At 47.1% G+C, this 72,089-nt stretch overlaps 2 protein-coding genes across 2 annotated transcripts; one reads left to right on the forward strand and one right to left on the reverse strand.

Moving 5' to 3' along the window:
• Nucleotides 1-24,275: 24,275 nt before the first annotated feature.
• On the forward strand, nt 24,276-28,504 carry CLPP5 (nuclear encoded CLP protease 5). Its single transcript, XM_048715206.2, has 9 exons — nt 24,276-24,479; nt 24,556-24,651; nt 24,897-25,017; nt 25,106-25,198; nt 26,877-26,922; nt 26,997-27,069; nt 27,699-27,733; nt 27,825-27,913; nt 28,108-28,504. Exons 1-9 carry the CDS (start codon nt 24,382-24,384, stop codon nt 28,303-28,305), a joined length of 849 nt encoding a protein of 282 aa, XP_048571163.1. The 5' UTR covers nt 24,276-24,381; the 3' UTR covers nt 28,306-28,504.
• A 550-nt stretch (nt 28,505-29,054) lies between these two features.
• UBC32 (ubiquitin-conjugating enzyme 32) lies at nt 29,055-32,275 on the reverse strand. Its single transcript, XM_048715205.2, has 5 exons — nt 32,057-32,275; nt 31,569-31,700; nt 31,377-31,461; nt 29,789-29,952; nt 29,055-29,705 (listed from the first exon to the last, which is right to left on the reverse strand). Exons 1-5 carry the CDS (start codon nt 32,168-32,170, stop codon nt 29,289-29,291), a joined length of 912 nt encoding a protein of 303 aa, XP_048571162.1. The 5' UTR covers nt 32,171-32,275; the 3' UTR covers nt 29,055-29,288.
• Between the last annotated feature and the right edge of the window lie 39,814 nt (nt 32,276-72,089).

A 72,089-nucleotide genomic window follows, 5' to 3' on the forward strand; every position in this document is an offset into this window, starting at 1 on the left:
ACATAAAATAATCCATACATCATCCAAGGTACAAGCAAAGGTCTGACTACAGAACCAAAATAAAAGGAAGACAACCCCTAATGCTAGATCCCCGATCATCCCAACTGGGCTCCACTACTGATCATCCGGAAAGGAAGCAAAACAACGATCAGGATCTTCATCGAGCTCCCACTTGAGCTGGGTGCGCCATCTGCACTGGTATCATCGGCACCTGCAACTGTTTGGAAGTATCTGTGAGTCACGAGGACTCAGCAATCTCACACCCGCGAGATCAAGACTATTTAAGCTTATGGGTAGGAATGGGGTAATGAGGTGGAGCTGCAGCAAGCACTAAGCATATATGGTGGCTAACATACGCAAAGAAGAGTGAGAAGAGAAGCAACGCAACGGTCATGAACTAGAAGTGATCAAGAAGTGATCCTGAAACTACTTACGTTCAAGCATAACACAAGACCGTGTTCACTTCTCGGACTCCGCCGAAAATAGACCATCATGGCTACACACGCAGTTGATTCATTTTTATTAAGTTAAGTGTCAAGTTCTCTACAACCGGATATTAACAAATTCCCATCTGCCACATAACCGCGGGCACGGCTCTCGAAAGTTTATACCATGCAGGGGTGTCCCAACTTAGCCCATCACAAGCTCTCACGGTCAACGAAGGATATTCCTTCTCCCATGAAGACCCGATCAGACTCGGAATCCCGGTTACAAGACATTTCGACAATGGTAAAACAAGACCAGCAAAGCCGCCCAAATGTGCCGATAAATCCCGATAGGAGCTGCACATGTCTCGTTCTCAGGGCACACCGGATGAGCAGTCCGTACAACTAAAACCAACCCTCAAGTTTCCCCGAGGTGGCACTGCAAGGGGCTCTAGTTTGGACCAACACTCAGAGGAGCACTGGCCCCGGGGGGTTAAAATAAAGATGACCCTCGGGCTCCGGAAACCCAAGGGAAAAAAGGCTTAGGTGAGGCAAATGTAAAAACCAAGGTTGGGCCTTGCTGGAGGAGTTTTATTCAAAGCGAATTGTCAAGGGGTTCCCATAACACCCAACCGCGTAAGGAATACAAAATCAAGGAACATAACACCGGTATGACGGAAACTAGGGCGGCAAGAGTGGAACAAAACACCAGGCATAAGGCCGAGCCTTCCACCCTTTACCAAGTATATAGATGCATTAATTAAATAAGATATATTATGATACCCCAACATATCCATGTTCCAACATGGAACAAACTTCAACTTCACCTACAACTAACAACGCTATAAGTGAAGGAGATATGCCCTAGAGGCAATAATAAAGTTATTATTTATTTCCTTATATCATGATAAATGTTTATTATTCATGCTAGAATTGTATTAACCGGAAACATAATACATGTGTGAATACATAGACAAACAGAGTGTCACTAGTATGCCTCTACTTGACTAGCTCGTTGATCAAAGATGGTTAAGTTTCCTAACCATAGACATGAGTTGTCATTTGATTAACGGGATCACATCATTAGGAGAATGATGTGATTGACTTGACCCATTTCGTTAGCTTAGCACTTGATCGTTTAGTTTGTTGCTATTGCTTTCTTCATGACTTATACATGTTCCTATGACTATGACATTATGCAACTCCCATCTACCGGAGGAACACTTTGTGTGCCACCAAACATCACAGCGTAATTGGGTGATTATAAAGGTGCTCTACAGGTGTCTCCGAAGGTACTTGTTGGGTTGGCGTATTTTGAGATTAGGATTTGTCACTCTGATTGTCGGAGAGGTATCTCTGGGCCCACTCGGTAATGCACATCACTATAAGCCTTGCAAGCATTGCAACTAATGAGTTAGTTGTGGGATGATCTATTATGGAACGAGTAAAGAGACTTGCCGGTAACGAGATTGAACTAGGTATTGAGATACCGACGATCGAATCTCGGGCAAGTAACATACCGATGACAAAGGGAACAACGTATGTTGTTATGCGGTCTGACCGATAAAGATCTTTGTAGAATATGTAGGAGCCAATATGGGCATCCAGGTCCCGCTATTGGTTATTGACCAGATAGGTGTCTCGGTCATGTCTACATAGTTCTCGAACCCGTAGGGTCCGCACGCTTAACGTTCGTTGACGATATAGTACTATGAGTTATGTATGTTGGTGACCGAATGTTGTTCGGAGTTTCGGATATGATCATGGATATGACGAGGAACTCTGGAATGGTCCGGAAGTAAAGATTGATATGTGGATAGTAGTGTTTGATCTCCAGAAGGGTTCTGGAATTCATTGGAAGGGGTTCCGGATGTTTCCCGAAATGTTTGGGCACGAGAACACTTTATCTGGGCCAAAGGGGAAAGCCCACGAGGTTTTTGGAAAGCGCAAAAGGAAGATTTGCGGAGTCCAGGGGCCAGACGCCAGGGTCCCTAGCGTCTGGGTCCAGACGCCGGGAACCCTGGCGTCTGGCCCTGGAGTCCGAGAAGGACTCTTGCCTTTCGGGTGAAACCGACTTTGTGGAAGCTTTTACTCCAAGTTTCGACCCCAAGGCTCAACATATAAATAGTGGGGCAGGGCTAGCACCGAAGACACATCAAGAAACACCAAGCCGTGTGCCGGCAACCCCGTCCCCTCTAGTTTATCCTCCGCCATAGTTTTCATAGTGCTTAGGCGAAGCCCTGCGGAAATTGTTCTTCACCAACACCGTCACCACGCCGTCGTGCTACCGGAACTCATCTACTACTTCGCCCCTCTTGCTGGATCGAGAAGGCGAGGACGTCACTGAGCCGAACGTGTGCAGAACTCGGAGGTGCCGTGCTTTCGGTACTTGGATCGGTCGGATCGTGAAGATGTACGACTACATTAACCGCGTTGATATAACGCTTCCATGAACGGTCTAAGAGGGTACGTAGACGACACTCTCCCCTCTTGTTGCTATGCATCGCCATGATCTTGCGTGTGCGTAGGAATTTTTTTGAAATTACTACGTTCCCCAACAGTGGCATCCGAGCCAAGTTTTATGCGTAGATGTCATATGCACGAGTAGAACACAAGTGAGTTGTGGGCGATATAAGTCATACTGCTTACCAGCATGTCATACTTTGGTTCGGCGGTATTGTTGGATGAAGCGGCCCGGACCGACATTACGCGTACGCTTACGCGAGACTGGTTCTACTGACATGCTTTGCACACAGGTGGCTGGCGAGTGTCAGTTTCTCCAACTTTAGTTGAACCGAGTGTGGCTACGCCCGGTCCTTGCGAAGATTAAAACAACACCAACTTGACAAACTATCGTTGTGGTTTTGATGCGTAGGTAAGAACGGTTCTTGCTAAGCCTAGTAGCAGCCACGTAAAACTTGCAACAACAAAGTAGAGGACGTCTAACTTGTTTTTGCAGGGCATGTTGTGATGTGATATGGTCAAGACATGATGCTAAATTTTATTGTATGAGATGATCATGTTTTGTAACCGAGTTATAGGCAACTGGCAGGAGCCATATGGTTGTCGCTTTATTGTATGCAATGCAATCGCCCTGTAATGCTTTACTTTGTCACAAAGCGGTAGCGATAGTCGTAGAAGCATAAGATTGGCGAGACGACAACGATGCTATGATGGAGATCAAGGTGTCGCGCTGGTGACGATGGTGATCATGACAGTGCTTCGGAGATGGAGATCACAAGCACAAGATGGTGATGGCCATATCATATCACTTATATTGATTGCATGTGATGTTTATCTTTTATGCATCTTATCTTGCTTTGATTGACGGTAGCATTATAAGATGATCTCTCACTAAATTTCAAGATAGAAGTGTTCTCCCTAAGTATGCACCGTTTCCAAAGTTCGGCGTGCCCAGACAACAAGTGATGATCGGGTGTGATAAGCTCTACGTCCATCTACAACGGGTGCAAGCCAGTTTTGCACACGCAGAATACTCAGGTTAAACTTGATGAGCCTAGCATATGCAGATATGGCCTCGGAACACTGAGACCGAAAGGTCGAGCGTGAATCATATAGTAGATATGATCAACATAGTGATGTTCACCATTGAAAGCTACTCCATTTCACGTGATGATCGGTTATGGTTTAGTTGATATGGATCACGTGATCACTTAGATGATTAGAGGGATGTCTATCTAAGTGGGAGTTCTTAAGTAATATGATTAATTGAACTTTAATTTATCATGAACTTAGTCCTGGTAGTATTAGCATATCTATGTTGTAGATCAATAGCTCGCGTTTAGCTCCTCTGTTTTATTTTTGTTCCTAGAGAAAACTAAGTTGAAAGATGTTAGTAGCAATGATGCGGATTGGGTCCGTGATCTGAGGTTTATCCTCATTGTCGCACAGAAGAATTATGTCCTTGATGCACCGCTAGGTAACAAACCTATTGCAGGAGCAGATGCAGATGTTATGAACGTTTGTCTAGCTCAATATGATGACTACTTGATAGTTTAGTGCACCATGCTTAAACGGCTTAGAATCGGGACTTCAAAGACGTTTTGAACGTCATGGACCATATGAGATGTTCCAGGAGTTGAAGTTAATATTTCAAGCAAATACCCGAGTTGAGAGATATGAAGTCTCCAACAAGTTCTATAGCTAAAAGATGGAGGAGAATAGCTCAAGCAGTGAGCATGTGCTCAGATTGTCTGGGTACTACAATCGCTTGAATCAAGTGGGAGTTAATCTTCCAGATAAAATAGTGATTGACAGAATTCTCTAGTCACCATCACCAAGTTAGTAGAACTTCGTGATGAACTATAATATGCAAGGGATAACGGAAACGATTCCCAAGCTCTTCGTGATGCTGAAATCGATGAAGGTAGAAATCAAGAAAAACATCAAGTGTTGATGGTAAACAAAACCACTAGTTTCAAGTAAAGGGACAAATGGAAGAAAGGGGAACTTCAAGAAGAATGGCAAGCAAGTTGTTGCTCAAGTGAAAAAAAACCAAGTCTAGACCTAAGCCTGAAACTGAGTGCTTCTATTGCAAAGGAACTGGTCACTGGAAGCGGAACTACCCAAGTAATTGGCGGATAAGAAGGATGGCAAAGTGAACATAGGTATATTTGATATGCATGTTATTGATGTGTACTTTACTAGTGTTTATAGCAACCCCTCAGTATTTGATACTAGTTCAGTTGTTAATAGTAGTAACTCGAAACGGAGTCGCAGATTGAACAGAGACTAGTTAAGGGTGAAGTGACGATGTGTGTTGGAAGTGGTTCCAAGATTGATATGATCACCATCGCACACTCCCTGTACTTTCGGGATTAGTGTTAAACCAAAATAAATGTTATTTGGTGTTTGCGTTGAGCATGAATATGATTTGATCATGTTTATTGCAAAACGGTTATTCATTTAAGTTAGAGAATAATTGTTGTTCTATTTACATGAATAAAACCTTCTATGGTCATACACCCAATGAAAATGGTTCATTGGATCTCGATCGTAGTGATACACATATTCATAATATTGAAGCCAAAAGATGCAAAGTTAATAATGATAGTGCAACTTATTTGTGGCACTGTCGTTTAGGTCATATTGGTGTAAAGCGCATGAAGAAACTCCATGCTGATGGGCTTTTGGAATCACTTGATTATGAATCAATTGATGCTTGCGAACCATGCCTCATGGGCAAGATGACTAAGACTCCATTCTTCGGAACAATGGAGCGAGCAACTGACTTATTGAAAATAATACATACTGATGTATGCAGTCCGATGAGTGTTGAGGCTCGCGGCGGGTATCGTTATTTTCTGACCTTCACAGATGATTTGAGCAGATATGGGTATATCTACTTGATGAAACACAAGTCTGAAACATTTGAAAAGTTCAAAGAATTTTAGAGTGAAGTGGAGAATCATCGTAACAAAAATAAAAGTTTCTACGATATGATCGCAGAAGTAAAACATTTGAGTTATGAGTTTGGCCTTTAGTTAAAACAATGTGAAATAGTTTCACTACTCACGCCACCTGGAACACCACAGCATAATGGTGTGTCTGAACGTCATAACCGTACTATTATTGAATATAGTGCAATCTATGATGTTTCTTACCGATTAACCACTATATTTTTGGGGTTATGCATTAGAGATAGCTGCATTCACGTTAAAAAGGACACCACCTAAATCTGTTGAGATGACACCGTATGAACTTGTTGGGGAACGTAACAATAATTCAAAATTTTCCTGCGTGTCACCAAGATCAATATAGGAGATGCTAGCAACGAGAGAGAGGGAGTGCATCTTCATACCCTTGAAGATCGCTAAGCGGAAGCGTTCAAGAGACCGGGGTTGATGGAGTCATACACGTCGTGATCCAAATCACCGATGATCCTAGCGCCGAACGGACGACACCTCCGCGTTCAACACACGTACGGAACGGAGACGTCTCCCGTGCCTTGATCCAGCAAGGAGGAGGGAGAGGTGGACCCCCGGAACCCCTCTGGTGGCCCCGGTACAATACCGACATGCCCCTGAACCTTTCTGGTGATCGTATGACAGCTTCCCACATATAAATCTTCACCTCCGGACCATTCCGGAACTCCTCATGACGTCCAGGATCTCATCCGGGACTCCGAACAACATTCGGTAATCACATACAAGTGTTCCTAATGACCCTAGCGTCATCGAACCTTAAGTGTGTAGACCCTACGGGTTCGGGAACCATGCAGACATGACCGAGACAACTCTCCGGCCAATAACCAACATCGGGATCTGGATACCCATGTTGGCTCCCACATGTTCCACGATGATCTCATCGGATGAACCACGATGTCGAGGATTCAAGCAATCCCGTATACAATTCCCTTTGTCAATCGGTACGTTACTTGCCCGAGATTCGATCGTCGGTATCCCAATACCTCGTTCAATCTCGTTACCGGCAAGTCACTTTACTCGTTCCGTAACACATCATCCCATGACTAACCCTTAGTCACATTGAGCTCATTACGATGATGTCTTACCGAGTGGGCCCAGAGATACCTCTCCGTCATACGGAGTGACAAATCCCAGTCTCGATTCGTGCCAACCCAACAGACACTTTCGGAGATATCCGTAGTGCACCTTTATAGTCACCCAGTTATGTTGTGACGTTTGGCACACCCAAAGTATTCCTACAGTATCCGGGAGTTGCACAATCTCATGGTCTAAGGAAAAGATACTTGACATTAGAAAAGCTTTAGCAGACGAACTACACGATCTTGCGATATGCTTAGGATTGGGTCTTGGCCATCACATCATTCTCCTAATGATGTGATCCCGTTATCAATGACATCCAATGTCCATGGTCAGGAAACCATGACCATCTATTGATCAACGAGCTAGTCAACTAGAGGCTTACTAGGGACATGTTGTGGTCTATGTATTCACACATGTATTATGGTTTCCGGTTAATACAATTATAGCATGAACAATAGACAATTATCATGAACAAGGAAATACAATAATAACCATTTTATTATTGCCTCTAGGGCATATTTCCAACAGTCTCCTACTTGCACTAGAGTCAATAATCTAGTTCACATCACTATGTGATTATAATGAATCCAACACCCATAGGGTTTGTTCATATCTTGCTTGTGAGAGAAGTTTATTAGTCAATGGGTTTGAACCTTTCAGATCCATGTGTGCTTTGCAAATCTCTGTCATCTTGTAGATGCAGCTACCACGCGCTACTTTGAGCTATTCCAAATAACTGCTCTACTATTTACTACTCAGAGTCATCCGGATTAGTGTCAAAGTTTGTATCAACGTAACCCTTTACGACGAACTCTTTTACCACCTCCATAATCGAGAAAATTCCTTAGTCCACTAGTTACTAAGGATAAGTTCGACCGCTGTCATGTGATCCATTCCTGGATCACTCTTGTACCCCTTGACTGATTCATGGCAAGGCACACTTCAGGTGCGGTATACAGCATAGCATACTGTAGAGCCTACGTCTAAAGCATAGGCGACGACCTTCGTCCTTTCTCTCTCTTCTGTCGTGGTCAGGTCTTGAGTCTTGCTCAATACTCACACCTTGTAACACAGCCAAGAACTCCTTTGCTGATCTATTTTGAACTCCTTCAAAATCTTGTCACGATATGTATTCATTTGAAAGTAATATTAAGCGTTTTTGATCTATCCTTATAGATCTTGATGCTCAATGTTCAAGTAGCTTAATCGAGGTTTTCCATTGAAAAACACTTTTCAAATAACCTTGCATGCTTTCCAAAAATTCTACATCATTTCTGATCAACAATATGTTAACAACATATACTCATCAAAAATTCTATAGTGCTCCCACTCACTTCTTTGGAAATACAAGTTTCTCATAAACTTTGTATAAACCCAAAATCTTTGATCATCTCATCAAAGCGTACATTCCAATTCCGAGATGCTTACTCCAGTCCTTAGAAGGATTGCTGGAGCTTTGCATACTTGTTAGCATCTTTCAGGATTGACAAAACCTTCTGGTTGTATCACATACAACCTTTCCTCAAGAAAAACGTCGAGGAAACAATGTTTTGACATCCTATCTGCAAGATTTCATAAATAATGCAGTAACTGCTAACATAATTCCAACAGACTCTTAGCATCGCTACGAGTGAGAAAGTCTCATCGCAGTCAACTCCTTGAACTTGTCGGGAAACATCTTAACGACAAGTCGAGCTTTCTTAATGGTGACACTTACCATCATTGTCCGTCTTCCTTTTAAAATCCATCTGCACCCAACAGCCTTACAACCATCAAGTAGTTCTTTCAAAGTCTATACTTTGTTTTATACATGGATCCTCTCTCGAATTTTATGGCCTCAAGCCATTCGTCAAAATCCAGGCCCACCATCACTTCTCCATAGCTCGTAGGTTCATTGTTGTCTAGCAACATGACTTCCAAGACAGGATTAAGTACCACTCTGAAGTAGTACACATCCTTGTCGACCTATGAGATTTGGTAGTGACTTGATCTGAAGTTTCATGATCACTATCATAAGCTTCCACTTCAATTGGTGTAGGTGCCACAGGAACAACTTCATGTGCCCTGCTACATACTAGTTGAAGTGATGGTTCAACAACCTCATCAAGTCTCCACCATCCTCCCACTCAATTCTTTCGAGAGAAACTTTTCCTCGAGAAAGGACCCATTTCTAGAAACAATCACTTTTGCTTCCGGATCTGAAATAGGAGGTATACCCAACTATTTTTGGGTATTCTATGAAGATGCATTTATCTGCTTTGGGTTTGAGCTTATCAGCCTGAAACTTTTTCACATAAGCATCGCACCCAAACTTTTAAGAAACGATAGCTTAGGTTTCTCTAAATCATAGTTCATATGGTGTCGCCTCAACGGAATTGTGTGGTGCCCTATTTAAAGTGAATGCGGTTGTCTCTAATGCATAACCCATAAAGGATAGTGGTAATTCGATAAGAGACATCATGGTATGCACCATATCCAATAGGGTGCAGTTATGATGTTCGGACACACCATCACACTATGGTGTTCCAGGCGGTATTAGTTGTGAAACAATTTCCACAATGTCTTAATTGTGTGCCAAACTCGTAACTCAGATATTCATCTCTATGATCATATCATAGACATTTTATCATCTTGTCACGACGATCTTCAACTTCACTCTGAAATTACTTGAACCTTCCAATAATTCAGACTTGTGTTTCATCAAGTAAATATACTCAACATCTACTCAAATCATTTGTGAAGTAAGAATATAACGATATCCACTGCGTGCCTCAGCACTCATTGGACTGCACACATTAAAATGTATTACTTCCAACAAGTTGCTTTCTTGTTCCATCTTACTGAAAACGAGGCCTTTCAGTCATCTTGCCCATGTGGTATGATTTGCATGTCCCAAGTGATTCAAAATCAAGTGAGTCCAAACGATCCATCTGTATGGAGTTTCTTCATGCATATCTACCAATAGACATGGTTTCCCATGTCTCAATCTTTTCAAAAACGAGTGAGTCCAAAGATCCATCAACGTGGAGCTTCTTCAAGCGTGTTATACCAACATGACTCAAATGGCAGTGCCACAAGTATGTGGTACTATCATTACTATCTTATATCTTTTGGCATGAAAATGTGTATCACTACGATCAAGATTCAATAAACCATTCATTTTAGGTGCAATACCATTGATGGTATTATTCAAATAAACAGAGTAACCATGATTCTCCTTAAATGAATAACTGTATTGCGATAAACATAATCCAATCATGTCTATGCAAACACCAAATAACAATTATTTAGGTTTAACACCAATATCGATGGTAGAGGGAGCATGCGATGCTTGATCACATCAACCTTGGAAACACTTCCAACACATATCGTCATCTCACCTTCAGCTAGTCTCCGTTTATTCTGTAGCCCTTTATTTCGAGTTACTAACACTTAGCAACTGAACCGGTATTTTAATACCCTGGTGCTACTAGGAGTACTAGTAAAGTACACATTATAATGTATATCCAATATACTTCTGTCGACCTTGCTAGCCTTCTCATCTACCGAGTATCTAGGGTAGTTCTGATTCAGTGACCGTTCCCCTCATTATAGAAGCACTTAGTCTCCGGTTTGGGTTCAACCTTGGGTTTCTTCACTAGAGCAGCAGCTGATTTGCCGTTTCATGAAGTATCCCTTCTTTCCCTTGCCCTTCTTGAAACTAGTGGTTCAACCATCAACAATTGATGCTCCTACTTGATTTCTACTTTCGCAGTGTCAAACATCACGAGTTGCTCAAGGATCATCATGTCTATCCATGATATGTTATAGTTCATCAAGAAGCTACAATAGCTTGGTGGCAGTGACTATGGAGAACCATCACTATCTCATCTGGAAGATTAACTCCCACTCGATTCAAGCGATTGTATTACTCAGACAATCTGAGCACATGCTCAACGATTGAGCTTTTCCCTTAGTTTGCAGGCTTAAGAAACTTGTCAGAGGTCTCATACCTCTTGACGTGGGCACTAGTCTGAAATTCCAATTTCAGTCTTTGGAACATCTCATATGTTCTGCGACGTTTCAAAACCGTCTTTGGTGCCACAATTCTAAACCGTTAGTATTACGCACTGAACTACCACGTAGTCATCAAAACGTGTATGTCAGATGTTTCCCAACATCTACAGACGACGCTCGAGGTTCAACACACTGAGCGGTGCATTAATGACATAACCCTTTTGTGCAGCAATGAGGACAATCCTCAGTTCACGGACCCAGTCCGCATAATTGCTACTGTCAACTCTCAACTAAATTTTCTCAAGGAACATATCTAAAACAGCAGAACCAAAGTGTGAGCTACGACATAATTTGCAAAGACCTTTTGACTATGTTCATGATAATTAAGTTCATCTAATCAAATTATTCAATGAACTCCCACTTAGATAGACATCCCTCTAGTCATCTAAGTGATACATGATCCGAGTCAACTAGGCCGTGTCCGATCATCACGTGAGACGGACTAGTCATCATCGGTGAACATCTTCATGTTGATCGTATCCACTATACGACTCATGTTCGACCTTTCGGTCCTCCATGTTCCGAGGCCATGTCTGTACATGCTAGGCTCGTCAAGTTAACCTAAGTGTATTGCGTGTGTAAATCTGGCTTACACCCGTTGTATGCGAACGTTAGAACCTATCACACCCGATCATCACGTGGTGCTTCGGAACAACGGGCCTTAGCAACGGTGCATAGTTAGGGGGGACATTTTCTTGAAATTATTGCGAGGGATCATCTTATTTATGCTACCGTCGTTCTAAGCAAATAAGATGTAAACATGACAAACATCACATGCAAATCATAAAGTGACATGATATGGCCAATATCATCTTGCGCCTTTGATCTCCATCTTCGAGGCACGGCATGAACACCATCGTCACCGACATGACACCATGATCTCCATCATCATGATCTCCATCGTCGTGTTTTCATGAAGTTGCCTCGCCAACTATTACTTCTACTACTATGGCTAACGGTTAGCAATAAAGTAAAGTAATTACATGGCATTTTCATTGACACGCATGTCATAAATAAGTTAAGACAACTTCTATGGCTCCTGCCGGTTGTCATACTCATCGACATGCAAGTCGTGATTCCTATTACAAGAACATGATCAATCTCATACATCACATATATCATTCATCACATCCTTTTGGCCATACCACATCACATAGCATACCCTGCAAAACAAGTTAGACGTCCTCTAATTGTCTTTGCATGTTTTACGTGGCTGCTATGGGTTTCTAGCAAGAACGTTTCTTACCTATGCAAAACCACAACGGTGATATGCCAATTGCTATTTACCCTTCATAAGGACCCTTTTCATCGAATCCGATCCGACTAAAGTGGGAGAGACAGACACCCGCTAGCCACCTTATGCATCAAGTGCATGTCAATCGGTGGAACCTGTCTCACGTAAGTGTATGTGTAAGGTCAGTCCGGGCTGCTTCATCCCACAATGCCGCCAAATCAAGATAAGACTAGTAACGGCAAGCAAATTGAACAAATCATCGCCCACAACTACTTTGTGTTCTACTTGTGCATAGAATCTACGCATAGACCTAGCTCATGATGCCACTGTTGGGGAACATAGCAATAATTCAAAATTTTCCTACGTGTCACCAAGATCAATCTAGGATATGCTAGCAACGAGAGAGAGGGAGTGCATCTTCATACCCTTGAAGATCGCTAAGCGAAAGCATTCAAGAGACCGGGGTTGATGGAGTCATACACGTCGTGATCCAAATCACCGATGATCCTAGCACCGAACGGATGACACCTCCGCGTTCAACACACGTACGGAACGGAGACGTCTCCCGTGCGTTGATCCAGCAAGGAGGAGGGAGAGGTTGAGGAAGAGAGCTCCAACAGCAGCACGACGGCGTGGTGGTGATGGAGTGGCAGTTCTCCGGCAGGGCTTTGCCAAGCTCACGCAGAGGAGGAGAGGTGTTGGGGAGGGGAGGGGCTGCGCCTTGGATGTGGTGGTGCAGCCCTCCCTTTGCCCCTCTATTTATAGGGGAAGGGGAAAGGGGGCCGGCCCCCTCTAGATGAGATCTAGAGGGGGGGCGGCGGCCAAGGGGGAGGGGGCTTGCCCCCCAAGCCAAGGGGGCGCCCCCTTTAGGGTTTCCCCCAACCCTAGGCGCATGGGCCCTTGGGGGGTTGGCGCCCCGGCCCACTTGGGGCTGGTTCCCTTCTCCTTACAGCCCATAAGGCCCTCCGGGAGAGGTGGACCCCTGGAACCCCTCCGGTGGACCCGGTACAATACCGACATGCCCCCGAACCTTTCCGGTGACCGTGTGACAACTTCCCACATATAAATCTTCACCTCCGGACCATTCCAAAACTCCTCATGACGTCCAGGATCTCATCCAGGACTCCGAACAACATTCGGTAATCACATACAAGTCTTCCTAATAACCCTAGCGTCATCGAACCTTAAGTGTGTAGACCCTACGGGTTCGGGAACCATGCATACATGACCGAGACAAACTCTCCGGCCAATAACCAACAGCGGGATCTGGATACCCATGTTGGCTCCCACATGTTCCACGATGATCTCATCGGATGAACCACGATGTAGAGGATTCAAGCAATCCCGTATACAATTCCCTTTGTCAATCGGTACGTTACTTGCCCGAGATTCGATCGTCGGTATCCCAATACCTCGTTCAATCTCGTTACCGGCAAGTCACTTCACTCGTTCCGTAACACATCATCCCGTGACTAACCCTTAGTCACATTGAGCTCATTACGATGATGTCTTACCGAGTGGGCCCAGAGATACCTCTCCGTCATACGGAGTGACAAATCCCAGTCTAGATTCGTGCCAACCCAACAGACACTTTCGGAGATACCCGTAGTGCACCTTTATAGTCACCCAGTTACGTTGTGACGTTTGGCACACCCAAAGTATTCCTACAGTATCCGGGAGTTGCACAATCTCATGGTCTAAGGAAAAGATACTTGACATTAGAAAAGCTTTAGCAGACGAACTGCACGATCTTGCGCTATGCTTAGGATTGGGTCTTGTCCATCACATCATTCTCCTAATGATGTGATCCCGTTATCAATGACATCCAATGTCCATGGTCAGGAAACCATGACCATCTATTGATCAACGAGCTAGTCAACTAGAGGCTTACTAGGGACATGTTGTGGTCTATGTATTCACACATGTATTATGGTTTTCGGTTAATACAATTATAGCATGAACAATAGACAATTATCACGAACAAGGAAATACAATAATAACCATTTTATTATTGCCTCTAGGGCATATTTCCAACAGAACTATGGTTTGGCAAGAAACCAAAGTTGTCATTTCTTAAAGTTTGGGGTTACGATGCTTATAAGAAAAGGTTTCATCCTGATAAGTTCAAACCCAAATCGGAGAAATGTGTCTTCATAGGATACCCAAAGGAGACAGTTGGGTACACCTTCTATCACAGATCCGAAGGCAAGACAGTCGTTGCTGAGAATGGATCCTTTCTAGAGAAGGAGTTTCTCTCAAAAGAAGTGAGTGGGAGGAAAGTAGAACTTGATGAGGTAACTGTACCCGTTCCCTTATTGGAAAGTAGATCATCACAGAAATCTGTTTCTGTGACTCCTACACCAATTAGTGAGGAAGCAAATGATGATGATCATGTAACTTCAGATCAAGTTACTACCGAACCTACCAGAGTAAGATCCGCACTAGAGTGGTAGGTAATCCTGTTCTGGAGGTCATGTTAATTGACCATGATGAACCTACGAACTATGAGGAAACGATGATGAGCCCAGATTCCGCGAAATGGCTTGAGGCCATGAAATCTGAGATTGGATCCATATATAAGAACAAAGTATGGACTTTGATTGACCTGCCCGATGATCGGTGGGTCATTAAGAATAAATGGATTTTCAAGAGGAAGACGGACGCTGATAGTAGTGTTACTATCTACAAAGCTAGAATTGTCGCAAAAGGTTTTTCGACAAGTTCAAGGTGTTGACTGCGATGAGAGTTTCTCACTCGTATCTATGCTTAAGTCTGTCTGAATCATGTTAGCAATTGCCGCATTTTATGAAATCTGGCAAATGGATAAACAAAACTACATTCCTTAATGGATTTATTTAAGTAGAGTTGTATATGATGCAACCAGAAGGTTTTGTCAATCCTAAAGGTGCTAACAAAATATGCAAGCTCCAGCAATCCATCTATGGACTGGTGCAAGCATCTCGGAGTTGGAATATACGCTTTGATAAGTTGATCAAAGCATATAGTTTTATACAGACTTGCGGTGAAGCCTGTATTTACAAGAAAGTGAGTGGGAGCACTACATCATTTCTGATAAGTATATGTGAATAACATATTGTTGATCGGAGATAATGTAGAAATATTCTGCAAAGCATAAATGAGTGTTTTAAAGGAGTTTTTCAAAGAAAGACCTCGATGAAGCTGCTTACACATTGAGCATCAAGATCTATAGAGATAGATCAAGATGCTTGATAAGTTATTTCAATGAGTACATACCTTGACAAGATTTTGAAGTAGTTCAAAATGGAACAGTCAAAGAAGGAGTTCTTGCCTGTGTTGCCAGGTGTGAAGTTGAGTAAAGACTCAAAACCCGACCACAGCAGAAAATAGAAAGAGAATGATAAGTCATTCCCTATGCCTCAGTCATAGGTTCTATAAAGTATGCTATGCTGTTTACCAATCCTATTGTATACCTTAGCATCTTTCTAGCAAGGGAGTACAATAGTGATCTAGGAGTAGATCACTGGACAGCAGTCAAAATTATCCTTAGAGGACTAAGGAAATATTTCTCGATTATGGAGGTGATAAAAGAGTTTGTCGTAAAGAGTTACGTCGATGCAAGCTTTGACACCGATTTGGATCACTCTAAGTCTCGATCTAGATACATATTGAAAGTGGGAGCTATTAGCTAGAGTAGCTCCGTGCAGAGCTTTGTAGACATAGAACTTTGCAAAATACTTACGGATCTGAATGTGACAGACCTGTTAACTAAAATTATCTCACAAGCAAAACATGATCACACCTTAGTACTCTTTGGGTGTTAATCACATAGCAATGTGAACTAGATTACTGACTCTAGTAAACCCTTTGGGTTTGATGTGAACTATGGGTGTTAACCACATAAAGATGTGACCTATTGATGTTAAATCACATGGCGATGTGATCTAGATTATTGACTCTAGTGCAAGTGGGAGACTGAAGGAAATATGCCCTAGAGGCAATAATAAAGTTATTATTTATTTCCTTATATCATGATAAATGTTTATTATTCATGCTAGAATTGTATTAACCGGAAACATAATACATGTGTGAATACATAGACAAATAGTGTGTCACTAGTATGCCTCTACTTGACTAGCTCGCTGATCAAAGATGGTTAAGTTTCCTAACAATAGACATGAGTTGTCATTTGATTAATGGGATCACATCATTAGGAGAATGATGTGATTGACTTGACCCATTTCGTTAGCTTAGCACTTGATCGTTTAGTTTGTTGCTATTGCTTTCTTCATGACTTATACATGTTCCTATAACTAGGAGATTATGCAACTCCCGTTTACCAGAGGAACACTTTGTGTGCCACCAAACGTCACAACATAACTGGGTGATTATAAAGGTGCTCTACAGGTGTCTCCGAAGGTAATTGTTGGGTTGGCGTATTTCAAGATTAGGATTTTTCACTCCGATTGTCAAAGAGGTATCTCTGGGCCAACTCGGTAATGCACATCACTATAAGCCTTGCAAGCATTGCAACTAATGAGTTAGTTGCGGGATGATGTATTACGGAACGAGTAAAGAGACTTGCCGGTAACGAGATTGAACTAGGTATTGAGATACCGACGATCGAATCTCGGGCAAGTAACATACCGATGACAAAGGGAACAACGTATGTTGTTATGCAGTCTGGCCGATAAAGATCTTCGTAGAATATGTAGGAGCCAATATGGGCATCGAGGTCCCGCTATTGGTTATTGACCAGAGAGGTGTCTCGGTCATGTCTACATAGTTCTCGAACCCGTAGGGTCCGCACGCTTAACGTTCATTGATGATATAGTACTATGAGTTATGTATGTTGGTGACCGAATGTTATTCGGAGTTTCGGATATGATCACAGATATGACGAGGAACTCCGGAATGGTCCGGAAGTAAAGATTGATATGTGGATAGTAGTGTTTGATCTCCGGAAGGGTTCCGGAATTCACCGGAAGGGGTTCCGAATGTTTCCCAAAATGTTTGGGCACGAGAACACTTTATCTGGGCCAAAGGGGAAAGCCCACGAGGTTTTTGGAAAGCACAAAAGGAAGTTTTGCGGAGTCCAGGGGCCAGACGCCAGGGTCCCTAGCGTCTGGGTCCAGACGCCGGGAACCCTGGCGTCTGGCCCTGGAGTCCGAGAAAGACTCTTGCCTTTCGGGTGAAACCGACTTTGTGGAGGCTTTTACTCCAAGTTTCGACCCCGAGGCTCAACATATAAATAGAGGGGTAGGGCTAGCACCCAAGACACATCAAGAAACACCAAGCCGTGTGCCGGCAACCCCGTCCCCTCTAGTTTATCCTCCGTCATAGTTTTCGTAGTGCTTAGGCGAAGCCCTGCGGAAATTGTTCTTCACCAACACCGTCACCACGCCGTCGTGCTGCCAAAACTCATCTACTATGTAACATCCCAAATTTTCAATTTGGCATGTTATACATAGGTCATCCATGCATATCATATTTTATTGCATTTTCATTTTGCAATCCTCAAAATCCTAAGCAACTCAAGGACCCTCGGAGAGAGTTGGGGATTTCCCCGGTTTTCATATTTGATTTTTATCAAATAGTGAAACGAGGATTTGGATTTTAATTATTTTTCCTTCCTAAAAATATTTCATATTAAAATATATGAGAGGAGATAATATGACTTCTCCAAAATAATTGAAATATTGGAGGAAAAATATTAAAATCATTTATTTGATTTTATTTGGATTTTATTTGCATTAGAAAAATTGCACATTTTCAAAATTGCATTTTAGGGCCAAGAAAATGTTCATCTCGTTCTAAATATTTTATTTAGACGGTGAAAATTTGTTTTGGCATTTTTAGGTTTTTATTTTATTTTCTAGGGTTTTATTTCTATCGGCGTAATTTTTTTAAAAAAAATGTTTCCCGCGCCCGGCTGGGCCTAAGGCCCAGCCGAGCCAGGCCGGCCCGAGCCGCCACCTCCCCGCGCGCGTGCGCTGCCCCGCCGCCGCTCGGACCGGAGTCCGAGCCGGACTCCACCTCCGCCGCGTCTTGCCCCCTCCCCCAAGTCGCCGCCCCCGCCCCCTTTATAAGCCGCCACCCCGCCGCCCCAAACCACCACCACCACCGCCCCAAGCCGCAGCCAACGCTGCCCCGAGCCGCAGCCGAGCACCGCCACCCGCGAGTCGCCGGCGCCGGCCAAGCCCGCCCCGCCGGAGCCCTCGCCGGAGGTACCGCGCCGGTTCCGAGCCGTCGTTTTTTTAAACCATTCGGTTTTTTTAGAAACCCTAGATCCGTTTTTTCGGTTCGCCAGTTTTTCTCGGTTCTTCTAGTTAGCGGACGTTCGTCCGTACGTTCGTTTTAATGAACGGTTTTCGCCCGTTAGTTACAGCTAACGAACGCTCGTTCGTTAGTCTGTTCGTCAGTTTTGTTTTTATCGGATTTATCCACGATTTTCTCGATCGCGATTTCTGATCCGATCTTAGTTTATATTTATCTTTTCGCTCGTTAGTCGGAATCAGGCGATTCAAGCGCCTAGATCTTTGTCTCGAAACCCTCTTTCTGTTTAATCAACTTGAACAAGTTTTTGCTGCTGTAAAATTTGACCTAGGTCCAGATTAGTAAACGGATCTTGTTTCTTTCGCCGTTTGAGTTTCGTTGCTCCGTTTGATTTGATTCTTTTTGCTAACTAGAGTTCTTAAGTTGAACTTTATGGTCAACCTCTTTTATTTGAGTTTTGCTTGCGCATCTTTGCTTGTTGCTTATGTATGTTATTGTTTGTTTGCGATAGAACACCCGGAGTGCGAAGCGTGCTACTACGAGTCCCTAGGTTTTGCGGATCGTCAGCAAGGCAAGTAACACATTGATCATACTCTTCATACCCAGTTTTTATGCATTAGTTCCAATCCTCAAACATTGCATGATTAGGATGTCATTAACTTGTGGGTTGGGAAGTAGTTGTTGAGGTAGAACCTATTACCCTGTTACTATCAAACCCTTGGGAGTTACTTCTACGTGTTGCTTATACTGCTATGCTATGCTATGCTCGTAGACGTGGTTCGGGTTTGAGTAAAATCCATGACAGATGTGAGATTGTTAATTAATGGTTCAACTTAAGGTGGCAACTTAAATAAACATCTGGGTGGACCGAGGCACCTGGGGAACCCATTGTTGTCTTTTTTTTTGGAAATCCCGGGGAACCCGTGTGATCTTCCTATGGACAGCCACCCAGGCTCAAAGGGAACTGAGATGATTCATGCTAGAAACTTCCGTGTGCAGCCACAAACTATTATGGGCTCTAGCATAGTTAAGTAAGTTACGTGAAGCTCTTGAAGAGGTAGATCAGCAGGTAGTGGGTTTTGTAGGTTTGGTATGGTCTACCCGGAGTAGAGAGTTAATGTTTCTGAAAGACTGTGTCTCGGTCATCTGTTTCTCAAACACCTTGTAGTGCGAGAAATCCAACGGAGGCGATCGAGTCTTGTGGGGAAAAGTGCGCAAACCTCTGCAGAGTGTACAAACTAATCATGGTTAGCGTGTCCCCGTTATGGACAATCTTGAGTATCTAGTACTTGGGTTATCACATGTATCTCATCACTTTTAATTAAAATTGTTGGGTTGTTAATCACTTTAATTGGGATTAAGTTGGGGTTACCTTCTCAATGTTTCAACCACCATGATAGTTAAATTAAAATATATTCCTTTGTTGTAGGGAAAAATTGGCTTTTTGCAAAAACTATAACCCTAGAGCTTTCCACCAGCCAAATATGCATGTAGTATTAGCATTATTCTGTCCATGCTCTATCGTGTTATATTGCCAGCATATTCCATGTGCTGACCCGTTTTCGGGCTGCAACGTATTATGTTGCAGACTTTTCAGACGAGGAGTAAGGTTCGTTAGGTCGTTGCCGTGCAGCTCAGCTATGCCGCTGGAGTTGATGGACTCACTTATCTTCCAAGCCTTCCGTTGTTATTGCATTAGATGGCCTTAAGCCATATTATTGTAATAAGTTCTCTCTTGAGACATTCGATGTAATAAGTGTGTGATTGCTACTCTGTTATAAATCCTTCGAGTATTGTGTGTGTCAGCATTACCGATCTAGGGATAACACTGAAGCACAGAGACTTAACCGTTTGAGGTCGGTTCGCTACATACTACTTCGCCCCTCTTGCTGGATCGAGAAGGCGAGGACGTCACCGAGCCAAACGTGTGCAGAACTCGGAGGTGCCGTGCTTTCGGTACTTGAATCGGTCGGATCATGAAGACGTACGACTACATTAACCGCGTTGATATAACGCTTCCGCGAACGGTCTACGAGGGTACGTTGACAACACTCTCCCCTTTCGTTGCTATGCATCACCATGATCTTGCGTGTGCGTAGGATTTTTTTGAAATTACTACGTTCCCCAACAATAAGAGGGGCTGAGCAAAAGCGGTAACATAGCCAAACAACAGTTTGCTAGGAAGGTGGGTTAGAAGCCTGACATGACAATGTGGAAGGCATGATATAGCAAGTGGTAGGTAGCGCGACATAGCAAGAGAGCAAACAACTAGCAAGCAAAGATAAAAGTGATTTCGAGGGTATGGTCATCTTGCCTGAAATCCCGCAAGGAAGAAGAACGAGTCCATGAAGAAGACAAACGAACGTAGTCGAACGGATCCTCACAAACGCGACGTTATCGGAACTAACCCGAAGAAGCAACACCGGAAAGAAGCAAACAACATGATAAACGACCATCACATAATCATGCCATGATGCACAACCAAGTATGATGCACGTCCGGTTTAATAAGGCATGGCATGGCAAAGTGCACAAGCAAAACTAAAAGTTAAATGGAGCTCAATATGCAACGTGTTGCATATTGACGAAACACCCGCATTTAATTATTTAGTTCTCTCCCGTTTAAACTACTCAACAAAACTAAATGTTGTTTAAACATGGCAAGAGGTGGAGCATAAGTAAACTAAACATTTAGGCAAGTTTAAATGAGGCCAAAAATAACAAACAACAATTCCGGTAAATCCCCATATGCATTTAGCAATTTAATGCAAACAACAATTTTAAACATTTTAAATGTTATTATCATGATGCGGATGTCATATGCAAGTTTATGCAATTTTATGAAAATGTTGTCATGAGCATGATATGAAGCATTTGTCATCGTGATGGAAACGAAAGGGGTGCCACGGCAACTAATCCAAAAATGATGCCACGACAACATATCGGTTCCGGTAACTCGAGTGAGATGCCGATAAAAAGAACAAGTGTGCGGATGTGTGGAATGAGTTAGAGATGGTGGGGTGATCCCGGTTACCGGGTGTCCCATGTGTCGGTGGCATGGCAATCGAGGGTCGTGCACAAAACAAACGAGCACGGTGCAAACACGGGGTTCATCTCGTACATCACATGCATTCGTTCACGGGCGTCGTCTCGGTGGTTATACCTTCGAAGTGTGTGTTTTGAGGTGGTTCAAAAACGTCGAGGAAAGTAGTCGTTTTTCGCGACGATAGTGGAAGTAGGGGGTAGACGTCAACGGTAGTTGTACACGGGTCTTCGGCGACGGTAGTGATACACGTTTTCGTAGAAGTTCGGGGTCATCGGTAGAGATACTTGTCGCATCACCGGGCGTATTCGTACCTGTTTCGGAGAGGAACTTGGCATATCCATGTACTTGGCGTTCCGGTGCGGTACTTGGCGAATCCAACATGTAGGGGTACACTTGTTGAAGCAGGACTTGACGAAATCCGTCTAGAGATAGCCGTACGTGGTCGTGCTCATGTTGACGTGCAACACGATGGTCTTGACGGATCGTAGTTGGACTTGGCGGTCTTGATAAAATGAAGGGGTACTCGGCAAAACCTGTTCTTCGGAGGTCGACGGTAGTGGTTCCCGTATTAACATGGTGTGGTTGTGCTTGACGGGTCCGGTCTTGGCGTGCGAACGAAGGATCACAGATGCATGGGGGTGCAAGTGGTGCCGAGGTGGAACTTTTGCAGCGATCATGGAGAGCCTCGGGGCTGCATCTCGGCGATCCAACGACAGGAAGCGGTCACGGTCTTGGCGACGGCGTACAACAGAGAGCGGAGAGGTGCTCAGGGAAACCGGAGCAGAGCAAGGTCCGAGGCGAGTTGGGGGCGAGGCGCTCCTGGTCGCAGCGGCGCGGCGCCGGAGCATGGGCTCGTCGGCCGGAGCGGCACGCGGCCACGGAGGAGAGGGAGGACGCGGCGGCCAGAGGGGTTGCCAGCGCGAGCATGCGAGGGGGCTGGCGGCGCGAGGTGGAGGAGAGGAGCGCTGGTCGTCGACGAGGGCGACGAGGAGGTCCGGCGGTGCATGAGAAGAGCAGCAGCAGAGCAGCTCGGGCGCAGAGGCTGCTGCTCGCCTGAGTTGATGGCCAGCGCGGCGGCATGGGAAGGAGGAGCGGGTGAGGAGGTGGCTGAGGCAGGAGGAAAGAGGCATGGGAGCAGGCGGGGCTTCGCGAGGAGGACGAGAGGGAGCGGGGGAAGGAGAGGCCGACGCAGTGGAGATGGGGATCGAGCAGGGCTCTCCCTGGTGCGATGTGTGAGTGTGTGGCGGCGCGAGGGGACGAGGAGGAGGGGTGCAGGGATCGCTAGGGTAAGCAGCGGGGCTGGTTGGGCCTTGGCCTTGGGCCGGCGCGTGAGGGAGGGAGGCCTAGCTGGGCTGGAATGGCTGTTGGGCCTCTTCTCTCTCTCTCTCTCTCTCTCTCTCTCTCTTTAACAGAAAAGAAATTAGAGAGAGGAAAAGAAAGAGATGGTTAGGGAAGGATTTTGGGCATGGGGGTTATTTTTCCGGACTCACAAAAATGATTTTTATCCAAGAAAAATAGAAGTGGCATGATCAAAAGATAAAAATTCAAATTCATTTGAATATAATTCAAATGGTTTTGAATTGGGACTAGGTTTTCGAAGAGTCCAAAAAAATGTTGAGTTTATTGGTGGAGCTTGGAAAAGTGCCGAAAGAATTTTATGGGCAAAGTTGAGGTCAAGGATTTGGATAGAAAGGCATGGGATTATATTTGCACGTGTGTTATGGTTAATTCCAAATTATTGGAATATTTATAATAGCTCCCTAAATACTGGGATGATATGTTATAAAAAGAACTCATCATGTGAATTCCCTTGGTTTAAATAGATCGAAAGATCTATGCAATTTATTTAGTTGAGTTAAGATGCAATATTAATGACATGATGACATGATGCAATGATGAATGCAACAAACCAACAACTCACATGACGAAACTCGAAAAACATGGAAGGCGTCTGAAGCTCCGATCTTGGGGCGTTACACATAACTAGATTAAAGTCACCATCAATCAGAGTGGGGTAGGGGCACTCCATGAACATGGAGTGAAGCTTTGAAATAAAAGCCTCTTTTCCTTCTTCATATGGAGACCCATATACAATGATGATTCTAAAAGTTGTATCATTACTTTTTAGTTTAAAGACACAACTAACAGAAAAGTCAAGATGTGACCAAGAAATGATCTAAAAATATCTGCTGACAAAGAAGATACATCTGACAAGAAGTATACGACTGACGAAGTGTGACAAATTCCCAATTGTGGCAATAAACTCAACATGTGTAGAAAGAATTGTAGGCGACTAGCTTTAATTAACCGCTGACTAAATAGTATTAATTTTTTGCTAGAGCGTAACTGAGATTTAAGGTGAGAGGCTTATTTTTTGGATCGGAATATACAACGAACTTCAGATTTTTAGGCAAGACAAATCGAATGTTTTTCATAACAAATTATGTTTGTCAAGGGTAGCAAGCTTAGTTGGTGAGCATGGCAGCCAAAAAATTGCCATGCTCGCCAGCTACATTTGTCATCCTCATCCCAACATAAATTGCTATGAGAAACATTAGATTTGTCATGCTACGTCAGATTTTAGCATTTCCCTTTTTTTATTTCGAGGGAAGGGTGAGAGGCTAATTTTTCTTATTTTGTTTTATTTTATTTTATCCTGCAAATGAGTTGTACTGTCAATCTGCCGCACCATGTAAGCCCAGGGCTAAACAAGCCCACACTTCTTCGCCCACAGACAGTCTCACTGCCTTCTTCTAAGCACTCTCTTCCCGGATAAGAAGCGCAGCCAAAGCCCCCTCCGCCCAAAACCCCCACCGCGAGCTCTCTCCTCGCCCCGCCCATGGCGACCTCCACCGCCTCCTCCTCCTCTCTGACCGCCCCTCTCCTTGGCCCCAAACCCAGCCCCAATCCGCCCCCCAGATCCCTCCCGCTCCTCAGGTTCCCATCTCTCCCGCACTGTTCCTCCCCGCTTTCCAGTTCCAACCACTCTACCCTAACCATGTCCGCCTCGCAGGAATCGGAGGTGCGCTAGGTCCGTGGCCGCCTCTGCCGGCGGCGGCGGAGTGGGACTGCACGGGGCTGCTCACAGGCGCGGGATTTGGTCGATCAGGTGAAGTCAATTCCACTCGCTTCTTCTCTTTCGCGCTTCCTGTATCCTGTTAAACTCCGACTATGTAGTACTATTTCCGTTCTGCGAGCAATGGAATGGGGACTAGCCCGGTTCCAAAACGAAAAGGATGAAATCAATTTCGTGGCAGAAAGCCTTGTAGTTTCGCATCGTCTGTTTGGTACGCTGGACGAGGTTCAGTTGGGGATCTAAGGGTGCTGATGGCGCTGTGTGTGTGTGTCTGCCAGGGACGACTTGCTGATGCCTAGGTCGCCCTACTTCCCTGTGGAGGCCGCGGGGCAGGAGCGCGGGCCCTCGCCCATGGTAATGGAGCGGTTCCAGAGCGTCGTCAGCCAGCTCTTTCAGCACGTACGGGAATACTGGACTGTGTGCACAATTGTTTGATCTGCTCTTTAGGGCCTTTTTGCGAGTGTAATGTGCGCGCGTCCTGCTGCAGAGAATTATCCGATGCGGCGGTCCTGTGGAGGATGATATGGCCAACGTCATTGTTGCGCAGCTGCTATACCTGGACGCCGTTGATCCTAACAAGGTAAGTTGCGAAAAATGAAACTCTCTCCTTGTGCGCAGTTCCTAATTCCTGTCCCAGATGAATAGCTATCTTGGCAGAAGCTTTGTTATGATCTATTCATCCTAGCCTACTTTGGAATTGCTGATCTGTATATCAATTATCAAAGGATGTAGTGTGTTGCTTTAGCTTCAAGCACATTCTAGGGCCTCACACTACACGTAAGTGGAATTTGTGCTCGAAGTTGTTATTTCAGGTTAAGTAGAGTGGCACTGTGGTTCTTGGATGCGCTTCCTCTGTTAAATGAATATCACTTGACTTCGTAGGAAACAGTTCTATTTTTCTGGACCCTGGTTTGTCAATACCTATGTGACGAAGGTGCTGGAGTTATCAACTGTTACTGGTACTTTTGTATTGCTGCTACATCACAGTGCTTAGGTTTTGAGCTGCCTAGGTAGGCCTGGAATTGAGTATATATTCTTGTGATCTTGTGATGATGGTAAATTCAGACAAATGAATCTCTTTTCCTTCTGCCAGTTTCTTAGAGCATCTCCAGCCGTTCGGCCCCCAGGGCGCCGAAAAAGAGCCGCCTGGGGGCGAGCCGATGCTAGATTGGCGCGTGGGGGCGACTTTGTCCCTAGTCGTCGGCCCATAGGTCGCCCCGGGTTCGGCGATGTTCCGTACAAATATATGAAAACTCGGCGATTTTGGCACGAGCTCGGCGAAACTTCATTGAAATTTGTACAAAAAAACATGAAAACATGCAAACTATGCCTAGCCGCCACCGCCGTCGCCGTCGCCGTCGTCTACATGCCGAGAAGCCTGTAGAAGCGGGTGTAGTCGCCTCCGTCGCCATCATTGTCATCGTCGTCGCGTGCCTCGCCTGTGCCGCCGCCGTTCCTGCTGCAGCCCTGGCCAGGGTCGCTGACACGCGGTGGGGCGCTGGATGGCCCGGCCTCGGAAGGCTGGAACTACGCGTACGCACGGCGCTGGTGGCACACCTGCTCCCGGCCGAGGCGATGAGGGCGACGAAGCGCCGTCTCGCTGACTCGGCGGGCCCATCCTCTTTCGTGCCAAAACGCTCGCCCCGGCGCCCCCCAGCGCGCCGGGTTCGGCCTGGGTCCGCCGGCGCCAGTTTCGGCCCAAACCGGCGAAAAACGGGCTCCTGGGGGTCGGGGGCGCGACTGGGCCGATTTTTGGGCGCCGGCGCGGAAAAATCGCCTGGGGAGGGCCTGTTGGGGGCGCGGCTGGAGATGCTCTTATTCCTAGATCAGTAGTTTTCTGGTCAGAAGCTTTACTCTAGAATTGCTGATACGTATCCATTATCAAGGGAAGTAATAGCATGTTGCTGCTTTAGCTTCAACACATTATAGGGCCTTCTTGCACCATCAGCGGAACTTGTAAATTAAGCCAAGTTGTTTCTGGATGTAAAATAGAGTGTGGCACTCTAGTTCTTGGATGTGTTTCCTCTATTTAAGGAAACTACTTGATGTTGTAAAATAGAGAGGCTTCATTCTGCTTTTCAAGGAATGCGGCGGAAAAATCTCTGGAATTTATCTGGATATCTTTCCTACTGGAATTTATTTCTTAAAACTGTTACCGGTGCTTTCGTATTGCCGCCGTATCTTAGTGCTTAGGTTTTGAGCTGCCTAGGCAGGCTTTAGACTTGGTGATATAATTGGTTCTTGTCAATTTTGTGCAGGATATCATTATGTATGTGAACTCTCCAGGAGGATCAGTGACAGCTGGTAATAACGCACATTCATATTTGTAATCAATTTATTCTTTCTTAATAACATCAATTTATTTTGTTTCTATTAAGGGATGGCCATATTTGATACAATGAAGCATATCAGGCCTGATGTTTCGACAGTTTGTATCGGACTTGCTGCAAGGTACTCAGTACTGACATTTTTCTGAATTAGTCTATTAGAAAATAGATGATTGGTTCAGATGTAGGATGCTTTATAGTTTGCACATTGCATATAATCTTTATAATGGGTTTTGATTATTAAAACTAGGGATTCTGTTCCATTTTTCTGGATTTCACCTTTTGAAACAAGTACCTGTCTCCGGCTATTCAGCCTGCCCAGTTTTTTTTTTTCTTTTGAATTTTTGTTATGCATCTTAATTCTTAAATCATTGATGCATGTTTATTCAGTATAACCTGCCCAGTGTAGGATTTTGGATTGATGAGTCTATCTTTATTGCTGCAAGTAAAATGTTGGTATTTTTGTAATTCTAGATAGCAAATTTTTTTTGCATGAGTGCATTTTATATCATATGTCCTTAATTAAGATGATTAGATTTTCAAATTGTATGATCGTAAAATCTGTCAAGGATGGCAAAATACGAGAGAGCTGCTTCATTGTGCATTTCTCATTGTTGAGGTTTTCTCACTCTGCAAATTTACCTTTTGCAGTATTTAGGTCGTATCCATCCGTGGAATGTTTTTTGTTTACTTTATTATTGTGTGTTATGTGACATTGATTCTTACACTTTCTTTTTCTATTTCCATTTTCAGTATGGGTGCTTTTCTACTTAGCGGTGGGACGAAAGGTAATATGAGTGACTGCTTACACTGTTACAGTACTAGATGTAGTCTACAGCTAGACTGACCTTCGTGCTTCACTGTGTGTATGTAATGCAGGGAAGAGGTACAGCTTACCTAACTCAAGAATAATGATCCATCAGCCTCTTGGAGGAGCCCAAGGACAAGAGACCGACCTTGAGATCCAGGTGAATTACCAAAGTGAAACTATGTCTGCTAATTTTAGACCAGGACAGCATCTGCGTGATGGAGATCTTTATTTTCCCATACATCCTTTGCTGCTTACTTAGTTTTGAGCACCAGCAAGCCACTCTTTTGGCTAAGCAGCAAGGCATATTGTTGCTTTGCCAGTCCTTTTAATCATGAATTGCATTTCCGTCAGGCCAATGAGATGCTGCACCACAAGGCCAACTTGAACGGATACCTAGCATACCACACTGGGCAGCCCCTGGATAAGATCAATGTAGATACTGACCGTGACTTCTTCATGAGCGCGAAGGAGGCGAAGGAGTATGGCCTTATTGATGGAGTAATCGTGAACCCTCTTAAAGCGCTGCAACCACTTCCAGCTTCCAGTTAAGCCATGCCGTGCACAAAATCTATGCCGCTCCAAGCATTTTTGTTGTGATCTTCTGGAGCTGTGTTTGTACCACGCTGTTTTCCTTAGTCTGGCTAGATGCTTTTGTAATTTCACGTTCTGAAGCTTTCACAGGTTGTACGGAACAGATGCACTACTAGAATGTTCATCGTTTGCGGTAAGATGTTTGCACGTGAGTCGACGTTGTTTTTGTTAGGGCCCTCTGCTTGGACACAAATTTTTGTTTGATATGGGGTGAGACTTAAGGTTTTGTGCGGATCCAACTATTCTTGAAGCACACTACTGTTTATGATAAACTCACCGCACAGCAAAGCAGCCAGTTTTGAGCCTCAAAGACTCGTCAGGCAACGTGATGTATCATGTATGTTCCTTCACCGTATTTCCTGTAATAGGGTCACACATCTTCTGCTTGATCTAGCCAGTATGAACTTCCCCTGCCAGATAAGTTCTACGGCAATTACTTTTCCCACCTGTGCCACAAGTTCGCTTACCAGGCATCAAGCAAACAAATGGATCCAAGTCCAAAACTGTCATCTGCCCAGCGTTATCTCTTCTGGTTTGGAGAAGCCATCAGCAAATGCTACGCTTTTCCTAATTCTGCGGCGAAAGCGCTCCCTAATTTTTTTTATTAATGAACGAATCACTTGTCATGTTCAGTTGCTTATATTTTCCTGAAGAAATTCAGCAATTATTTGCAGATAACCAAGAGGCCCTTTCATCCAGAACAAAGGTTACAACTTAAGGCACACACGCACACATATAATGAAATATCATGTATTCCATCAGTGCTACATACAGTAGGGTACGGGTAGTACCACCATCTCACTTCCAACTTCATCTATAGCTAGACAACAACCATTTACATTTCTTAGGGGGTTTATATAAGATATGGTAAGGATAACATAGCCGCACAGACGCATAATGCAGGCGCTCCTCTTATATCATCCACTTATGCACAAACCTACCTAAAACTTGCCCTCAATGTAACCAGCCAGGCCGTTGATTTTAAAGAACTTCTTTATCACAAGAGCCATGATAGCAAGAGTCAGCCCAAATGCAGCCAACGTCAACAATCTGTCATGCTTTGGCTTCTGGATTGTGACGACAGGGTTCTGCGGTGCTGCAACAACTCTTGGACCGCTATCCCTGGGGATTACATCGGACTGAGCTCCCACAATGTTTTCTGCAACTTCTGACTCCGAATCAGGCTTTGGAAGGTCAGTATTCGCAGAACCAGAGCTGGAGCCAGAAGTGTTGACACCTTCTGCTGCCTTGACAGCAGGTTCGCCAGAAGTGTCGGGTGCGGTCTTGTTAGTCTCCTCTTCAGAGCCAGTTAGCAGTTGTGGAACAGGTGGAGCTTTACTGAGCATTTGCTCATGGATCTGTGTTTGCAACAGTTCTTTGTGTCAAAGAAACAGAATGGGGCGTATTTAAGAAGTTCTTCAAAGTGTGTTGGGAATTTTACCTCATCAATTACACTTTGGCGTTCTGGGGAGCCGAATTTTGGTGGTGTTTCACGTGATTTGATAGCGAGTGCTCGTCTATCTTCCTTCTTGTAGTCCAGTGAACCCAATGCGCCACCAGGATTTGTTGGCATGAAAGCAATCAATGCTACTAGTGCTGTGCGTACTGCAACACGAATAGTTTGGCTCAGATGTGTATACATCATATGAACAAGAAAAAGGAAAAGGAAAAGAAGACACATATAATTATATAACACACTTTTAACAACCAAGGAAACAAAATTGGGATAAATCAAGAAAAATAGTAATTTATCAGTTCACAGATATGGTGATAAGATCCTCCGGAAGGAATAATGGTGAATTCCTATATGTAAAATTAGTAATCATTTAACCTGCTTTGGAGTCAAGACTAGACAATAAATGAAGACATAATTCCTTCCCTGACAAAATGTGAACAAACTAAGAACATAGATATTTTGGGAGACATGCTTGCAATCTAATCTTACAAGTCAGATGTTGGTTGTAACAATCAAGGTGGTTCAGTGATAAGTAGACCCAAGATTGCTTGCTTCACAACAAATAAGTATCATGACATATGAGGATGAATATGTTCCTCCTTTGGCTTATTATAGCGCTAAATACCATACCACAGGGCAATTACACAAAGAACCATCTCCTTGGCATCATGGTCATACAGTGTATGTAATATATACTACTTTATAGTGTATATACTACGAGATGATGTCCATCATATAAAGGTACATATGATAGCATGCAATATCCGCAATGTTCATGATATCGGTAACTGGTACCATATGGGTTGGGTGCTGAGTAGGAATAAATCGGCAAATCACCCTATTAACTGAATTTATCGGTAGGTTAACTGGGGCCATATCTATATATCCCAGGCTACATAGCAACATGCAATGTACTAAATGGATAAATATGCTACTATGCACATTAATGTAGCACGGGAAAGTGTTATAAGCCTGCAAATTTAAAACAAAAGCATTAAGGTGTGCTCTAAATTAGATAGATGTGCACATCAGTACATACAATTACTAGATCTACATAGGGGAGATGCCCAGCATCAGCACGGCACAGCGGCCGCATCTACAGATGTAAACTCCTCTCCTCTTACATCAGTACATACTATTACTAGATATACAAATGATAAATGTCCAGCAATAGCAGCAGTTTTGGGCCAAAAAAGTGCCTATCAGTTAACTGGCCCAGCCAGTTAATGGCGCGAATAGGGCCTTTCCATATCAAGAAGGGGTCCGAGTAGCGATTAACTGGCGGATATTTGGAATATATCCGGTTCTTGTTTTAAGTTCAAGGGATGCCAGGGCTTATCATAGCAACTAACTTCTTTATATACTCACTACTACACATAGTCATGCTTTAGATAACCAATGAATAAGAAGATGAAAAAGGCAACTGTTACATTAAAAAGCACATGCCGGATGCCTCTTATATGACATTATAACAGCATTTAAAACATGCTGTAAAACAAACTAACTGTATTTGAGTTGTACTTTATTTAAGAGCTTCCTTGAGCAGCCATTTTACAAACAAATGAGCACTCACCACTCCACGATGGCTGCCAGTGCTCGGGGTGGTAATTGGAAATGCTCAAACATATCTTCTTCTGAATCTCGAATCTTCCACTTGGCTGCAGCATATAGATAAAGGGGAGAAGACAAAGCAAGATTTATCAACAGCTCACAAAAAGCATATGCTGAACTGAGACAGGGAAATTAGGACACAGCAATTTCAGACCGTGAGCAGCATGAAGGATGGTGGCTTGAACGGGTAGTCTGAGGGCAACTGGATCCGTCCATGGTAGATTCCTCCCTCAAATTCGCTGTCTCGGGGCCCCAGGATAGCAAATTGCCACTCAAAAATGTCCTCCTGCTCGGACAGAGGCATTGTAAATCATATGAGGCTATCAATGTCAACCAAATTGCGGCAATAAGTTAAGCCTAATAACCTATAACAATTTCATGCACACTCAGTTGCTCGGGATGTCTACAAAGGATATCTAAGGAATATCTGCCGCTACAAAGGATAGATAATGTTGATGATCAGACTACAATAATTACACGTAATGCAATGAGATCTAGAAGAAAATACAGACACGTCTAAATTTCCGCACCACGGAAACGCCATTAAAATCAACGCCATCGAACTGATAATCGATTAAGACCTAAAAGACGAGATCGGATAAAACTCAAGGTAAAGGCAGGAGAAGGGATCGGGATTGAAACCTCGAGGGGCAGGGCCATGAAATCAGGGGAAGGATTAGACTGCATCTCCTTCACCTCCTGCAGGATCCGCTTCACCGCCGGGTTACTCCGGTTGAACTTGCCTGTGGCTGCCATCGCCTCCGCCCCAGGAAACCTGTAGACTCGCCGCCGCTTACCGGGGCAAGGATGCGCCTTCGAATTGTGAATTGTAGGGAGGAGAGAGAGGGGGGGGGGGGGGGGGGGGGGGCTGGAAGGAATTGGGAAGCGCGTGTGGCGGAGGAATTAATGGAGCGGGTCGACGTGTCCCTGTCTCGTGGGACTGGTGAATAGATTAGGCCCACTTGTCGGTGAGGTTGAGTTGGGAGGTGATGTGGATGGGCTCACGTGGCGCGTCTCTATTGGTGCTTGCGGCGTGGGTGAGTGGGTTAAAAGGAACCTTCCTATGCTGGTTGGAGGGTTTTTTTTGAGAGAGAATGCTGGTTGGAGGCTGAGAGAGAGAGGCTCATCGATGGCCTCGAAGTGGAAGGCGAAAATCTTTGTACTCGGTTTTCTTTTCGGTCATTTTTTTATTCGAGAGCATAGTTTTATAGAAGACAAAATTTCAATTAAAAAAAGCTATCACTCGATGCAAACAACGAGTTACGAGTGTAGCATGAACATCACAACCAACCAAACCAAAGAGGAAAAAACACCGTCGAGCAAGCTACAACGTAAAAGAGCCTATCCTAAAGTGACACAAAGCACCGCGTCTCGACCGACCTCGGACACCTCCGAAGACCAACAACTTTCGCAAAGATTCTCTTGTCAACGCACTATCCATCCTTAACGCCTTAAAGGAAGTGACAGATGAATGGCAAGACTCGGTCCGCTCCGAGAAGGCACCGTCTTGGACACACCGACGGCGGATGTGCATAGCGCCGCTGAGGATCAAAATAGGACCACAACAAACACCGGAGGAGAGCAACGAGGACTCAACCTTGTCTCCAAACACCATGCTCCCAACAGAGGAATGACGTCGAGGACGCCGCCATTGTGCCAATCCAAAAATCGAATCGAGGCTTTCGCCCGGAGACCTCCACCAACTCCAGGAGCGCAAAGGACAAGGTGACCACGCTAGGCGACGCCTCCAAGGAGGGAATGACATCCACAGGTGCCACCGTCGCCGGCTCGACAGAAGCCGTGCAAGATTTTCATCCGCGCGTCGCCTGACACCCCACCTCAAGGAATTGACAACATTGTCCAAGAAGCCTCACACCGCCGCCACCACAACACTTGCCGATGTAGCTGCAAAGCTGAGCACCAAGGACCAAACGCCTGGCAGCGAAACCACAGCCACACTCCACTCCCAGCCTGCATGAGGAACTGCAGCCAACCAACATCTCCGGCCAGGTCCAAGACCGCCCGCGACGGCCGTCGCCCACTCCAAGGGACGACCTTGCGACAATCGAACCTACCTCTCCACGGAAAAAACCCAGGCCGGCACCATTAGGAGAGTACCGCCGCTCGCCATGCCACGCAGAGATGACCGACCACTTGTTGCTCACAAGACTCCATCTTGGCCGAACCAACGCAGCGCCGCCACCAACCCGCCCGTGGGAACCCGTCGACACCTCCAGTCGGTGCTGCCGCCACCAGAACGCGCCACTTCTCCGTGCCATACTACGCCAGGCCCGCCGCACCACCAACCCATCTGCCACGCGCCGGTCCTTAGCCCTCACCTCCGGACAGCACAGACGGACTGGCTTGAGCCGCCATAGCGAGGAGTACCAAGCCACCATCGGCCCGCGTGCTCCGTTGTGACCCACCACCACCAGCCGTCTGCATCGTCCCTCTCCGCCTCCATGCAACACTCGCCACCGAGCCCCGACGCACCGACCACCGAGGCCCCGAGCCAGCCTCGCAAGAATGCCGCCCACCCACGACGCGACCAACAGGGAGCCCCCTAAAGGAAATATTCCCTAGAGGCAATAATAAAGTTGTTATTTTTATATTTCCTTATTCATGATAAAGGTTTATTATTCATGCTAGAATTATATTAATCGGAAACTTAAATACATGTGTGAATACATAAACAAATACCATGTCCCTAGTAAGCCTCTACTAGACTAGCTCGTTGATCAAAGATGGTTAAGGTTTCCTAACCATAGACATGTGTTGTCATTTGATAACGGGATCACATCATTAGGAGAATGATGGGATGGACAAGACCCATCCGTTAGCTTAGCATAATGATCGTTAGTTTTATTGTTATTGCTTTCTTCATGTCAAATACATATTCCTTCGACTATGAGATTATGCAACTCCCGGATCCCGGAGGAATGCCTTGTGTGCTATCAAACGTCACAACGTAACTGGATGATTATGAAGATGCTCTACAGGTATCTCCGAAGGTGTTTGTTGAGTTGGCATATATCAAGATTAGGATTTTTCACTCCGAGTATCGGAGAGGTATCTGTGGGCCCTCTCGGTAATACACATCATAAGCTTGCAAACAAATGACTAAGGAGTTAGTCATGAGGTGATGTATTACAAAACGAGCAAAGAGACTTGCCTGTAACGAGATTGAACTAGGTATGAAGATACCGACGATCGAATCTCGGGCAAGTAACATACCGATAGACAAAGGGAATTACGTATGTTGTCATAACGATTCGACCGAAAAAGATCTTCGTAGAATATGTAGGAGCCAATATGGGCATCCAGGTTCCGCTATTGGTTATTGACTGGAGAGGTGTCTCGGTCATGTCTACATAGTTCTCGAACCCGTAGGGTTCGCACGCTTAACGTCCGATGACGATATAGTATTATATGAGTTATGTGATTTGGTGACTGAATGTTGTTCAGAGTCCCGGATGAGATAACGGACATGACGAGGAGTCTCGAAATAGTTGAGAGGTAAAGACTGATATATAGGACGATGGTATTCGGACACCGGAAGCGTTTCGTGAAGGAAATATGCCCTAGAGGCAATAATAAAGTTGTTATTTATATTTCCTTATATCATGATAAATGTTTATTGTTCATGCTAGAATTGTATTAACCGGAAACTTAGTACATGTGTGAATACATAGACAAACAGAGTGTCACTAGTTTGCCTCTACTTGACTAGCTCGTTGAATCAATGATGGTTATGTTTCCTAACCATAGACACGAGTTGTCATTTGATTAACGGGATCACATCATTAGAGAATGATGTGATTGACTTGACCCATCCGTTAGCTTAGCACGATGGTCATTTAGTTTGTTGCTATTGCTTTCTCCATAACTATACATGTTCCTATGACTATGAGATCATGCAACTCTCGAATACCGGAGGAACACTTTGTGTGCTACCAAACGTCACAACGTAACTGGGTGATTATAAAGGTGCTCTACAGATGTCTCCGATGGTGCTTGTTGAGTTGGCATAGATCAAGATTAGGATTCGTCACTCCGATTGTCGGAGCGGTATCTCTAGGCCCTCTCGGTAATGCACATCACAATAAGCCTTGCAAGCAATGTATCTAATGAGTTAGTTACGGGATGTAGCATTATGGAACGAGTAAAGAGACTTGTCGGTAACGAGATTGAACTAGGCATTGAGATACCGACGATCGAATCTCGGGCAAGTAACATACCGATGACAAAGGGAACAACGTATGTTGTTATGCGATTTGACCGATAAAGATCATCGTAGAATATGTAGGAACTAATATGAGCATCCAGGTTCCGCTATTGGTTATTGACCGGAGACGAGTCTCGGTCATGTCTACATAGTTCTCGAACCCGTAGGGTCCGCACGCTTAACGTTCGGTGACGATCGGTAATATGAGTTTATGTGTTTTTATGTACCAGAGGTAGTTCGGAGCCCCGGATTTGATCACGGACATGATGAGGAGTCTCGAAATGGTTGAGACATAAAGATCGATATATTGGATGACTATATTTGGACTTCGGAAGGGTTCCGGACAAGTTCGGATAAATACTGGAGTATCGAGGGGTAACCGGAACCCCCCGGGGAGTGAAATGGGCCTATTGGGCCTTAGTGGAGAAGAGGAGGGGCGGCCAAGGGAGGCCGCGCGCCGCCTATCCCTCTAGTCCGAATTGGACAAGGAGGGGGGCGCCCCCCTTTCCTTCCCCCTCTCTCCTCCTTCCCTCTCTCCTACTCCTACTCTTGGAAGGGTTGGAGTCCTACTCCCGATGGGAGTAGGGCTCCCCTTGGGGCGCGCCTAGGAGGGTCAGCCTCTCCCCCTCCCCCACTCCTTTATATATAGGGAGGGGGGCACCCCATAGACACACAAGTTGATCAGTTGATCTTTTAGCCGTGTGCGGTGCCCCCCTCCATCATAATCCACCTCGGTCATATCGTAGCAGTGCTTAGGCGAAGCCCTGCATCGATAGCATCGTCATCTTGCCGTCGTGCTGACGGAACTCTCCCTCGAAGCTCTGCTGGATCAGAGTTCGTGGGACGTCACCGAGTTGAATGTGTGCTGAACTCGGAGGTGCCGTATGTTCGGTACTTGGATCGGTCGGATCGTGAAGACGTACGACTACATCAACCGCGTTCTCATAACGCTTCCGCTTATGGTCTACGAGGGTACGTGGATGACACTCTCCCTTCTCGTTGATATGCATCACCATGATCTTGCATGTGCGTAGGATTTTTTTTGAAATTACTATGTTCCCCAACAGTGGCATCCGAGCCAGGTCTATGCGTAGATGTTATATGCATGAGTAGAACACAAAGGAGTTGTGGGCGTGGGTATATACATATTGCTTGCCGTCACTAGTTGATTCTTGATTCAGCGGTATTGTTGGATGAAGCGGCTCAGGCCGACATTACGCGTACGCTTACGCGAGACTGGTTCTACCGACGTGCTTCGCACACAGGTGGCTAGTGGGTGTCTGTTTCTCTAACTTTAGTTGAATCGGATTCAATGAACATGGTTCTTTCTAAAGATTAAAAAGCAATCACTATACCGCATTATGGTTTTTGATGCGTAGGTAAGAACAGTTCTTGCTCAGCCCGTAGCAGCCACGTAAAACTTGCAACAACAAAGTAGAGGACGTCTAACTTGTTTTTGCAGGGCATGTTGTGATGTGATATGGTCAAGACGTGATGAGATATAAATTGTTGTATGAGATGATCATGTTTTGTTAAAGTTATCGGCAACTGGCGGGAGCCTTATGGTTGTCTCTTTATTGCATAAGATGCAAGCGCCATATAATTGCTTTACTTTATCGCTATGCGATAGCAATAGTTGCAAAAGCAATAGTTGGTGAGACGACTATGTGACAACATGTTGATAGAGATCAAGATGATGGAGATCATGGTGTCATGCCGGTGACGATAGAGATCATGACGGTGTTTTGGAGATGGAGATCAAAGGCACAAGATGATGATGGCCATATCATGACACATATTTTGATTGCATGTGATGTTTATCCTTTATGTATATTATTTTGCTTATTTCGGTGGTAGCATTATAATATGATCTCTCACTAAATTTCAAGGTATAAGTGTTCTCCTTGAGTATGCACCGTTGCGACAGTTCGTCGTGCCGAGACACCACGTGATGATCGGGTGTGATAAGCTCTACGTTCACATACAACGGGTGCAAGCCAGTTTTGCACACGCGGAATACTCGGGTTAAACTTGACGAGCCTAGCATATGCAGATATGGCCTCGGAACACTTGAGACCAAAAGGTCGAGCGTGAATCATATAATAGATATGATCAACATAGTGATGTTCACCATTGAAAACTACTCCATCTCACGTGATGATCGGACATGGTTTAGTTGATTTGGATCACGTGATCATTTAGATGACTAGAGGGATGTCTATCTAAGTGGAAGCTCTTAAGTAATATGATTAATTGAACTTTAATTTATCATGAACGTAGTCCTGATAGTATTTGCATATCTATGTTGTAGATCAATTGCTCGCATATAGCTTCCCCGTTTTATTTATATGTTCCTAGAGAAATCTATGTTGAAAGATGATAGTAGCAATGATGCGGATTGGATCAGTGATCTGAGGATTATCCTCATTGTTGCACAGAATAATTATGTCCTTGATGCACTTCTAGGTGACGGACCTATTGCAGGAGCAGATACAGACATTATGAACGTTTGGTAAAGCTCGATATGATGACTACTTGATAGTTTAGTGCACCATGCTTTACGGCTTAGAACTGGGACTTCAAAAACGTTTTGAACGCCACAGAGCATATAAGATGTTCCAAGAGCTGAAATTTGTATTTCAGACTCATGCCTGAGCCGAGAGGTATGAGACCTCTGACAAGTACTTTGCCTACAAGATGGAGGAGAATAGCTCAACCAATGAGCATGTGCTCAGATTGTGTGAGTACTACAATCACTTGAATCAAGTGGGAGTTAGTCTTCCAGATAAGATAGTGATTGACAGAGTTCTCTAGTCACTATCACCAAGTTACTAGAACTTCGTGATGAACTATAATATGCAAGGGATAACAAAAACGAATCCCAAGCTCTTCGTGATGTTGAAATCGATGAAGGTAGAAATCAAGAAAAGTATCAAGTGTTGATGGTTGACAAGACCACTAGTTTCAAGAAAAGGACAAAGGGAAGAAGGGGAACTTCAAGAAGAACGGCAAGCAAGTTGCTGCTCAAGTGAAGAAGCCCAAGTCTGGACCTAAGCTTGAGACTAAGTGCTTCTACTGCAAAGGGACTGGTCATTGGAAGCAAAACTACCCCAAGTATTTGGCGGATAAGAAGGATGGCAAAGTGAACAAAGGTATATTTGATATACATGTTATTGATGTGTACTTTACTGTGTTCATAGCAATCCCTCGATATTTGATACTAGTTCAGTTGCTAAGATTAGTAACTCGAAACGGGAGTTGCGGAATGAACAAAGACTAGTTAAGGGTGAAGTGACGATGTGTGTTGGAAGTGGTTCCAAGATTGATATGATCATCATCGCACACTCCCTATACTTTGGGGATTAGTGTTGAACCTAAATAAATGTTGTTTGGTGTTTGCGTTAAGGATGAATATGATTTGATCATGTTTATTGCAATACGGTTATTCATTTAAAATCAGAGAATAATTGTTGTTCTGTTTACATGAATAAAACCTTCAATGGTCATACACCCAAGGTGAATGGTTTATTGAATCTTGATCGTAGTGATACACATATTCATAGTATTAAAGCCAAAAGATGCAAAGTTAATAATGATAGTGCAACTTATTTGTGGCACTGCCGTTTAGGTCATAATGGTGTAAAGCGTGTGAAGAAAATCCATGCTGATGGGCTTTTGGAATCACTTGATTATGAATCAGTTGATGCTTGCGAATCATGCCTCAAGGGCAAGATGACTAAGACTCCGTTCTCCGGAACAATGGAGCGAGCAACAGACTTGTTGGAAATAATACATACTGATGTATGTAGTCCGATGAGTGTTGAGGCTTGCGGCAGGTATCGTTATTTTCTGACCTTCACAGATGATTTGAGTAAGATATGGGTATATCTTCTTGATGAAACATAAATCTGAAACATTTGAAAAGTTCAAATAATTTCAGAGTGAAGTAGAAAATCATCATAACAAGAGAATAAAGTTTCTACGATCTGATCGTGGAGGAGAATATTTGAGTTACGAGTTTGGTCTTCATTTGAAACAATGCGGAATAGTTTCGCAACTCACGCCACATGGAACACCACAGCGTAATGGTGTGTCCGAACATCCACTACAAAAAAAGACACATCCGTGACATTTCAGGCCGAACGAAAAAAAATTATGTCATACTTATGACACTTCTATGACGATAATTGTGACAAAACCCGGTATCATCATAGATGTGGTGGGCTCCTACTTCTATGACAAAAAATCATGATATAAAATGGGCTTTTCATCCTGGGCGGGCCGGAGACGCAGCTGCATGACATTCTTTGGGCCGTCCATGACAGAAAAAACTATGGTAGAAGCGAGGGCGAGGAAAATATCGGGGTGTTCCCGGTTACGGTGGGTGGTCGGGGCCGAGCGATGCGCGTTTCTCTCATACACGCACGTGCGTGGGTGTGAGGCGTTGGGATCTAACTGAACTCGAGCGAGGCATTCGCCTACTGAACCCGAGCGATTGCACTGCAGGCTACGCGTTACTGAATCTGAGCGATCGATCAATGGCTGTTAACTGAACATGATCGAGCGATTCCTTCGCTACTGCTGCTAACTGAAGCCGATCGATGCTGCCTCTCGATGAACAGTGAGTGTTGCTGGGGGGGTGGATGAACAATTCCTGGTGGGGGTGGATGAACAGGACCCTGTGGTGTTGCCTCTGGATGAACAGGACCCTGATCGATCGAGCCAGTTGGGGCTGGATGAACAAGACCCCGTGGAGGGATGGATGAAGAGGACCACCCCGTGGAGGGTTGGATGAACAGTATACGGTGGAGGGATGGATGAACAGTAGCCTGTGGAGTTGTGGTTGAATAGGAGCTCGTGGAGAGGGCTAGTTGAACAGTAGCCGATGGAGTAGCGCGGGGTGGAGGCTGGATGAACAGGAGCCCGTGGATGAACAGTCTTAGGTGGAGGCTGGAGGACGTTGACGGTGGATGAACAGTAGCCCGTGGAGGCTGAAGGGGGTCGACGGTGGAGATGAACAGTATCCCGTGGAGTCCCATTTTGCGGTACGCCACACCCCTCTCGATGAACAGGACCCCCGTTTCGACCGTAGCGCTCCAACACAAGTCCGTTTCCTCCGTTTTGCGGTACGCCACACCCCTCCCGATGAACATGACCTCCGTTTCGACCGTAGGAGGTCTGTTTGCTCCGTTTTGCAGTATGCCAGACCCCTCCCGATGAACAGGATCCCATTTCGACCGTGGCCGGTCGAACACAAGGCCGTTTCCTCCGTCCTGCGGTACGCCAGGCCTCGTTTCCATCGGCTGTTCCGTCGAAACCCTCCCGATGAACATGACGACGCATTCCGTTCCGACCCAGCCGGTTGGCTCCCCATGAACACGACGACGACGCAGTTTCTCCGTTCCGACCCAACCATGTACACGAGCCCTGGCCGTACGTATGCGCGAGTAGGCGTTCGAGACCCCACCCGTATGTATGTACATGGCCGTATTTTCTTTCTTGCACACTGGCCGTTGTACGTACGTGTACATGCTACATGTGCGCCTCTACTATGACACGTGCGCGCTCTACATCGACCAGTATGTACGTACATGTTCACCACCAGAATGACAACGCTATGTATGCTTCGACCAGGTGGGTCCCGACTGTCAGGCACTTCCTTGCGTGCGAAGATATAGCTGGTGGGTCCCAGCAGTCAGGGAGGCAAATCGTTTTTTTGCCCGGACGCACTTCCTTGCGTGCGAAGATGTAGCTGGTGGGTCCCAGCAGTCAGGGGGAAACATTTTTTTTCACGAAATATGGTGGCCCGTCTGGTGGGTCCCCGCTGTCAGGTACAGGAATAATTATTTTGCGCGTGATAAGGAGGCACTTCCTTGCGGCTGCCGTGGACCCAGCTGTCAGCCTCTCCACGTACAATACTCTTCCGATGAAAGTCGGTCGTTGACCACATTGACCACGCCGCGCCAAGAGCACCAAGGCGGTGGACGATGGTGAGGCCTAGGAAGGGGACAACGCGGAGCCAGGGAAGACGCGACAGTGGATGCCCACGCGGAGAGGAGTACGAGGGTTCATTGGTTCGTCTGCGGTGTGAGGCTGTCGTCGCTGCAGAATAATAGGGGGTGGGTGAGTAGAGGGATGGCCTGGCCAGCGGTGGGAGTAGTAGGGGGCGGTGGGGACTCCATGGCATCACAGCCGGCCACGGGAGGCAGGAGCACGCGGCACGACCGGCGCTGGTTTGGGCGGCTGGAGCAAGAAGACCAGAGGTTGAATAAGCACTACGGTCGTTGGATGGACATCGTATGGTCACTGGAGCTAGAATCGTTCATATATTGACTAAGTTCACAAAGCCCTCCGTCTCCGTCAACTTAGTAGGCCCACAAGTCAGCCTCCCACTGTGGTGGGTCCCAGCTGGCAGGGGGTATTCATTTTTTGTGTGCAATAAGGAGGCACTTCCTTGCGTGCGAAGATATAGTTGGTGGGTCCGACCTGTCAGCGAAGGGAACATTTTTTTTCGTGAAATATAGAGGCCCTTCCGATGGGTCCCAGATGTCAGGTGGAGGAATCATTATTTTGCACGTAATAAGGAGGCATTTCCTTGTGTGCAGCTGTGTACCTAGCTGCCAGCCTCTCCACGTACAATCCACTTCCGATGGATGTCGTTTGTTGACCACATTGACCGTGCCGTGCCGAGAGCACTAGGTGGTGGACGACGGCGAGGCCTACGAGGGGAACGACATGGAGCCGGGGAAGACATGGCAGTGGCTGCCCATGCGGTGGAGAGTATGAGGGTTGACTGGTTTGGCTGCCGTCGCCGAAAAATAACAGAAGGTGTGGGTGAGTAGAGGGATAGACAGGCCAGGGATGCGAGTATATGATGGGGTCGTGAGGCCTGCCCGGCAACACAGCCGGCCACGGGAGGCGGGAGCAGGCGGTCCCGCCGGCGCTGGATTTGGCGGCTGGAGCAAGAAGATCAGAGATTGAAGAAACACGACGGCCGTTGGATTGACATCCAACGGTTACGTCTACTAGAATCGTTTGTTGACGTATATAATAACTAAAAAAAATCTTGCATACGTGTCAACTTAATAGGCCATAAGTCAGACCATTCCCTCTTTTTTTAATAATTTATATATAGCTCATTGCAACTTCTTATGCAATTTATTGCAGTCCATTTTTGGTTGGCCGGGGCCAATTTCGCATATTTCCGTGGGTTCCAAACTATTTTTAATACCGAAATGTCGAGCCAGATTTAAAGTACTTTGAAGATATATTTAAATTAGGTTAATGTCGAGTGAAATAGAAATATGAAAATGTGAAAAAAATCAGAAATTATAAAGTAATTGCTAGTTTGTCATCTGTTTTTATATTTACAACCCATTTCATATTACTTTCAAGATTTGCAGGCGTCTTGAAAGAGTTGCCGCCCATCAGGGCATAGAAAAGTAAGTAGGCCTAGATTGGGTATTTCTCAGAAAAAATAAACTGGGCTCATTTTCACAAAGAAAAATTGCTGGGCTAGTCACATGGTGAACATAAAACATAAGCCTGGGCTAGACGGGCCACAACCCAGTTCAAACCCTGCTCCGTCTCAACAATAACAAAAAAATACTGCTCGAGCAGCTACGTCCCAGGTGTTATCTGATCTTGTGTTGTTGTCTTGTCTATTGACTATATACGCTCACAATGTCGTGGGTCCCAGATGTCAGGAAAACACTAGGAGGAAGCATTTTATTTTTCCATACGCTGACATGGTGGGCCCCTACTGTCATCCTCTCCACGTACTTCTGCCGATTCCTGTTGTTTGTTGACCATGTTGACAATGCGAGAGGGCGGCGCCGCGGTGGGCGCACCAAAGCGCGCGGAGGATGACAGCGAGGCCTCGGACGTCGGCGTTAACGATTTAGGAGACGGTGGGGCGGCGATGCGTGTGTTGAGGCACAGCCAGCCGTGGGAGGCGGAAGCAGGCGGCCCCGCCAGCGCTGGTTTGGTTTTGGTGGCTGCAGGAAGACAGGACTGAAGAAACATGATAGGTTGTAAAAGCAGCAGGAGTACTTAACTGAAACCAGCAGGGGCACTTAACAACCATAGCTGAAAGCAATATGAGTACTTATACAGGTTCAACCGTACAAAGCACGCCTCGAATAGTGCTACTTTGCCTACAGTTAACCAAGGGTGAGGCTGCCAAGCCCCAGGACAAGGCCCAGGCGCCACCCCGCGCATCCACAACCTTCTGAAAGCGGCTTCATCTCGCAATGTGGTCAATAAACAAGATATTCGCTTTAGAGCCATGGAAAAGCAAGAACATAATCTTCTGTCCTATTCTCCAAGATGGACGGGCCTTCATTATTTGAGACCACCCATGAATAAGTATATTTTCACCTCCAAGGGGAATGGAGTAGGTCGACATAAACATCATGTTGTGACCAAGCGGAAGTCTGACCCGACCATGGTCGGGCATCTGTATAGGAACAATAGAACTGGGCAGTTTCTATTTCAAGAAGATCACAGCTGTAAAACTGTGTATAAGCAATAGTTTATGAACAACATATATATCAGAAAACACCTCGTACCATAAGTTTCTCGACATAGTTCGACCTGTTCAATGAGTGCAGCAGCGACACACATATCCCACGTGGCCTTCCACCATTGAAACGCCCCGCAAGGACCTGAAGACGATCAATAAAGTGTAGGAAATTGTGGATGTCGTCCCTGTCAACTTCAGTGCCATCAGTAACAGCAGAGTTGTTACAGAATAACAAATGAGCAGCCTGCTTAACTCTAAAAAAACCTACACGTGCCACCAATTATAAGAAAATATTAGTTAGAAGTAGCATCTTCGTGAGAGATTCGTTGCTACTTCTAAAGTTAAATTGTGATTAGTTAGACATAATAGGTGGATTAAGAAGTAATCGAGGCAACAAGCAAGAACCAGATACAAAACTAACATGGATGAACAATTGGAACAACGTCGGGGTGGAAGATCGCAGTGAAGATGAGACCAGGTTCTGCTATTTCCGTCAACATTTGTGCGCCAACTTTCAGTCCATAACACTTGAGAAAGTTTATCCAAGTTCAGCCATAAAAAGCAGCGATCTTCTTGGTTCATGAACCCAACTCGGAACTTATATCCATGGCTTGTCTTCACTATGACCATTAAACTGGTGTATTTAGTTATGGCAAGGCCGAGCATCTTGAGTACATGTGTTCTGGCAGAGCAAATAATGCACTACAGGAAAAATAATATGAGAACACAATGTATTCCCTATCCAAATCTAGAAATAACTTCCACCTTCATGCCAGTGTTGACCATCGTACTGGTAGTACCTTTTATCCAAATATAGCAATCCAAATTTCCAAATTAGTCGACAACATGTTCAAAAAAACCCCACCCTCCTGGATAGAAAAGAGGATTCTAGGAACATGCTGTGCGCGTTTTAAAATCATGTGTTAGGGTAAGAGGGAACAAGTGTGGCATCTCGCCGAGGGCGCAGAAACCTATAGGGTCCTCGCACTTTGGGCACTGCAAATGAAACACACTAGATTCAGTAGGAAGAAAAATGCATCAACGACGGCGGCTGCCATCCTAGGATTACCCGTGACCAAGGGACTTGGATTTATCGGGGATGGATGAAGAATTCGTACCTGGTTCTCCATGAGAAAACCCTATGCAATCACCGAGAGGGGGTTTTCTCTGAACAAGCAGACGAGGTAGAAGGGGATTCATGCCCAGTGAAATATTGCTACTTTGTCCGTCCAGCTTACTGCTAAAGCTCGAAGGGGGGGGGGTGATGAAGCTATGTACCTAGGGTAGGGTCATGGATCTGTCCAACATACCCTCCCCAGGGACATCTCTACAAAGAATCAGAAGCAGTCGAAGAGAAACTATCATCCACTCGACCGTGAAGATGTACTCACTCGACCACCTTGAAGACACTCGACCACCATAAGATGAGAAACCCTCCACTATGCAATGGTCATGACTTAAACCATAGCTTTATGGGCATTTACTACACTTTACTGCAGACGTTACCAGTAACGCTTCTCCTTTATGAACATTGAACCCTGTGTAACGGAGGGGAGCAGGGGTCCTGCCGCACTCTATATAAGCCACCCCTCCTCTGGGACAGGGGTTCACACTTTTTGTAATTCACACACATATATTCAGTCGGCCACCTCTGGGCTGTGACGCCCCTGATTCAATCATACACTAATCATACATGCAAATGTGTACGATCAAGATCAGGGACTCACGGGAAGATATCACAACACAACTCTACAAATAAAATAAGTCATACAAGCATCATATTACAAGCCAGGGGCCTCGATGGCTCGAATACAAAAGCTCGATCATAGACGAGTCAGCGGAAGCAACAATATCTGAGTACAGACATAAGTTAAACAAGTTTGCCTTAAGAAGGCTAGCACAAACTGGGATACAGATCGAAAGAGGCGCAGGCCTCCTGCCTGGGATCCTCCTAAACTACTCATGGTCGTCGTCAGCGGGCTGCACGTAGTAGTAGGCACCTCCCGAGTAGTAGTAGTCGTCATCAACGGTGGTGTCTGGCTCCTGGACTCCAACGTCTGGTCGCAGCAATCGAGTATAGAAAGGAGGAAAATGGGCAGCAAAGCAACCGTGAGTACTCATCCAAAGTACTCGCAAGCAAGGAGCTACACTACATATGTATGCATTGGTATCAAATGGAAAAGGCTATCATATGTGGACTGAACTGCAGAATGCCGGAATAAGAGGGGGATAGCTAGTCCTATCGAAGACTACGCTTCTGGTAACCTCCATCTTGAGTAGATGGTAAGTTCACCAAGTATCATTGCATAGCATAATCCTAACCGATGATCCTCCCCTCATCGCCCTGTGAGAGAGCGATCACCGGTTGTATCTGGCACTTGGAAGGGTGTGTTTTATTAAGTATCCGGTTCTAGTTGTCATAAGGTCAAGGTACAACTCCGGGCCGTCCTTTTACCGAGGGACACGACTATTCGAATAGATCAACTTCCCTGCAGGGGTGCACCACATTTCCCAACACGCTCGATCCCCTTTGTCCGGACACACTTTTCTGGGTCATGCCCGACCTCGGAAGATCAACACGTCGCAGCCCTACCTAGGCACAACAGAGAGGTCAGCACACCGGTCTGAATCCTATGGTGCAGGGGTCTGGGCCCATCGCCCATTGCACACCTGCACATTGCATACACGGCCGGTGAGCAGACCTAGCAACCTCCATTACAAAGGAAGTTGCGTTACGCGGTCCAACCCGGCGCGCGCCGCTCAGTCGTTGACATCACGAAGGCTTCGGCTTATACCACAACGTCGAGTGCCCATAACTGTCCTCGCGTAGATGGTTAGTGCGTATAGGCCAGTAGCCAGACTCGGATCAAATACCCAAATCTCGTTAAGCGTGTTATTTGGAAGTAACCGCGAACACCGACCAGGGCCAGGCCCACCTCTCTCCTAGGTGGTCTCAACCTGCCCTGTCGCTCCGCCTCAAAGTAACAGTCGGGGGCCGTCGGGAACTCAGGCCCACCACTACCTGGATGGAGCCACCTGCCCCTTCAGCCCCCATCTCCGAACAGTATCATAAGTAATATAACAGTATAAAGTATACAAATTTGCCCGTGATCACCTCCCGAAGTGATCACGGCCCAGTAGTATAGCATGGCAGACGGACAAGAGTGTAGGGCCACTGATGGAACACTAGCATCCTATACTAAGCATTTAGGATTGCAGGTAAAGGTAACAACAGTAGTAGCAAGGACAGGCTATGCATCAGGATAGGATAACGGAAAGCAGTAACATGCTACACTAATCTAATGCAAGCAGTATAGAGAAGAATAGGCGATATCTGGTGATCAAAGGGGGGGCTTGCCTGGTTGCTCTGGCAAGAGAGAGGGGTCGTCAACACCGTAGTCGTACTGGGTAGCAGGGGTGTCAGTCTCGTAGTCAATCGGAGAGAAGAGGGGGAAGAAACAATAAATATTAAGCAAACAGATGCATAGCCATGCATGACATGACAAGTAGCGGTGCTAGGGGTGCCCTAACGCGGTATGAGGTGGTACCGGTGAAGGGGGGAAACATCCGGGAAAATATCCCCGGTGTTTTGCGTTTCCGGACAGATGAACCGGAGGGGGAAAGTTGCGTGTTCACTATGCTAGGGATGCGTGGCGGACGAACGGGCTGCGTATCCGGGTTCGTCTCATCGTTCTGAGCAACTTTCATGTACAAAGTTTTTCCACCCGAGCTACGGTTTATTTTATATTAATTTTAAAAGATTTAAATCAATTTTAGCATTTATTTAATTAATTTAATTTAACATTATCCAGAATAGTGTTTGCTGACGTCATCATGACGTCAGCAGTCAAACTATGAGTTGACTAAGTCAAACTGACATGTGGGTCCCAGTGCCGTACACTGTTAGGTTGATTAGGGTTTAGGTTAAACTAATTACTATTTAATTAAACTAACATGTCAATTAGGTTAATTAAATAGGATTAAACAACTTAATTAATTAATTATTTATTTTTTATATCTTTTTTAATCATTCTGGGGCTGGGCCCCGGCTGTCATAGGCCTGGGGCCATAGCGGGCGCCGCAAGCGGGCGAGGCGTAGGACGCGGCCGAGCGGGCGCACGCCCAGTGCGGGCGGACCCGGCAGGGGCCGGCGCAGGGGGGCGGTGGCCACGGCACCGACCAGGCGGACGCAGCAGCGAGGAAGCGGCACAAGCGAGGCCACGACGAGCCGAATGGGGCGGCGCGCGCTCCAACAAGGGAAGGAGACGCGGGGTGACAGAGGGTGAGCATCGAGCGCGGACGGGGCGGTGGATGGCTTTGGCGAGGATGGGCTCGCGGCCAGGCGGCGAGGCAGCGCTGGGGTAGGCCGAGGCGCGGAGGAGCCGGAGCGCGCGGTGGCAGGGTCGGCGCGAGCAGCATCAGGCAAAGGAGCGAGCGGGGCATGCGCGGGCGCGACGCGACATGGAGCGCGGCGGTTGCGGCGGTGAGCGCGGCCGAGCGCACTCATGGCGCTCGGGTGCGGGTCGGCAGTGCGCGGGCGCGCGCATCGGGCGCGGCCGGGAGCAGGGAGGGGGGAGAGGGAAGGCGCGGCAGCTCACCGCGTAGCTGTAGGGGGTGGCAGTAGGGGACGAGGAGGAGGACGGGGACGCGGCAGTCCGGTGGGGAGGCGGCGCCGGCGAGGTGGCGCGCCCGGCTATGATGGTGTCCGGCGTCGGCGCGGGCGCATGGCTTCGGTTGCCTCGACCAGATCCATGCGGGGGAAGGAGAGAGAGGTGAGGGGTGGAGGGGGTCCGACATGGTGGTGAGGGGCGATGGGAGGCGTCGGGCGGCGTCGGGGTCCCGATCCAGATCGGGATCGTGGGAGGAGTGGGGGAGTGGTGGTGGAGGTTGTGGGGTTAGGGTTTCCCCTGGTGGGGATATGGAGCGGGGTGGGTCGGCTCGCTGGGCCAGGTGGGCCGGCCTAGCCTGTGAGCTGGGCCATGTGGCCCAGTTGGCCAGGGGCCCCTCTTTTTTTGGTTTGTTTCTGTTTTATTTTTACCTTTTCTTTTCTGCTTTCTTTTAATTATTTCATAATTTATAGTTTTACAAAAAGTAAAACCCATACCTAAAATAGAGTTACAATTCCAACTACTTCCACAGAAAGTTTTACCCCTAATTAAAATAGTTTAGCATTTTATAATATTCAAAAGACATTTATTTAATAGTCTTACCTACTGTTTTAATCATTTAAGTGCATTTAAACCTTTTATAAAAATGTGGTTTCTGCACAATAATTACCTATGCTTTATTTGGCAACACCCCAACATTTTAGTTTTAATATTTGAAAACCTTAACGTTTGACTTCATTTTAAGTTTGAATTTCGAATTTATTTTTGAACTAACGCGAGATTAGCAACACTAATCGAGGTGATGTGGCATTATTAGCTGAGGTTACTGTAGCTTGATTATCCGGACGTCAAAATTCTCCTCCGCTACAAGAAATCTTGTCCCGAGATTTAAGAGGGGATGTAAGGGGGAAGGGATTTGGTTGCGAAACTCTAAAGAGTATTTTGGTCTTAGTGGCTCTTCTCGAAGAGGTCGATCCATTACATTGATGTCTTCCTTTCTCTGCTTCAGATCATCTTGATGAAGTCGTCATCCTTTCTTCGGGAATTTCCTTCGTACTTACAAAAAAATACAGGGTGGGTATTCCGGGAGAACAAAACTCTACAAGGTTGCTTATCTAGTAGATAACTCCAGGGATGTGGTAGAAAGTACCTCTTGAATTGAAACTCGGGAAAATCATCGAGAGAGATAAAAGAAGGCGTGAGAAGTTTTAAGCGGGTGGTTAATCATTTAACGCCCAACCGAGAGTGTGAATGGGGTTCAGAGCAACCGGGAATAAACATTGTGTCTGATACCATTATTGATGACCTTTCGGGATGTGGCTCGTGAATTATATACGAGGCCACGCGCGAGGAATAACTTTGGAAACCAGGGGTGTACAGGAGAGTCAGGTTTCGATCCTGTGGAACTGTGGGTTATGGGCCCACCATGTGGGTTAAAAGTAGGTAAGGCGATGACGTCTTGCACAATCATGGAAGCAAGGCATATCAGAGGATAGCCTGTTGGTTATGTCGGCAACAATGTTGGTACCAAGGGCGAGGGACGAAGAGAACCATTTTCCTGCTCGTTGAACGAGGCAGACCATTAGGCAAAGTTCTCGTCCATCGATGGCTACCGGAATGTCATCAACAATAGCAATAGGGTCTCGCTGACAGAATTATACACCGGGGTGTTTACATAAGCAGGAGAATATTACTGCTTAGACCATATAGATCACAAGAAACGTTAAACCAACCAATAAAAAAGAAAATATGATTATCAGATTAAACAGAACAATGGAAAGGAAAATGTGTTTAAACACATATTTCAAGGGTATATCCTTCCCAAGGACAAGCAGAGCATGATATCCATGATAGGATATAACGTAGAAAACCCTTTTAGGTAAGGGGAGAGGAATTTCATGACATTACCCATACAACGGTGTTTGGATAATTGAGCAGGAAACATTTAGCATTGGGCTTCAAATGTTCTTGTTGAAAATCGGAGTACCAGTGACATGCTTCGAGATAGCATTGACATGGTCTTCAAGCAAAGGTCAGACCTTGGATACACAAAGGATCCATCAGGAACAACTTATGGAATAAGTCTTACAGTTTCCTCATGGAATAATGGATAACATTGCTAAAAGGGAACTATAACAATAGGGTCTCCGGCCAGGTGGGCTAGGTATGACACCACCTTACCGGGTCATATAAAGACCAACATTATAACTCTTGGAAATATGTTCCAACCATCATATCTGACCGAGATTCAGATTTGATTGGTGTCAGGATACCTCAGACTCAGGATGCCTGAGAAGAAAAGGTGCAACACAATTTGACGAGATGACATTGTGAGATTCTCAGAAATGATCTATGGAAGTGAGCTCTGAAACAAGAGTTCATCAGTAAACCAGGGAGAGGATGAGGAGGTGGCTGATAGGCTCAGCAACAAATGATCGAGATTTCCAAAGGATTGATTTCCACAATTATGTGAACAAGGAAATATCATTTGTCGGATCAAATGATATAATGATGTATGCTCGAGGGAAACATACACAACTGAACAATGATAGAAGGGTGCACCCAGGAATCTGGACTAGGTAGCACGATCAATGTTCGAATGATGATTCAAGAAGTAATAGACTTAGAATGAAACTGTAGACCAATAACTTCAAAGCAATAGGGTTGCTAGAAGTTTAGAATTTACACATCACAGACCATTTGTCGGTATTCCGGTTAGAAACAACACGGAGACCAAGAAATGAACGCAAAAGGCGAGAGATATTACTATATCAAGAATTCTCAAGAGGTGGTAAAATTACCATGACATTCTTGACATAAAAGGTGGTAATATCCCAAGGTAAAGAAGAACAAATGTTGGATAGCAAGGATCTCAAGGTATAACACAAAACACGAATAAGTTTGTGTTGAACGGAAGGCAATAAAGTGGTCGGTGATAACACAAACCATTGAGGGGCAAGGATAGTATTTGTCATCATGAATTCAATTGATATCCTAGAAGAGCTCAGAATGCTGATGATGATCACGACACATGTGTCGAGAGATTTCATGAGGATGTAATCAATCGACGATGACATCAAAGTTTAAAGGAATTATGAAGTGAAAGGTTATTGGAACCATGGGTATGACACAAACTCAAAATCAAGCTTGCTGTTCGAGGTGAAACGATAAGACAAGGAAGATCCACGTAAGCTTAGCTCATCGCCGAAAGTGGTGCTCCGGAAATAAGGACCAGGTAGCACAGTTAAAATCAGCACGATACTGATATAGCCGATCGGGCTAGAAATGACGTGATCGGGTACAAACTCGTAAGTAAAGAAGATTACAAATAGTTGTTTAATCACGATGCGGACTCGATTCAGTTACCAATTCTTTGAGTGTTTAATAACTCAGGGCCCGTGAAAAATTGGAATCAGTGAGAATGTAGCACTTGATGGAGAACTCATAAGAAGTTATGCAGTTCCATGATAATCTCGAGATACCGGGGGGTAATACTCGACGACAGATCAAAGTAGATGTTGGACTAGGGTAATGCTCTGCAGAAGACAAGTGCTTAAACTTGCACGAGAAATGGTATTTAAAGGAGAACATGGTCGGAATCCACGATCATAAAGGATCGAACCATGGATACAAGATGAACTTATAACAAGGGGGTAATTATTTTTACGAGCAGCTTCCATGATAAGTTATACATCGTGTCCCTGGGCATGAACGCAAGGTTCAAGGTCGACTCCCACTTCTTCAATGTATAACCTTCCATTCACTTTTCGCTTTGATAAAGGCATTAGTGTTGAAAGTCTTACCTGGTGAAATACCAGATGAGTATGACTCGTGAAAACTTCCGAGTTCACACATATAAAGGAAGGCATAGGTTCAACCCGTCAGGGTATCGTGGAAACATATACCACAAGCTTCAATAGTAAATACCACCAGCTCGAAAGCAGAGCATGGTTGGCCAAGTAGATGATACAATTTACCAAGGGCATTATGTATCAGGTAAAGAACTCACAAGAATTTTGGTTGTGAAGGACATTGTCGGATAACAACCCGGCAATGGGTATGGCGGTCCACAACGGGTCTATTGTGAGTATCGGTACTCAATCAGAGGAAGAATCAATGCAAAGGCATTGGATTATAGAAACAACTGAGTAACTTAGAGCTCAATTGCAAATGAATTATGATTTACCAAGCGAAGGATGAGAAGCAGACGCTCTGATCAAGGATGGATAAGTTCAATATACTTAGGGGCACAATCAACGACAATTTGATTGGCGAGAACCAGCTCACGTTTAAAATGACGTTTGAGTCGGAAGGATGAATTCTCGGATCTGATTGAGGATTGTGAGCATTCGCAACTTATTGAATCAACGGACTCAACATGATAATGACAAGGGATGCCAATAAGGTAACGAGACTTCTGGGATTAACCATAATGCAAGCCAGCAAGAATTTCAAGAGCAATAGGCTGCTCAGGATTTTCGGAAGTTCAAATAGTATTTCAAAGACTTATGTGAATTACTTGAATCAACTAGGATGAGTGGACACTCGATAAGTGTGAGAAATTATTCGTAGGGGTATTCATGTGGCAAGAAACTGCAAGGCAGTGGGCACAAAGTATTCTCGGGGTATCTCGTAATAACAAGATCGAGTGGGAATAAAAGTAAGAACAACAGGTGTAAGTATTTATCCATAGGGATATTTCAGTGGTAGTGAAATGCAAAAGCAACGGGCACAGAGTCTTGAGAGAATATCGGATAGTATCTTCGAAATCTTCTGGTGTAACAGGCGATCATCTGGATCGAAGGGGCTCTCCGGGAGAAAGTAGTTACGAGAACCTAGAGTTAGATTTAGTAAAATTATTTAACCTGAATAGAAGAGAGATCAGAGTCCCAGAGTATAGACGAGGAGTAAAAGATCCTAATACCACCCAATGGCGACGTGGGCCCATGGGCCGCACAGCCATGTTAGTAAAAGTTTTGCAATGTCTAGACTCGACTTCGGCCAAGGAGTGTGGAAGGGGGATTCCTACAGGCAGTCGGCTCTGATACCAACTTGTGACGCCCCCGATTCAATCATACACTAATCATACACGCAAACGTGTACGATCAAGATCAGGGACTCACGTGAAGATATCACAACACAACTCTACAAATAAAATAAGTCATACAAGCATCATATTACAAGCCAGGGGCCTCGAGGGCTCGATTACAAAAGCTCAATCATAGACGAGTCAGCGGAAGCAACAATATCTGAGTACAGACATAAGTTAAACAAGTTTGCCTTAAGAAGGCTAGCACAAACTGGGATACAAATCGAAAGAGGCGCATGCCTCCTGCCTGGGATCCTCCTAAACTACTCCTGGTCGTCGTCAGCGGGCTGCACGTAGTAGTAGGCACCTCCCGAGTAGTAGTAGTCGTCATCGACGGTGGCGTCTGGCTCCTGGGCTCCAACGTCTGATCGTAGCAATCGAGTATAGAAAGGAGGAAACGGGGGAGCAAAGCAACCGAGAGTGCTCATCCAAAGTACTCGCAAGCAAGGAGCTACACTACATATGTATGCATTGGTATCAAATGGAAAAGGTTATCATATGTGGACTGAACTGCAGAATGCCGGAATAAGAGGGGGATAGCTAGTCCTATCGAAGACTACGCTTCTGGTAACCTCCATCTTGAGTAGATGGTAAGTTCACCAAGTATCATTGCATAGCATAATCCTAACCGATGATCCTCCCCTCGTCGCCCTGTGAGAGAGCGATCACCGGTTGTATCTGGCACTTGGAAGGGTGTGTTTTATTAAGTATCCGGTTCTAGTTGTCATAAGGTCAAGGTACAACTCCGGGCCGTCCTTTTACCGAGGGACACGACTATTCGAATAGATCAACTTCCCTGCAGGGGTGCACCACATTTCCCAACACGCTCGATCCCCTTTGTCCGGACACACTTTTCTGGGTCATGCCCGACCTCGGAAGATCAACACGTCGCAGCCCTACCTAGGCACAACAGAGAGGTCAGCACACCGGTCTGAATCCTATGGTGCAGGGGTCTGGGCCCATCGCCCATTGCACACCTGCACATTGCATACACGGCCGGTGAGCAGACCTAGCAACCTCCATTACAAAGGAAGTTGCGTTACGCGGTCCAACCCGGCGCGCGCCGCTCAGTCGTTGACATCACGAAGGCTTCGGCTTATACCACAACGTCGAGTGCCCATAACTGTCCTCGCGTAGATGGTTAGTGCGTATAGGCCAGTAGCCAGACTCGGATCAAATACCCAAATCTCGTTAAGCGTGTTATTTGGAAGTAACCGCGAACACCGACCAGGGCCAGGCCCACCTCTCTCCTAGGTGGTCTCAACCTGCCCTGTCGCTCCGCCTCAAAGTAACAGTCGGGGGCCGTCGGGAACTCAGGCCCACCACTACCTGGATGGAGCCACCTGCCCCTTCAGCCCCCATCTCCGAACAGTATCATAAGTAATATAACAGTATAAAGTATACAACATATGCCCGTGATCACCTCCCGAAGTGATCACGGCCTAGTAGTATAGCATGGCAGACGGACAAGAGTGTAGGGCCACTGATGGAACACTAGCATCCTATACTAAGCATTTAGGATTGCAGGTAAAGGTAACAACAGTAGTAGCAAGGACAGGCTATGCATCAGGATAGGATAACGGAAAGCAGTAACATGCTACACAAATCTAATGCAAGCAGTATAGAGAAGAATAGGCGATATCTGGTGATCAAGGGGGGGGGGCTTGCCTGGTTGCTCTGGCAAGAGAGAGGGGTCGTCAACACCATAGTCGTACTGGGTAGTAGCGGCATTGGTCTCGTAGTCTATCAGAGAGAAGAGGGGGAAGAAACAATAAATATTAAGCAAACAGATGCATAGCAATGCATGACATGACAAGTAGCGGTGCTAGGGTTGCCCTAACGTGGTATGAGGTGGTACCGGTGAAGGGGGGAAACATCCGGGAAAATATCCCCGGTGTTTTGCGTTTCCGGATAGATGAACCAGAGGGGGAAAGTTGCGTGTTCACTATGCTAGGGCTGCGTGGCGGATGAACGGGCTGCGTATCCGGGTTCGTCTCGTCGTTCTGAGCAACTTTCATGTACAAAGTTTTTCCACCCGAGCTACGGTTTATTTTATATTAATTTTAAAAGATTTAAATCAATTTTAGCATTTATTTAATTAATTTAATTTAACATTATCCAGAATAGTGTTTGCTGACATCATCATGACGTCAGCGGTCAAACTGTCAGTTGACTAAGTCAAACTGACATGTGGGTCCCACTGCCATACACTGTTAGGTTGATTAGGGTTTAGGTTAAACTAATTATTGTTTAATTAAACTAACAAGTTAATTAGGTTAATTAAATAGGATTAATCAACTTATTTATTTATTTATTTATTTATTTTTTATATCTTTTTTAATCATTCTGGGGCTGGGCCCCGGCTGTCATAGGCCTGGGGCCATAGCGGGCGCCGCAAGCGGGCGAGGCGTAGGACGCGCCGAGCGGGCGCACGCCCAGTGCGGGCGGACCCGGCAGGGGCCGGCGCAGGGGGGCGGTGGCCACGGCACCGACCAGGAGGACACAACGGCGAGGAAGCGGCACAAGCGAGGCCACAACAGCCGAATGGGGCGGCGCGCGCTCCAGCAAGGGAAGGAGACGCGGGGTGACAGAGGGCGAGCGTCGAGCGCGGACGGGGCAGTGGCTGGCTTCGGTGAGGACGGGCTCGCTGCCAGGCGGCGAGGCAGCGCCGGGGTAGGCCGGGGCGCGGAGGAGCCGGAGCGCGCGGTGGCGGGGTCGGCGCGAGCAGCATCAGGCAAAGGAGCGAGCGGGGCATGCACGGGCGCGACGCGGCGTGGAGCGCGGCGTTTGCGGCGGTGAGCGCGGCTGAGCGCACTCAGGGCGCTCGGGTGCAGGTCGGCAGTGCGCGGGCGCGCGCATCAGGCGCGACCGGGAGCAGAGAGGGGGGAGAGGGAAGGCGCGGCAGCTCACCGCGTAGCTGTAGGGGGTGGCAGCAGGGGACGAGGAGGAGGACGGGGACGCGGCAGTCCGGTGGGGAGGCGGCGCCGGCGAGGTGGCGTGCCCGGCTATGACGGTGTCTGGCGTCGGCGCGGGCGCAGGGCTTCGGTTACCTTGACCGGATCCATGCGGGGAAGGAGAGAGAGGTGAGGGGTGGAGGGGGGGGGGTCCGACATGGTGGTGAGGGGCGATGGGAGGCGTCGGGCGGCGTCGGGGTCCCGATCCAGATCGGGATCGTGGGAGGAGTGGGGGAGTGGTGGTGGAGGTCATGGGGTTAGGGTTTCCCCTGGTGGGGATATGGAGCGGGGTGGGTCGGCTCGCTGGGCCAGGTGGGCCGGCCTAGCTTGTGAGCTGGGCCATCTGGCCCAGTTAGCTAGGGCCCCCTCTTTTTTTTGGTTTGTTTATGTTTTATTTTTACCTTTTCTTTTCTGCTTTCTTTTAATTATTTCATAATTTATAGTTTTACAAAAAGTAAAACCCATACCTAAAATAGAGGTACAATTCCAACTACTTCCACAGAAAGTTTTACCCCTAATTAAAATAGTTTAGCATTTTATAATGTTCAAAAGACATTTATTTAATAGTCTTACCTATTGTTTTAATCATTTAAGTGCATTTAAACCTTTTATAAAAATGTGGCTTCTCCACAATAATTACCTATGCTTTATTTGGCAACACCCCAACATTTTAGTTTTAATATTTGAAAACCTTTACCATTTGACTTCATTTTAAGTTTGAATTTTGAATTGATTTTTGAACTAACGCGAGATTAGCAACACTAATCGAGGTGACGTGGCATTATTAGCAGAGGTTACTGTAGCTTGATTATCCGGGCGTCACATGGGCTCCGAGACGTAGGGTTGTTACTTCCTCCGAGAAGGGCCTGAACTTGTAAACTCGTGTGTACAACTCCTCCATAGCTAGGATCTTGCCACTACATTCCTACCCCCCTACTCTACTGTCAGTCTTAGAAACACGACAGTTGGCGCCCACCGTGGGGCAGGTGTCTTAGCGACTTGTTGGAGAATTTGCAATTTTTCCGATCCCCTTCATCATGGTTTCAGGCGGAGGTTTGGCTGAGGGCTGCGAGATCTGTCTCGGCGCGCTTGTGTTTGTCACCGACGACTCCGCTTGGCTTCAGGAGGCACCACTCGACGTCGACGCGCTCCCCGCTCGCGGGGCGAGGCACTTTCGCGCGTGCATCCGCGGCGTCCTCCTGCGGCAACCGTCGACCCAGTATCATTCGACTCCGTCAGCTTTCCCCCTCCCTGCGGCTCGCCGGAGCAAACGCTCCGGTCGGTCGAGGCTTCAGCGGTGGGTGAGGCATGCGGTGGCCCGCCAGTCGGCCACCCCTCAAGTCGCGGCGATCGAGCCCGACGAAACTCTCTACGGCCTGTTCGATCTGTCGACTGGCTCCGCAGAGACCGCATCCGAGTGCGACAGCAGCAGCGGCTGAAGTTCTGATGGTCAATGGACCACGCAGCCCTCCTGGCTTCAACCGTGAAGACGGAGGTGACGGGAACGGCGATCCATCGCGCGTTCACGAGGAGTACCGCTCCAAACCCCTCTCCTCGCAGCAAAGGGAGGAAGTTCGCCGCCGGAACATGGAGGCATTGCATACTCCTATAGTTGGAGAAACCCCTGAGGCCCAGGCCTTGGAGCAGGCGCGCTTGGCCAACCCGGCTGAGCGCACTCGACTGGAGAACCTCCAGCGCGCACTCGACGATCGCGCTCGGCAGCGCGCTCCCGAATCCAGTCGACGCTAGCTTTTTCCTCCTCCGACTCAGGTATACCGAACCCCGATCCAGAATCTGGCTGCTGCTGCCCGGATAGCGGAGTCGATCCAACCCTCCCAGTCAGAAGCTGGTCGAGGTCTGGTGCAGATCCGAGCCTTGCTTCGGGCGGTGGGAGAACAGAATACGGTTGTATCTCAGTCACGGGATAGGATCCACAGCAGATCCGTGATGGCAGACACAGTTCAGTCGGCCCATAGCCCAAGATCGCCTCCGAGGCGTGAGGGACGTGGGGATCGACGAGATCAGTACAGAAACTGAGAGCAGTATGATCGCTGAGTCGATCGTGATGATCACCGTCGAGTGCCCACGCCTCCCCCAAGGAGCGGGTCATACGTGCCTCGGCAGCATGAAGACAGACGCCCTCACATTGTTGGGCGAGGTATTCCAATCGACCCCAGAGAGCCAGGCTTTGATGCGAGATCTATTCTCGTGCAGGGCTTGGTCGACAGAAACAGAGCTCACCGAGAGGGCCATGATAGAGATCCACAAACCAGCAACAGGGTGCATGTCTCTGGTCCAGAGTGCTTCAACAGAGCTATCAGAGCTGCGGTGATTCCCCCCAACTTCAGGTTGGCGTCTGGAGTTAGTAAGTTCACCAGAGAATCCAAGCCTGACACTTGGCTTGAAGACTACCGAGTGGCTGTCCAGATTGGTGGCGGCAATGATGAAGTGGCCATGAAACACCTTCCTCTGATGTTGGAGGGCTCAGCTAGAGCATGGCTGAATCAGTTAGCGCCTGGCAGCATATATACTTGGGAAGATCTCGCCTGAGTGTTTGTTAGAACATTCGAGGGCACTTGCAAACGCCCGGCAGGTTTGACAGAGTTACAGTGTTGTGTTCAGAAGCCGAATGAAACTTTGAGGGATTATATCCAGAGATGGATCACCCTACACCACACGATAGAAGATGTGTCGGATCATCAGATAATTTGTGCCTTTAAGGAAGGCATCAGGTATCGAGAGTTGAATATGAAGTTCGGCCAGACAGGAAATATGACTCTGGCTCAGATGATGGAAATTGCCACCAAGTATGCCAATGGTGAAGAAAAAGAGCGACTCCAGAGCGGCAAGCACAAAGCAGTCGCCCACGAAGCTGGAGGAGGAAACTCCGGTCGGAAACAGAAGCGCAAGGCCGAGCCAGCTGCTCTGGGTGAAGCCTTGGCTGTGGTGCAAGGAAAGTTCAAGGGGAAGCCCAAAGGGCCGTGGAACCCCAAGAAAGTAAAAGATCAAGATGGGAATGACATGTTGGATCTGCGGTGCCATATCCACACCAAAAAAGATGAAGAAGGTAATTTCATTTACCCGAAGCACACCACTCGGCAGTGTCGACTCCTAATCCAGTAGTTCCGAGAGAAACAACCCAAGGAAAAGGAGAAAGAAGCAGACAAGGCTGGGGATGAGGAAGACGATGATGATGGTTATCCCCAAGTGAATTCCACTCTGATGATTTTTGCTGACGTTGAGAGCAAAAGTCGATTGAAAGTCATCAACAGGGAAGTGACCATGGTCGCTCCGGTGACACCCAATTACTTGAAGTGGTCATAGACTGCCATTACATTCGACCAGTCTGACCATCCAGCGCACATAGCCACCCCTGGGAGGCAAGCACTGGTGGTCGACCCGGTGGTCGAAGGCACTCGACTGACAAAGGTCCTGATGGACGGTGGTAGTGGCCTGAACATACTGTATGCAGAGACATTGAAGGGAATGGGCATTCTGATGTCCAGACTCAGCGAAAGCCATATGAGTTTCCATGGGGTCATTCCAGGCAAGAAGGCTGCATCCCTTGGTCAGATTGCACTCGACATGGTTTTCGGTGATTCCAAAAATTACCACAAAGAAAAGTGGATGTTTGAAGTTGTGGATTTCCAGAGTGCTTATCATGCAATTCTAGGCAGGCCAGCTTATGCACGATTTATGGCTCGACCATGCTACGTGTACCTCAAACTGAAGATGCCTGGTCCCAGAGGAGTGATCACTATCTCTGGTAACCGGAAGAAGGCAGAAGAATGCTTCCAGAAGGGCTCAAAGATCGCCGATGCCCAGATGGCCGTGGTAGAATTGCAAGAATACCAGAAAAATGCAGATCCGAGTGACTTGCTGCGAGCCAAGAAGCCAGACACAGATTCAGCGTTCCAGTCGTCTGGTGAAACAAAGTCGATTCACATTCACTCGACGGATCCCAATGCAGCTCCGACTCACATTTCAACCACACTCGACTCCAAATAGGAAGAAGTGATCATCCAGTTCCTCCATGAGAACTGGGACATCTTTGCATGGAAGCCTTCTGACATGCCGGATGTTCCCAGGGGACTGGCTGAGCATCGTTTGCGAGTCGACCCGAAGGTGAAACCAGTTAAAGAGCATCTCCGACGGTCCGCCGTCCAGAAAAGAAAGGCAATCGGTGAAGAGGTGGCTCGGCTTTTGGCAGCTGAGTTTATCCGAGAGATTTATCACTCCGAGTGGTTAGCTAATGTTGTCATGGTCCCAAAGAAAGACGACTCACTTCGCATGTGTATTGATTTCAAGCATATCAATCGGGCCTGCCCCAAAGATCACTTCCCTATCCCTCACATCGATCAGATAGTCGACTCGACTGCAGGGTGCGAGCGTTTGTCCTTTTTGGACGCCTACTACGGGTACCACCAGATCCGTCTGTACGGACCTGACGAGATAAAGATAGCTTTCATCACCCCGTTTGGGTGCTTCTGTTATGTCACAATGCCATTCGGTTTGAAGAACATTGGAGCCACATTCATGAGGATGATTCAGAAGTGCCTGCTCACTTAGATCATTTGGAATGTGGAAGCATACATGGATGTCATTGTGGTCAAGTCACGTAAAGGTTCCGACCTACTGACTGACCTTGCTGAAACCTTTGCCAACCTCATAAGGTATGATATCAAGCTCAATCCATCAAAGTGCGCGTTTGGAGTTCCAGACGGAAAGTTACTCGGTTTTCTTGTTTCCGAACGAGGAATCGATGCTAACCCAGAGAAAGTAGGTGCTATACTCCGAATGAAACGCCCTGTGCATGTGCATGATGTCCAGAAGCTTACTGGTTGCTTGGCCGCCCTAAGTCGATTCATTTCTCACCTCGGTGAAAAGGCGTTGCCTCTTTACCGACTGATGAAGAAATCAGACAAGTTTGAGTGGACCCCAGAAGCTGATGCAGCGTTTGCAGAGCTAAAAGCCCTGCTTTCCACCCAGCCGGTGCTTGCTGCTCCAATCAGCAAAGAGCCTCTACTACTTTATATAGCAGCCACTGGACAAGTCATCAGTACAATACTCACGGTCGAGTGGGAAGAAGGAAAAGCTTATAAGGTTCGACACCTAGTTTATTATATTTCTGAAGTCCTTACCCCGTCAAAGCAGAGATATCCTCATTATCAAAAGCTTGTCTATGGGATTTACATGACCACGAAGAAGGTTGCACACTATTTCTCGGATCACTCTGTTACAGTCGTCAGCGACGCTCCATTGTCAGAGATTCCGCACAACAGAGATGCAACTGGTCGAGTGGCCAAATGGGCGATTGAACTCCTTCCCTTGGATATCAATTTTGAGGCAAAGAAAGCTATCAAGTCCCAAGCAATAGCAGATTTCCTCGCCGAGTGGATCGAACAGCAACTGCCGACTCAAGTTCACTCTGAGCATTGGACCATGTTCTTTGACGGATCCAAGATGCTGAACGGTTCTGGTGCTGGAGTAGTTCTGGTATCCCCCCGAGGAGACAAGCTCAGATATGTCCACCAGATTCACTTTGATTCCTCCAATAATGAAGCAGAATATGAAGCACTCCTGTATGGGTTACGCATGGCCATCTCACTCGGCGTCCATCGCCTCATGGTCTATGGAGACTCAGATTTGGTAGTTAATCAAGTGATGAAGGAGTGGGACGTTAGAAGCCCAGCCATGACTGGTTACTGCAACGCGGTGAGAAAGCTTGAGAAGAAGTTTGAGGGGTTAGAACTCCACCACATACCCCGACTGAAAAATCAAGCAGCTGACGATTTGGCAAAGATAGGTTCCAAGAGAGAAGCCATTCCCAGCAATGTGTTTTTGGAGCATATTCACTCGCCGACAGTTCAAGAAGATCCTTTTACTGAAGAGCCCCCGCAACCTAAGAGCGCCACAGATCCGACTGGAGTCGAGGTCCCAGCCGTGGTCGACCTGATCATGGAGGTTCTGGCCATTACTCCCGACTAGACGGTGCCCTACATTGCGTACATCCTCAGGAAAGAACTCCCAGAGGATGAAGAAGAGGCTTGACAGATCGTCCATCGATACAAGGCCTTTACTGTGATAAGAGGGCAGCTGTTCAAGGAAAGCGTGACTGGAGTCGGTCAGAAATGCATAACACCAGAAGAAGGTCGAATGATCCTCAATGACATCCAGTCAGGGACCTGTGGTCATCATGCGTCCTCTCGGGCCATCGTGGCTAAAGCATACCGAGCTGGATTCTATTGGCCACGCGCAAATGAAATGGCGAAAGATATAGTCGATAGATGTGAAGGCTGCCAGTTTTACTCCGACATGTCTCACAAGCTAGCGTCAGCCCTGAAGACCATCCCCCTCATCTGGCCCTTTGCTGTTTGGGGACTGGATATGGTTGGACCACTGAGAACTGGCAGGAGCGGCTTCACTCATGTGCTCGTTGCAGTCGACAAGTTTACCAAATGGATCGAAGCTAAACCTATCAAGAACCTTGATGCTAGCACCGTTGTCAGTTTTATCAGAGAATTGACATTCAGATATGGAGTCCCACACAGCATCATCACGGACAACTGATCGAACTTCGATTCCGATGAGTTCAGAGCTTTCTGCGCCTCTCAGTGCACTCGAGTCGACTATGCTTCCGTCGCTCACCCGCAGTCGAACGGACAAGCAGAAAGAGCCAACGGCCTAATTCTCAGAGGACTAAAACCCCGACTGATGCGTCATCTCAAACACGCAGCGGACGCTTGGGTTGATGAACTTCTACCAGTTCTGTGGGGTTTGAGGACAACTCCTAATCGGTTGACCGGACGAACTCCTTTCTTCTTAGTCTATGGAGCCGAAGCTGTTCTGCCAAGTGATCTGCTCCACAATGCACCCCAAGTTGAGCTCTTCTCTGAAGAGGAAGCAGAGCAGGCTCGGCAAGATTCAGTCGATCTCTTAGAGGAGGAAAGAGAGATGGCCTTGATCCGCTCGACCATTTATCAGCAAGACCTTCGTCGATTCCATGCCAGAAATGTGAGGGGTCGAGCCTTTCAAGAAGGAGACCTGGTTCTTCGAGTGGATCAACAGAAACCACACAAGCTTGCCCCGACTTGGGAGGGCCCCTTCATCATCACCAAAGTTCTCCACAATGGAGCATACCATCTTTACAGTATTGAGCATCAGAGAGACGAGCCACGAGCTTGGAACGCAGAGCTGCTCCGCCCCTTTTATACTTAAGCACTCGTTCGAATAAAATGTAATAAGAAACACCTTTGTAATTTGTTTATCAAAGACAAGAGCTTATGGTCCTAACATTCGATTGTTGTGTTCTTATTTACTTCTGAAATCCCCCAGTGGGTGGGCTTAGTCGTAAATCTATTTCGCCTAAGTTCGAAAGAAAATCCTATCGAGTGGAGAGCAACCCTCCCACTCGGGGGCTTAGCTGCAGTCCAGCACACGCCTAAGTTCTCCCACTAGGAGACTTAGCTGCAGTCCAGTACTCGCCTAAGTTTGAAAAAATCCTACCGAGTGGAGAGCAACCCTCCCACTCGGGGGCTTAGCTGCAGTCCAGCACTCGCCTAAGTTCTCTCGCTAGGAGACTTAGCTGCAGTCGAGTACTCGCCTAAGTTTGAAAAAATCCTACCGAGTGGAGAGCAACCCTCCCACTCGGGGGCTTAGCTGCAGTCCAGTACTCGCCTAAGTTCTCCCACTAGGAGACTTAGCTGCAGCCCAGTACTCGCCTAAGTTTGAAAAAATCCTACTGAGTGGAGAGCAACCCTCCCACTCGGGGGCTTAGCTGCAGTCCAACACTCGCCTAAGTTCTCTCGCTAGGAGACTTAGCTGCAGTCCTGTACTCGCCTAAGTTTGAAAAAAAATCCTACCGAGTGGAGAGCAACCCTCCCACTCAAGGGCTTAGCTGCAGTCCAACACTCGCCTAAGTTCTCTCACTAGGAGACTTAGCTGCAGTCCAGTACTCGCCTAAGTTTGAAAAAATCATATCGAGTGGAGAGCAACCCTCCCACTCGGGGGCTTAGCTGCAGTCCAGCGCTCGCCTAAGTTCTCCCACTAGGAGACTTAGCTGTAGTCCAGTACTCGCCTAAGTTTGAAAAAATCCTACTGAGTGGAGAGCAACCCTCCCACTTGGGGGCTTACCTGCAGTCCAGCACTCGCCTAAGTTCTCTCGCTAGGAGACTTAGCTGCAGTCTAGTACTCGCCTAAGTTTGAAAAAATCCTACCGAGTGGAGAGCAACCCTCCCACTCGGGGGCTTAGCTGCATTCCAGCACTCGCCTAAGTTCTCTCACTAGGAGACTTAGCTGCATTCCAGTACTCGCTTAAGTTTGAAAAAATCCTACCGAGTGGAGAGCAACCCTCCCACTTGGGGGCTTAGCTGTAGTCCAGTACTCGCCTAAGTTTGAAAAAATCCTACCGAGTGGAGAGCAACCCTCCCATTTGGGGGCTTAGCTGCAGTCCAGCACTCGCCCAAAGTTCTCTCACTAGGAGACTTAGCTGCAGTCCAGTACTCGCCTAAGTTTGAAAAAATCCTACCGAGTGGAGAGCAACCCTCCCACTCGGGGGCTTAGCTGCAGTCCAGCACTCTCCTAAGTTCTCTCGCTAGGAGACATAGCTGCAGTCCAGTACTCGCCTAAGTTTGAAACATATCCCTATCCACGAGGACGACGAGGTGCAGTACAGTACTCGACTTAGAAATGAGAGTGCAAGACTTCTTCAGAAGGCAAAAGATGGATCAGTCGATAAGATCAAAAGTTGTTTACTTCCGAGTGAATAAAACCTAAAGAAGTTCGCTTAGACCCCAGCCGACTACACACAGTCGACTGCGGTCTCAGGGGCTACACCCAGCGGGTGCACTTGGCGTGCCCCCGCTGGCTAAGACTCAACTCGATCGGTCCGCCTGGCCCAAAAAAAAACTGCTCAGACCCTAGTCGACTGCCAGCAGTCGACTGCGGTCTCGGGGACTACACCCAGTGGGTGCACTTGGCGTGCCCCCACCGGTTCAGATCCCACTCGCCCAGACCAAGTGGAAGAACGAAATTACTCGACCGGTCCGCCTGAGTCGAGTGTAAGGAGTACAAAACAAAGGAAAGAAGAACTCAGACCCCAGTCGACTGCCAGCAGTCAACCGCGGTCTCGGGGACTACACCCAGTGGGTGCACTTAGCGTGCCCCCACCAGTTCAGATCCCACTCGCCCAGACCGAGTGGAAGAACGAAACTACCAAAAACAACAAAACACACAGTGGGTGCTCTAATTCGACGCAAACAACAGCAGACTGTGTAGAAGAAGATTTTTTGAGTAACATTTCCTCACAGAGCAAAAACAGTCGGAAATTCTACTCACCTGGACATTGGCCCGAAGGGCAGCACTGGCGTCATAGGCATCCTGGCTGTTCTCATGCACCGTCTTCACCCGCTCCATCATCATGTCAGCCTGTCGGATGGCTTCCGCAGCCGCTTCTGACTGGTTGTCCGGGATGGGATAGCTGGTGAAAAAGTGAGCAGACGACCCAGGTGCGGCGGCTTGGAGCTCCGTGGTGTGGAGTTGGACGACTGAAGGAATCACAGGTGCAGTCGGCGGTGTGAGGTGCTCACTCGACAAAGGTGCAGCGAAGGTCACAGAAGCCCTGCCCGCGTCTTCAGGTTGACGGACGGGAGGTGTCGTAGTGGGTTCTTGCCAAGACATCCTACCAGGGGCTACCTTCTTGCTTTTCCTGGGCTTAAGAGCCACATCTTCATCGTCATCTGGAAGATTGATGATGTTGGGTGGAGTTGCAAGGCAGATCATTCGACCCCAAGTGAGCCACTCGAACGCAATCGACCAAAGAATCAAGAACAAAATCGCAAGAGTTTATACCTGGGTTGGAGGTTACCGCATCTTCCATTTCCTCGTCCCGGTATTGGAGAGAAGAGGTTCCTGACGTAGCAGCACTACAAAGACTCGCATTCAATCGGTTACGTCCGGTTAATTGAGTCAACGAGAAGGACAAGTCAGATGGTTACCTGGAGATAGTAGGAACGGTCACTTTGATCCTGGGCAAAGCTTTTGGCGGCTTGGAGGAGGTAGCTTTCGGCGCTGGAGGCGGCGCGACTTTGGACTGCTTTGGAGCCTTTTCAGTCGGCGTCGGGGAAGACGTCCTAGGACGCTTCGAAGACTGACCAGTCGGCACGGCCACCAAGTCGGGAGCACTCGCCGGGTCATAAGCGTGTTTGGATCTCCTCTCCCTGCGAGGGGGCGAGTCGACTTCTTCATCATCAGTCAATTCGTCGCTCTCCTCGTCCTCCTTGGCCTCTGAATGCTCCTCGCTGCTCTCGCCCCCTCTCGCTTCTTCCTCGGCGTCTTGGTCCTGCACTCCATTGGGCATTGAGTACATGTCGATGAGGGCCTAAAAAGACAATGGTCAAAGGAAATTCAGTCGACCATAAACAAGATATCACACGGTGAATCGGAAAGATACTTGATAAAACAGAACTATACCCGCTCCGGCTGGTGCGAGTTGTCGAATGGAATCACCCTCCTAGACCCCCGAGGGCTGTCTTTGTTGCTGGTGATCCCCATCAACCACTTCTCCAAGGTATCCTCGCTGACATCCTCCGGGTGGATCCGAGTGGAATCCTCGAGCCCAGAGTACATCCACATCGGATGATCACGCGCCTGCAGCGGTTGGATGCGCCGACCAAGAAAGACCTCCAGCAGGTCCATCCCGGTCACCCCGTCACGGACGAGTTGGACGAACCGCTCGACCAACACCTTGACCTGCGCCTTCTCTTCTGGAACTACCTTCAGGGGGAGGTTTCTCCACTCGGGTCAAGGAAAAGGGAGGAAGTCCAGTCGACTGACCCGGGGTCGGCTGATCCTTGCAGTAGAACCAAGTCGACTACCAGCCCCGGACCAAGTCAGGAAGAATCATGGCTGGGAAAGTACTCTTGCTCCTCATCTGGATCCCCAGACCCCCGCACATCTGGATCACTTGTGTCTTCTCGTCACTCGACTTGGCCTTTTTGACCGACTGGGTGCGGCGGGTGAAGATGTGTTTGAAAAGACCCCAGTGCGGTCGACAGCCCAAGAAGTTTTCACACATCAACACGAAAGCGGCCAGATAGACTATGGTGTTTGGAGTGAAATGGTGGAGTTGAGACCCAAAGAAGTTCAAAAAACCCCGGAAGAAAGGATGGGGAGGCAGTGAGAATCTGCGATCTACGTGGGTGGCGAGGAGAACACACTCACCCTCCCTTGGTTGCGGCTCGGTTTCGTTCCCCGGGAGCCGTGTCGACTTGTGGGGGATCAGTCCCCCCTCCACCAGGTCGTCGAGGTCATCCTGGGTGATTGTCGAGCAGATCCAGTCGCCCTGGATCCAGCCCGGCGGCAGGCCGGATCTCGATGAGGACCCGCCCCGGCTGGTCCGCTTGCCCTTCGCCTTTGCGGTCGCCTTCTTCGCGCGCTCCAGCGCCACCGTCTTCTCTTTCCCCATGGCGATGGATCGAGCCCGAGCGAGAGTCCGGCGACGAGAGCAGAAGCGAGCGCGGCAGAGAGATTGGGAGAAGAAGAAGAGAGAATGGGAGCGCACGGGGCAGAGGCCTGGTCCGGGGCCTTTTATAAGGTCGACACCCGAGTGACTGACCGGTGGACCCAGGAGATCTAAACAAATCCCGCAACAGTCGCGCGCGCAGTACGTGGCGAAAAAGGTGGCGCGGGGATCGAGGAGACTTGCCTAATCCGTCCCGATGACCTCGGTTCCGTCCGTCTGGCGCACTTCCCAAAATTCGAATCCCGCGAGATCCGCGGAGAGCAGAACAACCTGTCAGACTGAAGACAAACATCCTCTACATCATCATTCGGAATTCTACCATGGAAATTCATTCGACAAAAATCAAGAATGGACCAAGGCGACTGAGAAAGGAGTCGACGTCGTCACCTCAACTCATTGTTCCAGAACAAGATATACTCATAACTCAAAGAATGGGTCGGAAGTGTTCCCAACTCCTTCCCCACTAAAACCCTGATCCATTCGGGGGCTAATGATGAAGCTATGTACCTAGGGTAGGGTCATGGATCTGTCCAACATACCCTCCCCAAGGACATCTCTACAAAGAATCAGAAGCAGTCGAAGAGAAACCATCATGCACTCGACCGTGAAGATGTACTCACTCGACCACCTTGAAGACACTCGACCACCAGAAGATGAGAAACCCTCCACTCTTCAATGGTCAGGACATAAACCATAGCTTTATGGGCATTTACTACACTTTACTACAGACGTTACCAGTAACGCTCCTCCTTTATGAACATTGAACCCTGTGTAACGGAGGGGAGCAGGGGTCCTGCGCACTCTATATAAGCCACCCCCCTCCTCTGGGACAAGGGTTCGCACTTTCTGTAATTCACACACATATATTCAGTCGACCGCCTCAGGACTCCGAGACGTAGGGCTGTTACTTCCTCCAAGAAGGGCCTGAACCCGTAAAAACTCGTGTGTACAACTCCTCCATAGCTAGGATCCTGCCACTACATTCCTACCCCCCCTACTCTACTGTCAGTCTTAGAACCACGACAGGGGGGTTGTGATTTGACGGCTCATTGGGCATTACTGTGGCACTACGACTGGGGTGTGTCTACCGTGCGGTTGTGCACTCTAATTTGTGCATATGGCACGTGGACCCTATTGCCGGATGCCCCACATATCAGCGAAAGGAAGTAGAAACACATGAGTAACTAGTTACACATAAATATTTTTTTGACAGAGAGATACTCCCTCTGTAAAGAAATATACAAATCTTTTATATCACAACTTTATACATAAGAAAAATCAAGGGGAATATATGTAACATATATAATTATAAAAAATAGAGTTGTTTTAACATAGTATAGACGAGTTGGTGATGATGGTGTGCCTGCCATCCTGCAATATAGGCCGTCCGATTTATATCTGACGGATAGGAAGGAAACTATGGCAATTTTGCAAAAAGGTACCCACACACCTCTCCACATTTGCAAATAAGGCCTTCCCTCGTTCATCCTTTTCTCTCACAAGATAAAATACTCATACAAATGCATCTTGATGTTACGTGCAACGCATGGGCATTATGGGGGTTCAGCTGAGAATATAATACTCAAACTGGGTCACGGTTCTGGACTTTGGGCCGCAAGCCCACCCTGCATGTTTGGGGACCCATGTGTTCTACCTCAGCGCTTTTCATATTGCAAGCGATCGGTACAACGCTGGTTTTAGATGCTGTCGCAAGGCGAATACACAAAATTGAATAAAGCACGACAACTGTTGGAATGAAATCGAACGACAGTTCCTAACCAGCAATGAGAGTTGCAATTCTATCAATGATATACCATGTGATAAATAATACTGTCATATTACTTACACACACAAAACACCTATTTCACCATGCCAGATTATTACATCAAAATCTCTTGGAGGAAAGATTAGTTCGGCAGTTGCGTGCTGCTAGTGAAGAATTTCAAAGTTGATTTGGACCAGCTCTCCTTGCCAAGAAAGTTCGATTTTGAGATCATCCCCTACCGCAAGATATGATTTAGATTTGAACCTTGACCATCCTTTAGCATCAATCCTCATGCGACCTGTAACGCCCTGAGACCGATGCGCCAGGTGTCTTCCAGTTATTCGCTGTCGTTGCCTTGTCTTTCGCTTGTGTGTTGCATCTTGTCGTGTTATCATGTGCATTCCATCATCATGTTTTCAAAACATGCATCCGTCCGGGTCTCCCCGTTCCGTCCGTTGTCCGTTGTGAGCCCAGACACACTTGCACGCGCCCGCGGCACCTCCGAAATAGTATTTTATAAGTGGTCAAAAAATGTTCTCGGAATGGGTTGAAAGTTGGCACGCAGTGTTGTTATGTTGTCAGTAGGTCGCCTGCCAAGTTTCATCGCATTCAGAGTTCGTTTGATGCCCCAACGGATAACTATAGCGACAATATAGTCGGTCTATCGTCGGACATTTCCGGTCTCCGGAAACGGTTGCCGAGTTGCATTCCTCCTCTCTCTTCTCAGTCCAACCACACACTTGACCTCGTTCTCCTAACCCCCTCTTTGCACAATGCATCGACCCCTCGCGCGTGTCTGAAACTTCCCCGAACACGACCCACTCAGTCGTCACCGATGGGTCCGGATCATCCCCCAAACATCTATAAAACACCACCGTTTTCTTATTTGGACTCCCTAGCCTATTTTTCCTGACCGTCCGATTTTGATCGGAGGGACGAGATAGCCCCTAACCTAACCAACTCGCTATATATATTAGTCTAACCCGAGACCGAATCCCTAATTTCTAGGGATCCTCCTAGCTGCCGCCGCCACTCCTCTTGTCTCCTCCATCGAATCCTCCTCGGGTTCTTCCCCGGTTCAAATCCTCCCTCATTTTTCCAACCAGACCAGCCACCACCGATCCTCTTCCTTGGGATCCATCCCCTCCCGATCCACCAACCATAGCCAGACTCCTCTCCTACTCGTTTTCCCCTCCTCTGCTCGTTTGTCCCCGGGCAGCGCCTCCACCGTCGCCGGCGACCGCGTCACCAGGACCCTCGCGCACGAGCTCCTCTCTCCTCACGCGCCTGAGACCAGCAGCTCTCCTTGAGCCGGCCGCAGCAACAACCCCAGGCCGACCCCGCGCCATCTCCCTCGGTCCTTCCTTCTCTTCCTTCTTTCTCATGCTCTCTCAACTCTCACTTTCTCTCTGTGTTTCGCAGGTCGCCATGGATGCCCGAGCGCCTCCAGGACCCCGTCTGCCCCGCCGTGTCACGGATCCGGCCACCAGGACCCTCCAGCGTTGCCGCTTCCTTCCTCCTGCTGCTCGGTCCCCTGTTTCACGAACGAGGAGTCCCCCCGCAGCATTCTCTGCTTCCAGCGAGCCATGCCGCTCGTTGCCCCCCTCGTTGACCCGATCTGGAGCTAGCGTGGACGAGCGCCAGGCCCATCTCGCCCGCGCGAAGACCCCCCGCCTCTGCCGCTTCGCCTGGGCCGCCTTCTCCCCTCGTTGCGTCCTGGGCCGCACGCCTGCCGGCCCAGCTGCGCCTTCTCCCGTCCCAGTCCATCAGCGAACCGGCCCAAGTGTCGTGGTGAGCAGCTCAGTTCAACTCGATGCAGCCCGTCCTATTTTTTCCCGTTGCTGCGAATTTAGCTTTTTTCGAGAGATAGCGGTTTTGTAGAAAAACCCTTCTAGTTCATGCATTTAATAACTCCACAACCGTGCATCGGAATTAAACAAACTTAATATGTAAAATGCTTGGAATTTTGTGTAGATTAATATTTTCCAAC

This window comes from Triticum urartu, chromosome 4A (genome assembly GCF_056163025.1).
Source record: "Triticum urartu cultivar PI428250 chromosome 4A, HENAU_Tu73, whole genome shotgun sequence".
NCBI lineage: Eukaryota > Viridiplantae > Streptophyta > Magnoliopsida > Poales > Poaceae > Triticum > Triticum urartu.

Excerpts from the sequence above, each read along its gene's own strand:
- CLPP5 (XM_048715206.2), top strand. The coding sequence starts at position 24,382 with ATGGCGACCTCCACCGCCTCCTCCTCCTCTCTGACCGCCCCTCTCCTT. Across the intron at positions 25,018-25,105 it reads TCAGCCAGCTCTTTCAGCAC|AGAATTATCCGATGCGGCGG; the intron begins GTACGGGAATAC and ends GTCCTGCTGCAG. Across the intron at positions 27,070-27,698 it reads TGTATCGGACTTGCTGCAAG|TATGGGTGCTTTTCTACTTA; the intron begins GTACTCAGTACT and ends TTCCATTTTCAG.
- UBC32 (XM_048715205.2), bottom strand. The coding sequence starts at position 32,170 with ATGGCAGCCACAGGCAAGTTCAACCGGAGTAACCCGGCGGTGAAGCGG. Across the intron at positions 31,701-32,056 it reads TCATGGCCCTGCCCCTCGAG|GAGGACATTTTTGAGTGGCA; the intron begins GTTTCAATCCCG and ends CTGTCCGAGCAG. Across the intron at positions 29,953-31,376 it reads CTGGCAGCCATCGTGGAGTG|TACGCACAGCACTAGTAGCA; the intron begins GTGAGTGCTCAT and ends TTCGTGTTGCAG.